The 72,089-nt window shown below is 38.1% G+C and overlaps 4 protein-coding genes across 5 annotated transcripts; all 4 read right to left on the bottom strand.

Annotated features, from left to right (window-relative positions):
- Positions 1-13,100: 13,100 nt before the first annotated feature.
- LOC134856548 (splicing factor ESS-2 homolog) lies at positions 13,101-15,177 on the bottom strand (the record flags this gene model as incomplete). Its single annotated transcript, XM_063872818.1, has 4 exons — positions 14,842-15,177; positions 14,266-14,419; positions 13,963-14,049; positions 13,101-13,721 (listed from the first exon to the last, which is right to left on the bottom strand). Coding segments are annotated over exons 1-4 (1,177 nt in total), but the record flags the coding sequence as incomplete, so codon positions are not given.
- A 4,182-nt stretch (positions 15,178-19,359) lies between these two features.
- LOC134856546 (charged multivesicular body protein 5-like) lies at positions 19,360-25,148 on the bottom strand. Its single transcript, XM_063872816.1, has 5 exons — positions 25,047-25,148; positions 23,928-24,076; positions 23,082-23,207; positions 20,779-20,919; positions 19,360-19,900 (listed from the first exon to the last, which is right to left on the bottom strand). The coding sequence occupies exons 1-5, from the start codon at positions 25,066-25,068 to the stop codon at positions 19,676-19,678; spliced, it is 663 nt and encodes a 220-aa protein (XP_063728886.1). The 5' UTR covers positions 25,069-25,148; the 3' UTR covers positions 19,360-19,675.
- Positions 25,149-29,060: 3,912 nt separating this feature from the next.
- Positions 29,061-49,057, bottom strand: LOC134856545 (protein EFR3 homolog A-like). Of its 2 annotated transcripts, XM_063872814.1 has the most exons (17): positions 48,999-49,057; positions 48,459-48,526; positions 48,256-48,392; positions 48,027-48,177; positions 44,869-44,990; positions 41,273-41,458; positions 38,917-39,184; positions 38,612-38,770; positions 34,940-35,422; positions 34,563-34,649; positions 34,225-34,522; positions 33,384-33,627; positions 32,941-32,988; positions 32,602-32,762; positions 30,634-30,837; positions 30,181-30,293; positions 29,061-29,471 (listed from the first exon to the last, which is right to left on the bottom strand). In XM_063872814.1, exons 1-17 carry the CDS (start codon positions 49,003-49,005, stop codon positions 29,253-29,255), a joined length of 2,955 nt encoding a protein of 984 aa, XP_063728884.1. In that variant the 5' UTR covers positions 49,006-49,057; the 3' UTR covers positions 29,061-29,252. The 2 variants fall into 2 exon arrangements, with proteins under 2 accessions (XP_063728884.1, XP_063728885.1); XM_063872815.1 differs by lacking the exon at positions 32,941-32,988.
- Positions 31,177-32,327, bottom strand: LOC134856547 (geranylgeranyl transferase type-2 subunit beta-like). Its single transcript, XM_063872817.1, has one exon. The coding sequence runs from the start codon at positions 32,223-32,225 to the stop codon at positions 31,224-31,226; it is 1,002 nt and encodes a 333-aa protein (XP_063728887.1). The 5' UTR covers positions 32,226-32,327; the 3' UTR covers positions 31,177-31,223.
- Positions 49,058-72,089: the final 23,032 nt, after the last annotated feature.

The following is a 72,089-nucleotide window of genomic DNA, read 5'->3' as shown; positions in this document are numbered from 1 at the left end:
AGCGGCCTTTTTTCAACACATAAAAATTGACTTCGGACACAGATGAGGTTGAAAAATCGGGCTCAATAAAACAGCTCTGAGGATTCAATTAAAATGTTCGTCACGAAACTTGTATCTGCTAATTATGACAGAGATAAGCAAATAACAAAAAAAACACGCTCATTAAACCAGTTTTCCGAGTTCAATCGTGTCTCCAAATTTGTAAATCCATACATGAGTATGACCGATTGAGATACAAAAAGCAAACTCATTAAATCAATCATGAGGATTCACTCGCATTTTTCATCATAACTGTTTACTCTAAAACAAAATGAAAGATTGATTTAAAATACAAAAAGTAAGGCTCATTAAACCCATTATAAGGATTCAGTCGCCACTTTTATCACAAAATTTGTTAACTTTATATAAATACTAAGGATCCAGTAACAAAAATGAAGCTCAAAAAACAGTTTATCAGAATCTCCAGCAGATGTTTTTTCACAGTTGTTGTACATTTTTTATAAGACTCAAACGACTGAGTAACAGAAAAACAAGCTCATTTAATCAATTATCCGGATTCAACCACATTTCAGGCTCATTAAATCAGTTATCAGGAATCAGTCGCTTTTTTGATCACAACAGTTGTTAACTCCTTATTAGGTAGGAAGTCTTTACTGACAAAAAATCAGTCTCATCAAAGAAGTTATCAGACTTCAGTCATTTTTAAAACAAGAAAATTAAACTACACATGCCCAAGAAATACAAAGATGATTAAAGCACAAAATGACTCATGAAATCAAAGATCACGATTCAGCGGCCTTTTTTCAACACATAAAAATTGACTTCGGACACAGATGAGGTTGAAAAATCGGGCTCAATAAAACAGCTCTGAGGATTCAATTAAAATGTTCGTCACGAAACTTGTATCTGCTAATTATGACAGAGATAAGCAAATAACAAAAAAAACACGCTCATTAAACCAGTTTTCCGAGTTCAATCGTGTCTCCAAATTTGTAAATCCATACATGAGTATGACCGATTGAGATACAAAAAGCAAACTCATTAAATCAATCATGAGGATTCACTCGCATTTTTCATCATAACTGTTTACTCTAAAACAAAATGAAAGATTGATTTAAAATACAAAAAGTAAGGCTCATTAAACCCATTATAAGGATTCAGTCGCCACTTTTATCACAAAATTTGTTAACTTTATATAAATACTAAGGATCCAGTAACAAAAATGAAGCTCAAAAAACAGTTTATCAGAATTTCCAGCAGATGTTTTTTCACAGTTGTTGTACACTTTTTATAAGACACAAACGACTGAGTAACAGAAAAACAAGCTCATTTAATCAATTATCCGGATTCAACCACATTTCAGGCTCATTAAATCAGTTATCAGGAATCAGTCGCTTTTTTGATCACAACAGTTGTTAACTCCTTATTATGTAGGAAGGCTTTACTGACAAAAAATCAGTCTCATCAAAGAAGTTATCAGACTTCAGTCATTTTTTAAACAAGAAAATTAAACTACAAATGCCCAAGAAATACAAAGATGATTAAAGTACAAAATGACTCATGAAATCAAAGATGACGATTCAGCGGCCTTTTTTCAACACATAAAAATTGACTTCGGACACAGATGAGGTTGAAAAATCGGGCTCAATAAAACAGCTCTGAGGATTCAATTAAAATGTTCGTCACGAAACTTGTATCTGCTAATTATGACAAAGATAAGCAAATAACAAAAAAAACACGCTCATTAAACCAGTTTTCCGAGTTCAATCGTGTCTCCAAATTTGTAAATCCATACATGAGTAAGACCGATTGAGATACAAAAAGCAAACTCATTAAATCAATCATGAGGATTCACTCGTTTTTTTCATCAAAACTGTTTACTCTAAAACAAAATGAAAGATTGATTTAAAATACAAAAAGTAAGGCTCATTAAACCCATTATAAGGATTCTGTCGCCACTTTTATCACAAAATTGGTTAACTTTATATATATACTAAGGATCCAGTAACAAAAATGAAGCTCATAAAGCACTTTATCAGGATTTCCAGCAGATGTTTTTTCACAGTTGTTGTACATTTTTTATAAGACTCAAACGACTGAGTAACAGAAAATCAAGCTCATTTAATCGATTATCCGGATTCAACCGCATTTCAGGCTAATTAAATCTTTTATCAGGAGTCAATCGCATTTTCATCACGAAAATGATTACTCACAAACAAGTTAAAACACTTAGGTTATAAAAATCAGGCTCATTAAATCAATTATCAGGATTCAGTCGCCATTTTCATCAAGAAATTTCGTTATTCCTATAAATATATACGAAGGATTGAGTAACAGAAATCAAACTCAATAAACAAGTTATCAGGATTCCAACAAGAGTTTTATCGCAAAAATTGTACATTCCTCAATAAGATTTAAACGACTTATTAACATAAAATCAATCTTATTCAATCAATTATCCGGATTCAACCGCATTTCAGGCTCATTAAATCAGTTATCAGGAATCAGTCGCTTTTTTGATCACAACATTTGTTAACTCCCTATTATGTAGGAAGGATTTACTGACAAAAAATCAGTCTCATCAAAGAAGTTATCAGACTTCAGTCATTTTTAAAACAAGAAAATTAAACTACAAATGCCCAAGAAAGACAAAGATGATTAAAGCACAAAATGACTCATGAAATCAAAGATCACAATTCAGCGGCCTTTTTTCAACACAGAAAAATGGACTTCTGACACCGATGAGGTTGAAAAATTGGGCTCATTAAAACAGCTCTGAGGATTCAATTCAAATGTTCGTCGCGAAACTTGTATCTGCTAATTATGACGAAGATGAGCAAATAACAAAAAAAACACGCTCATTAAACCAGTTTTCCGGATTCAATCGTGTCACAAAAATTCTAAATTCATACATAAGTAAGACCGATTGAGATACGAAAAAATCAGACTCAATAAATCAGTTATCAGGATTCAGCCGCATTTTCCATCACAAAACTGTTTACTCTCAAATAAAATGAAAGATTGATTTAGGTTACAAAAAGAGAGGCTCATTAAAGCCATTATCAGGATTCAGTTACCATTTTCATCAAAAAGTTTGTTAACTTTATATAAATACTAAGGATCGAGTAACAAAAATGGAGCTCATTAAACAATTTATCAGGATTCCAGTGTAGGTTTTTTTTTCACAGTTAATAAACATTTTTTATAAGACTCAAACGACTGAGTAACATAAAATCAGGCTCATTCAATCAATTATTAGAATTCAGTCGCCACTTTCATCACGAAACTTATTAATTCCTATAAATATACGAAGGATTGAGTAACAGAAATCAAACTCACTAAACATGTTATCAGGATTCCAACGTGGGTTTTATCGCAATTGTTTTACATTCCTCAAAAAGACTTGAACGACTTAATACAAAACCGATTTCTTTCCATCAAATACCCTGATTCAACCGCATTTGAGGCCCATTTAATCAATTATCAGGAATTAATCGCATTTTTCATCACAACAGTTTTTAACTACTTAATATATATGAAAATCTTACTAACAAAAAATCAATCTCATCGAAGAGGTTATGAAATTTCAGTAGCTTTTTACCACAACAAAATTGAGCTCCAAATTCCCAACTAAGACAAAGATGATCAAGATACAGAATGACTCATCAAATCACATATCACGATTCAGCGACCTTCTTTCAACTTTAAAAAAATGAATTTCTGACACAGGGATGGGGTTGGAAAAAAACCAGACTCATTAAATCAGCTCTGAGGATTCAAACGAATTATTCATCACGAGACTTGTATTTACCAATTATGACAAAGCAGAGCGAATTACAAAAAACATTAAGCTCATCAAAACAGTTTTCAGGATTCAATCGCATTAGTTGTCACAAAAATTGTCAATCCGTAACTAAAAAAGAGCGATTGAGAGACGAAAAAAACCAATTCATTCAACCAAGTATCAGGATTCAGTCGCATTTTTTATCACAAATTTTTTTTACTCTCAAACAAAATGAAAGATTGATTTAAGTTGCTAAAAATAAGGCTTATTAAACCGATTATCAGGATTCAGTCGCCATTTTTATCACGAAATTTGTTAACTTTATATAAATGCTAAGGATCGAGTAATACAAATGAAGCTCATTAAACGATTCAACAGTATTCCAGCGTAGCTTTTTTCACAGTTAGTGTACAATTTTTTTATAAGACTCAAACGACTGAGTAACATAAAATCAGGCCCATTCAATCAATTATCAGGATTCAGTCGCCACTTTCATCATGAAATTTATTAATTCCTGTGTATATACGAAGGATTGAGCAAGAGTAATCAAACTCACTAAACATGTTATCAGGATTCCAACATGTGTTCTATCGCATTTGCTGTACAATTCTCAAAAAGACTTAAACGACTTATTAACATAAAATCAATCTCATTCAATCAAATAACCGGATTCAACCGCATTTGAGGCTCATTAAAGCAATTATCAGGAATCAGTTGCCATTTTCATCAAAAAGTTTGTTAACTTTATATAAATACTAAGGATCGAGTAACAAAAATGGAGCTCATTAAACAATTTATCAGGATTCCAGTGTAGGTTTTTTTTTCACAGTTAATAAACATTTTTTATAAGACTCAAACGACTGAGTAACATAAAATCAGGCTCATTCAATCAATTATTAGAATTCAGTCGCCACTTTCATCACGAAACTTATTAATTCCTATAAATATACGAAGGATTGAGTAACAGAAATCAAACTCACTAAACATGTTATCAGGATTCCAACGTGGGTTTTATCGCAATTGTTTTACATTCCTCAAAAAGACTTGAACGACTTAATACAAAACCGATTTCTTTCAATCAAATACCCTGATTCAACCGCATTTGAGGCCCATTTAATCAATTATCAGGAATTAATCGCATTTTTCATCACAACAGTTGTTAACTACTTGATATATATATGAAAATCTTACTAACAAAAAATCAATCTCATCGAAGAGGTTATGAAATTTCAGTAGCTTTTTACCACAACAAAATTGAACTCCAAATGCCCAACTAAGACAAAGATGATCAAGATACAGAATGACTCATCAAATCACATATCACGATTCAGCGACCTTCTTTCAACTCTAAAAAAAATGAACTTCTGACACAGGGATGGGGTTGGAAAAAAACCAGGCTCATTAAATCAGCTCTGAGGATTCAAACGAATTATTCATCACGAGACTTGTATCTACCAATTATGACAAAGCAGAGCGAATTACAAAAAAACATTAAGCTCATCAAAACAGTTTTCAGGATTCAATCGCATTAGTTGTCACAAAAATTGTCAATCCGTAACTAAAAAAGAGCGATTGAGAGACGAAAAAAACCAATTCATTCAACCAAGTATCAGGATTCAGTCGCATTTTTTATCACAAATTTTTTTTACTCACAAACAAAATGAAAGATTGATTTAAGTTGCAAAAAATAAGGCTTATTAAACCGATTATCAGGATTCAGTCGCCATTTTTATCACGAAATTTGTTAACTTTATATAAATGCTAAGGATCGAGTAATACAAATGAAGCTCATTAAACAATTTATCAGGATTCCAGTGTAGGTTTTTTTCACAGTTAATAAACATTTTTTATAAGACTCAAACGACTGAGTAACAGAAAATCAAGCTCATTTAATCGATTATCCGGATTCAACCGCATTTCAGGCTAATTAAATCTTTTATCAGGAATCAATCGCATTTTCATCACGAAAATGATTACTCACAAACAAGTTAAAACACTTAGGTTATAAAAATCAGGCTCATTAAATCAATTATCAGGATTCAGTCGCCATTTTCATCAAGAAATTTCGTTATTCCTATAAATATATACGAAGGATTGAGTAACAGAAATCAAACTCAATAAACAAGTTATCAGGATTCCAACAAGAGTTTTATCGCAAAAATTGTACATTCCTCAATAAGATTTAAACGACTTATTAACATAAAATCAATCTTATTCAATCAATTATCCGGATTCAACCGCATTTCAGGCTCATTAAATCAGTTATCAGGAATCAGTCGCTTTTTTGATCACAACATTTGTTAACTCCCTATTATGTAGGAATGATTTACTGACAAAAAATCAGTCTCATCAAAGAAGTTATCAGACTTCAGTCATTTTTAAAACAAGAAAATTAAACTACAAATGCCCAAGAAAGACAAAGATGATTAAAGCACAAAATGACTCATGAAATCAAAGATCACAATTCAGCGGCCTTTTTTCAACACAGAAAAATGGACTTCTGACACCGATGAGGTTGAAAAATTGGGCTCATTAAAACAGCTCTGAGGATTCAATTCAAATGTTCGTCGCGAAACTTGTATCTGCTAATTATGACGAAGATGAGCAAATAACAAAAAAAACACGCTCATTAAACCAGTTTTCCGGATTCAATCGTGTCACAAAAATTCTAAATTCATACATAAGTAAGACCGATTGAGATACGAAAAAATCAGACTCAATAAATCAGTTATCAGGATTCAGCCGCATTTTCCATCACAAAACTGTTTACTCTCAAATAAAATGAAAGATTGATTTAGGTTACAAAAAGAGAGGCTCATTAAAGCCATTATCAGGATTCAGTTACCATTTTCATCAAAAAGTTTGTTAACTTTATATAAATACTAAGGATCGAGTAACAAAAATGGAGCTCATTAAACAATTTATCAGGATTCCAGTGTAGGTTTTTTCACAGTTAATAAACATTTTTTATAAGACTCAAACGACTGAGTAACATAAAATCAGGCTCATTCAATCAATTATTAGAATTCAGTCGCCACTTTCATCACGAAACTTAATAATTCCTATAAATATACGAAGGATTGAGTAACAGAAATCAAACTCACTAAACATGTTATCAGGATTCCAACGTGGGTTTTATCGCAATTGTTTTACATTCCTCAAAAAGACTTGAACGACTTAATACAAAACCGATTTCTTTCCATCAAATACCCTGATTCAACCGCATTTGAGGCCCATTTAATCAATTATCAGGAATTAATCGCATTTTTCATCACAACAGTTTTTAACTACTTAATATATATGAAAATCTTACTAACAAAAAATCAATCTCATCAAAGAGGTTATGAAATTTCAGTAGCTTTTTACCACAACAAAATTGAGCTCCAAATTCCCAACTAAGACAAAGATGATCAAGATACAGAATGACTCATCAAATCACATATCACGATTCAGCGACCTTCTTTCAACTTTAAAAAAATGAATTTCTGACACAGGGATGGGGTTGGAAAAAAACCAGACTCATTAAATCAGCTCTGAGGATTCAAACGAATTATTCATCACGAGACTTGTATTTACCAATTATGACAAAGCAGAGCGAATTACAAAATACATTAAGCTCATCAAAACAGTTTTCAGGATTCAATCGCATTAGTTGTCACAAAAATTGTCAATCCGTAACTAAAAAAGAGCGATTGAGAGACGAAAAAAACCAATTCATTCAACCAAGTATCAGGATTCAGTCGCATTTTTTATCACAAATTTTTTTTACTCTCAAACAAAATGAAAGATTGATTTAAGTTGCAAAAAATAAGGCTTATTAAACCGATTATCAGGATTCAGTCGCCATTTTTATCACGAAATTTGTTAACTTTATATAAATGCTAAGGATCGAGTAATACAAATGAAGCTCATTAAACGATTCAACAGTATTCCAGCGTAGCTTTTTTCACAGTTAGTGTACAATTTTTTTATAAGACTCAAACGACTGAGTAACATAAAATCAGGCCCATTCAATCAATTATCAGGATTCAGTCGCCACTTTCATCATGAAATTTATTAATTCCTGTGTATATACGAAGGATTGAGCAAGAGTAATCAAACTCACTAAACATGTTATCAGGATTCCAACATGTGTTCTATCGCATTTGTTGTACAATTCTCAAAAAGACTTAAACGACTTATTAACATAAAATCAATCTCATTCAATCAAATAACCGGATTCAACCGTATTTGAGGCTCATTAAAGCAATTATCAGGAATCAGTTGCCATTTTCATCAAAAAGTTTGTTAACTTTATATAAATACTAAGGATCGAGTAACAAAAATGGAGCTCATTAAACAATTTATCAGGATTCCAGTGTAGGTTTTTTTTTCACAGTTAATAAACATTTTTTATAAGACTCAAACGACTGAGTAACATAAAATCAGGCTCATTCAATCAATTATTAGAATTCAGTCGCCACTTTCATCACGAAACTTATTAATTCCTATAAATATACGAAGGATTGAGTAACAGAAATCAAACTCACTAAACATGTTATCAGGATTCCAACGTGGGTTTTATCGCAATTGTTTTACATTCCTCAAAAAGACTTGAACGACTTAATACAAAACCGATTTCTTTCCATCAAATACCCTGATTCAACCGCATTTGAGGCCCATTTAATCAATTATCAGGAATTAATCGCATTTTTCATCACAACAGTTTTTAACTACTTAATATATATGAAAATCTTACTAACAAAAAATCAATCTCATCGAAGAGGTTATAAATTTCAGTAGCTTTTTACCACAACAAAATTGAGCTCCAAATTCCCAACTAAGACAAAGATGATCAAGATACAGAATGACTCATCAAATCACATATCACGATTCAGCGACCTTCTTTCAACTTTAAAAAAATGAATTTCTGACACAGGGATGGGGTTGGAAAAAAACCAGACTCATTAAATCAGCTCTGAGGATTCAAACGAATTATTCATCACGAGACTTGTATTTACCAATTATGACAAAGCAGAGCGAATTACAAAAAACATTAAGCTCATCAAAACAGTTTTCAGGATTCAATCGCATTAGTTGTCACAAAAATTGTCAATCCGTAACTAAAAAAGAGCGATTGAGAGACGAAAAAAACCAATTCATTCAACCAAGTATCAGGATTCAGTCGCATTTTTTATCACAAATTTTTTTTACTCTCAAACAAAATGAAAGATTGATTTAAGTTGCAAAAAATAAGGCTTATTAAACCGATTATCAGGATTCAGTCGCCATTTTTATCACAAAATTTGTTAACTTTATATAAATGCTAAGGATCGAGTAATACAAATGAAGCTCATTAAACGATTCAACAGTATTCCAGCGTAGCTTTTTTCACAGTTAATAAACATTTTTTATAAGACTCAAACGACTGAGTAACATAAAATCAGGCTCATTCAATCAATTATTAGAATTCAGTCGCCACTTTCATCACGAAACTTATTAATTCCTATAAATATACGAAGGATTGACTAACAGAAATCAAACTCACTAAACATGTTATCAGGATTCCAACGTGGGTTTTATCGCAATTGTTTTACATTCCTCAAAAAGACTTGAACGACTTAATACAAAACCGATTTCTTTCAATCAAATACCCTGATTCAACCGCATTTGAGGCCCATTTAATCAATTATCAGGAATTAATCGCATTTTTCAACACAACAGTTGTTAACTACTTGATATATATGAAAATCTTACTAACAAAAAATCAATCTCATCGAAGAGGTTATGAAATTTCAGTAGCTTTTTACCACAACAAAATTGAACTCCAAATGCCCAACTAAGACAAAGATGATCAAGATACAGAATGACTCATCAAATCACATATCACGATTCAGCGACCTTCTTTCAACTCTAAAAAAAATGAACTTCTGACACAGGGATGGGGTTGGAAAAAAACCAGGCTCATTAAATCAGCTCTGAGGATTCAAACGAATTATTCATCACGAGACTTGTATCTACCAATTATGACAAAGCAGAGCGAATTACAAAAAAACATTAAGCTCATCAAAACAGTTTTCAGGATTCAATCGCATTAGTTGTCACAAAAATTGTCAATCCGTAACTAAAAAAGAGCGATTGAGAGACAAAAAAAACCAATTCATTCAACCAAGTATCAGGATTCAGTCGCATTTTTTATCACAAATTTTTTTTACTCTCAAACAAAATGAAAGATTGATTTAAGTTGCAAAAAATAAGGCTTATTAAACCGATTATCAGGATTCAGTCGCCATTTTTATCACAAAATTTGTTAACTTTATATAAATACTAAGGATCGAGTAATACAAATGAAGCTCATTAAACGATTTAACAGTATTCCAGCGTAGCTTTTTTCACAGTTAGTGTACAATTTTTTTATAAGACTCAAACGACTGAGTAACATAAAATCAGGCCCATTCAATCAATTATCAGGTATTAGTCGCCACTTTCATCATGAAATTTATTAATTCCTGTGTATATACGAAGGATTGAGCAAGAGTAATCAAACTCACTAAACATGTTATCAAGATTCCAACATGTGTTCTATCGCATTTGTTGTACAATTCTCAAAAAGACTTAAACGACTTATTAACATAAAATCAACCTCATTCAATCAAATAACCGGATTCAACCGCATTTGAGGCTCATTAAAGCAATTATCAGGAATCAGTTGCCATTTTCATCAAAAAGTTTGTTAACTTTATATAAATACTAAGGATCGAGTAACAAAAATGGAGCTCATTAAACAATTTATCAGGATTCCAGTGTAGGTTTTTTTCACAGTTAATAAACATTTTTTATAAGACTCAAACGACTGAGTAACATAAAATCAGGCTCATTCAATCAATTATTAGAATTCAGTCGCCACTTTCATCACGAAACTTATTAATTCCTATAAATATACGAAGGATTGAGTAACAGAAATCAAACTCACTAAACATGTTATCAGGATTCCAACGTGGGTTTTATCGCAATTGTTTTACATTCCTCAAAAAATCTTGAACGACTTAATACAAAACCGATTTCTTTCAATCAAATACCCTGATTCAACCGCATTTGAGGCCCATTTAATCAATTATCAGGAATTAATCGCATTTTTCATCACAACAGTTGTTAACTACTTGATATATATGAAAATCTTACTAACAAAAAATCAATCTCATCGAAGAGGTTATGAAATTTCAGTAGCTTTTTACCACAACAAAATTGAACTCCAAATGCCCAACTAAGACAAAGATGATCAAGATACAGAATGACTCATCAAATCACATATCACGATTCAGCGACCTTCTTTCAACTCTAAAAAAATGAACTTCTGACACAGGGATGGGGTTGGAAAAAACCAGGCTCATTAAATCAGCTCTGAGGATTCAAACGAATTATTCATCACGAGACTTGTATCTACCAATTATGACAAAGCAGAGCGAATTACAAAAAACATTAAGCTCATCAAAACAGTTTTCAGGATTCAATCGCATTAGTTGTCACAAAAATTGTCAATCCGTAACTAAAAAAGAGCGATTGAGAGACAAAAAAAACCAATTCATTCAACCAAGTATCAGGATTCAGTCGCATTTTTTATCACAAATTTTTTTTACTCTCAAACAAAATGAAAGATTGATTTAAATTGCAAAATATAAGGCTTATTAAACCGATTATCAGGATTCAGTCGCCATTTTTATCACAAAATTTGTTAACTTTATATAAATACTAAGGATCGAGTAATACAAATGAAGCTCATTAAAAGATTTAACAGTATTCCGGCGTAGCTTTTTTCACAGTTAGTGTACAATTTTTTTATAAGACTCAAACGACTGAGTAACATAAAATCAGGCCCATTCAATCAATTATCAGGATCTAGTCGCCACTTTCATCATGAAATTTATTAATTCCTGTTTATATACGAAGGATTGAGCAAGAGTAATCAAACTCACTAAACATGTTATCAGGATTCCAACATGTGTTCTATCGCATTTGTTGTACAATTCTCAAAAAGACTTAAACGACTTATTAACATAAAATCACCTCATTCAATCAAATAACCGGATTCAACCGCATTTGAGGCTCATTAAAGCAATTATCAGGAATCAATCGCATATGGCATCACAACAGTTGTTAACTACTTAATATGTATGGAAGGTTTACTAACAAAAATCAGTCTCATCGAAGTTTATCAAACTTCAGTCGCTTTTTACTCATCAAATCAAATATCACTATTCAGCGACCTTCTTTCAACAAAAAAAATGAACTTCCGACACAGGGATGGGGTTGTAAAAAAAACCAGGCTCATTAAAACAGCTCCGAAACAAACATCCACAAAAAGTCCCAAAACGGCATTATTGACCTGTTTTTTCTTCAAAAAAAAAGTGTCAGCGGCGCAGAAATTCGAATTTGTGAAGAAAACAGTTTCATGACACAGATGCGAAGTTGCATTTCGCATACATAAGCAAAAATATGACCGATAACGCTACTGCGAAAAACTGAAAGAGTAAAACTTAGAGTCTACAAAATTTCTTAAGTGACGCACGCCAACTATGACGCATTAGCAGTACCAGTCAATTAAAAAAAAATGTACCAACTAACATGTCTCCATTTATAGAGCAGTCTATGGAGCAGTTATAACCTGAAAAAATTTAATGTAATGAAAATGAAATGATTTTTTAAATTGAGATTTTATGTGAAAATCATCCCCCCACACGCAATATCAAGTAAAAAATGATACATTTCGCTTCTAGTGACAAATCGTTTATGGCAAATAAGCTTCCTTCAACCAATTTGGAACGATTTATATGACGGATTAAATCTCCGCTTACGCGTTAATAGCGCAAAATATATCGCGTGTTAGTTGTCCCAAATTGGCAATTTCTAAACTTCCATAACTTTACGAAAAATGATCACAGGTGAAATATATTTCCAAATTTAAGCCCAGGACAACAATACTTTTTGAATGATATGGAAAGTCAAAATGGTTAAAAATACCGTAGAAAAAAAACCGTCAAAATGGTTACAAATAGTTGAAAGGTCGAAACTTGTCTGAAGAAAAAACCACCCCCAGCACAAATATTCCGTTAATTTCGTTACGAAAGTCTGAACAATAATAGTCTGTGTAAAAATCCTCAGCATTGGCTGTACTTAAAAGCTGGTTATTGATCAAAATGAACACTTTCAAAATGAACACATTTCATCGCAACAATATTTGCGTCGCAACAATATTTGCGAATAAGGTTGGAAAAAAGATAATTCATACTATAACACAAGCATTGCTTGTGTAAATATTGAAATAGTGCATTTCTCTTACCATGTCCAGGCATCGGAGATGGCGTCGCCAAAAAAGAGTACTTAGCATTTGGGTCGTTCTCATTGTCTGGCACAATTTCTTTGCCGTCCGGGCCTATATTGCCCCTTTTCATCGCTTTTGTTTGGGCTATATGATCTGTCAGCTTCGCCTGTTTCTGCTGCTCTTCTAGAAATCCTGGTGCGAATCGTGTATTATTATGAACAATTTGCATTGTACTTTTCTTTGCATCTGCCATCTTGTCCTGGAGTGCAACATCTATACCATCGGGGTTAAACATGAGCATATTTCTAGCTTGATAGGGCCACGTATCCAGTGGCACTGAGTGTTTCGTTTTTCCTGTATCAATTGAACTGTCTTTTAAAGCCAGCTCCAAAGAATTCGAGTTTTCATTGCGACTATCTTGAATTGCAAAACTAGAGTGTGCTTCTGTTTCCGCTTTGAATATCCAGTAATGTTTGATTCTCTGGGCGATGTTTTGAAGTGTGCAGAGTTCGTCGAAGGAGACATTGTCTTCGCTTGTGACCCGAGACATGAAGTCGTTCAAGCCCTTCTTTGAGTCTGCCTTCAAAATTTCCCTCTCTTTCACTGTTCTCATTGATCCTCCAGTGTTTGACAGAATATCTGAACAATTCACACTAAGTTTACCATTTTACATCCAACTTCCAAATTATACCCGATTTTGTTCATTATACAAGAGAATCAATAGCTCAGCTTGAAAAATAGAAACAATTTGGCTGATTGAAAAAGATAACATCTTATTTCAAACAGTTTCTGAATTCAGATTCAACTAATGTAAGCGCAATTTCGTTATCCTATAGCTTTTAACTGATGAACATTATGTGTTCTTTCGCCAATTGCATACCTGATATGAGAGATGCTGATGCGTCCCTGGGGGGACTGGGGTTTCTGGCCAGAGGAGTGTCGAACGTAGAGGGGGACCTATCTCCGACTGAAACCAAAATTATTTGATCAATTAACGTTTAGCAAAATTTTTAAAACTATCCGAAAATGTAAATTGACAGTTTAACAAATCGGAAATACATTTCAATGATGTTAACAAAATTCGCAGTGAAATTTTTATCTCCCTGTCTCTATGTTCAGAAACTCCGTAACTTTGTGACGAAAACTGGAATCATTTGAAGACAAAATGGGAGCGAAAACTAACTGTCAGTTCCATCCAGACAAGCCCTTCCATATTTGGCAATGAGACTCTGCAGTTTCTTCACGTCGTCCTCGTCCACTGCGTCTGCGAAGTCAGCCTGAGCTCTCATTTTCTCCATATAAGGAAAGAAGTCGCGCTCGATGATCGACTCAATTTCCTGCAACATGACAACATGCAACAAATAAGCCCAAAAACATCCAAGGAAAGCATTGTAGTTTTCTAAAGCTCTGCAGTAATTGTACAAAAATCAATTCGAACGCTTGCAAAACAATTGAAGTCGGAAGATATGTTGACATAGCATATGCTGATGTCCATGTTTTTTTTTCAAAATTAGCAAATGATATATAGACAGTTTTTCGACAATGTATCTACATCTCACTCTGAGTTTCGGTAGTTTGAGGCTTATTATGATCCGCGCTCGTTGCCACCCGGTTGAAGCAACAATTATCATCCCAGAAAAACCATGTAATTATTATCTATAGGGACACGACAGCAGTTCTACCTAAAGAGCTGACAAACTCGTATGTTGGTCCTTTCCCTGGTGGGTGAATCGTGTTTCAGAAAAGACAGTCTACTCACTTGAACATAAACATCCTCTTCTAGAATCTTCCTCTTGGGTCTCGATATCTTCCTCAGATAAGCCTCCGTCAGTTTAATCAGAGCACTTCCAGTATCCGCCCCTGTCTTCTCTTGCAACCTCACAAGAGCAGTATCCGCCCCAGCTGGAGTTTCACTTCCATCCACATTTCTCGCTGCAGTTTTCCTGATGCTGTTTCGAATTGGAGTCAGTTTGGCCTCGTTTTGAAGACATTTCTCAATTGCTACACGTGCTCCTTTGCCCACCTCCGATCGAGCGGGCGATTCGGAAACAGCTGTAGTTTGATCTGTCGTCATTTTCAGGACATTTTCTCTGAAATTATTATACCCGTTGAGCTCCAAAAATTAACACCAAGACAATACAGAGAAAATATCGAAGATACAGAGAAAACAGCAACAATCACCATCGGATTTAGGGAGGGGGGGGGCTCCTTAGGGATTCGACCCCCTGCCAACCCAAAGGGGCCCATTTTGAGATATCCATTTTTGGCTGACTGACCCTAAATTACTTCTAAGGGCACCTTTGGCGCCAATCTTTGCCAATTTTGAGAAGTGCTCATTCGTAGTTCAAATCAGTTGCAGCAATTTCTCAACAAACATCTTCTGAGATGCAAAGACCGAGTAAAACATATTTACCCAAAGAATGTCTATGAGCTTCGCGAAACCTTGTTTGAAAAGCTAGAAGGATTCAATCTTCCAGTTTCTGAAGATAAAATTTTTTTAATAATCTAGCAGTTTTCGATTTTGAGTCGATTTGTGTTCCTACAGAGGAACCAAAAGAGACGCAAACTACTACCTGGATTGGAAAACATGTTCAAATTTCAGTCTCTATATCATCGAATCTGATTGATGAACCCATCTTTTTGCACAACAAGGATCCACAGAACTTGATTATTGATTTTGTAAGTAAGCTCGAGCTGTTGGCTGAGAAAAGTAACTTGGAGATGAGAACAAAATTTCAAGATATTGAAGCAGCTGTCAATGAAAGAATGAAAAAGATCTTTGATCAGCTGAACGAATGTGGTAAAAGTTATTCGTGTAATAAATGTGAGTACGAAGACGAATGCATTGAAGATACGGAAGAAGCAGATAAGTCAACACAATTCTTACGAATTCAGAAAAATCAACTCATTGATTTGAAACAACATCTGGAGAGATATGTAAATAGTTTACCTGTTTTTGGATTTAAAAGCGGTCTAGGATTTAAATTTAATCAAGTCCTACCTTATCACCTATTTGATTCGCGATAAAGAACAGGAAACATCCGTCATCAAAAAAGCAAATGACTTTATATCTTTCAAGTTTGGAGGTGTACAATTTCTCGAAATAATGCAGTTTCTGGGAGGAGCAACTACTCTGGACTCCTTTCTCAAAGCCTATAAAGCTAGCGAAACGAAAGGATTCTTTCCCTATGAGTGGTTTGATAACCCAGACAAACTTGACCTTCCTGAATTGCCACCGTATGAAGCCTTTTTCAGTAAACTTATAAACAACAATCCCCTAGACAAAGACTTCATTGATTATGAAAAGCTTAGAAAAAGTGGGTTTGACGAACAACAGGTACTGAAAAAGCTTCAAATCAAGATTGCTCCTCCATCTGGTTTGGATAATTACAATTACTTACAAGAGACTTGGAAGAAAAATGGAATGACAGTGTTCAAAGACTTTTTGAAGTGGTACAACAACAAAGATGTAGTTCCAACCCTGGAGGCAATGCCAAAAATGATTCAGTTTTATCGTAACAAGGGGATAGATATGTTAAAACTTGGATGCACACTTCCAAATCTAGCAAACATATGTCTACACAAATCCACAAATTACAAGTTTTATCCATTTTGCGAAAGTGATAAAGACTTGTGTGAAAAAATTAGAGAGAACATGGCTGGTGGACCTTCCATAATTTTCACTCCAAAAGCTGTAGTTGATGAAACATACATCAGAAGTTCATCAAATGTTTCTAAATCAATCGTTGGAATTGATGCAAGCCAGCTTTATTCTTTCTCAATGTGTCAAGATATGCCAACAGGACTGTACACGAGATGGGAGTTTGACACTGAAATGCAGAAATTGAAGGCTAGACATAATCGAACTCGAACATCGCTGGTCACTTAATTAGCGTTTTGATCTGATCCATTATCGAAAAGAAGTGGCAATTCTCCGGACAGATAGAATCAAAGCATAAGTAATACCAAGCAGAAGTAGTGAGGTTCAACTAACTAAAAACAGTTAAGAAATTGAAATTTCTTCAAATATTACATAGACAGTTATGTTGTTTCGGAACTAATTAGCCCAGACAAATTATCTTAAGAGCAACTGCAAAAGAACCAGGAGATAAAATTTATAAACACAGAGGCGACGAAGCTGCACTTCGCTAACACAAGCAAGAAAACAGCAAAAAGTAGCTCTAAAAGGAAGGAAAAAGTAAACCAATAAAAAACCATGAGATGCACCGGAATTGAGCCCCCGACTTCGAGATTCTGAGCCTCACGTCCTAGCATCAGCGCCATGGGCGCTTGACAATCAATTAGATAAAATATAATACAAATGCAACAAAAAGAGAATCAGAGATAATGAACTTGCTGCAAAAAAATTTTATTTGCAATTTGGGTTGGAAAGAAGCGGCTAACATAATATGAAACTACGATTCACTCGTCTAAAGATAATATTTAAACTAAAACGATAATTTTCAGCGACGAAGCCGACAAAAAAGTGGCGAGCGCCCAATAAGCCGAAAAAGCTGTGCAAAAATCAGATAGCTGATAATAAACAATAATTAAAACATTAGTTGATACATTATAAGAAGCAATGGAGAAGTTATCAAAGCAAGCACTAAAATACGCGCATAGACCATACACGTGTGTACCGGAAAAACCCAGTAACCCATTGTAAAAGCTTGAAATAATGATTATTTTCAATTGCCTGAGTTTCTTTTAATATATACAGAGGCGATATATATTCGCACCACTTGCGATACAACAAAAACGTAAAAAAGCGCAACAAAAAATTAAGGTGAACTTAAATTTTTTTAAGTCTCGATAAAATATAACTAGAGGCCCAGCTAGTGCTGGAGGTACCTACTTGATAGTTTCGGAATTCGTTATATTGATGCAGGATCAGATGGGTAATTTCATAAATTGGACTGTGCCTAAAACCTCAATTTTTTCTCTTCTAAAATAGAAGAAAAATTTTGATAAACTAGAATAATTCCAAAATCATAAACATTTTTCGTACAAAAAAGGGAGTCGCTGCAGCTTCAAAAAAACTTTTGCACCAGTTCTTTCGCTTTATCTCAGATCTTAAGTCAAAAACGTCGAAAAGTTTCTATAAAACAGTCACGAAATCATAAATTTAACGTTCCAATATCAATGATTTTTCTGGAAAAAGCAGGTTGTGGCCGCTCAAGCACAGATTCCAAAAAACGGGTTTTTACAAAATCTGACTTTTCCTAAAATCATAACTTTTTTTTGTAAAAAAAACATTGAGCATAGCCGCTTATGCAGACAAGACTTTTTTTATTTCGTTTGACCGTAAAAACTCGGATTTCGGAGGGTAAGTTTCGAGAAAAATCAAATAGTTTCAAAAAACGCGAAAAAAATGACTTTTCCTAGGGCCATTACTTTTTTGTTAAACAATTGAGCGTAGTAGATTATGTAGAGGAAATTCATACAAACATTGTTCTGTTCATTGAACACAAAATCTCAGATTTAGGAGATTTACTTTCTGCAAATTGAAAAAAACTTCTTTGAGCAGACTTATGTTGACCCAAAAAAATAATTTAAAAAAAAAAAAAACTTTTTGTCATTCCTGACACCTGAATGATCGACACTTGCAACTACCATGATACTTGCTCAAAGCACAAGAAAAACCAGGATGTGACACCGAAAGCAGTCGCGTTACCCCCAGGCCAACGGTGAAAAAACGGAGGCTGACGGAGTCGCTAGGGTTCAACGATAAAGAAAGTTCAATTTATTGTAAGAAACAATGTTTATGGAAAAAACAGTCTAGTTCCCGATTAAAAGAGACTTGCTCTCAAAAGTGTGATATACTTGCTGAAATATTTCATACTAATTTGCTCATTGTCCATAACTTTTTGGTGAAATAAATCGGCGATATAACACAATACGTGGCAAATACAAATCAGATACAACTCAGCTAAAACACTTTTTTCCCAGCGGGATTCTGAAACCCGGTGCCTCTCAGCCATTCGATTTAAGAAGACAATAGAGCAGCGAACAATTTCTGTTCAAACTTATATTTACGTTTATGCGTAATGTTCTTCCCAAATATTAAGAACGCGCCATTCCATAATAAATTCTTATTTCTCGCGCTTTTTGCAGACTGATGGTATACTGGCTTACTCATCTGACTCCAGACCCCGAGGCCCGGTTTCGATTCCAGCAGGGTCGTAAAGACCACAAATTAAATGCCAACAATTGTAATATAATGCTAACAAAACTTCTCAAAAAATAGTGAACCAAAGAAATCGCTTGAATGTAAAACGTCGATTGAAAAAATAGATTTCTATTTCAACGAATTTCAAAAGAAGTGAAACCCGGATTAATGTATTTGTACATACTTCATAAATATAGCGAAGATATCTTAGTAGCCTAAAGGTCTCCGAAACACATTAAAGATGATATTTCTTCTGCATTGAATCATTATTACTCGCCGTCAACTCAAAAACGGGCCAAATTGTTAGCAAAAAAGGTCAACTAATTCTATTTTTGTAAAATTCGACTATGAACATAATTGGGAGCACAGATATGAAATTGTTCCTTCTTTTGGAACGCGCAGTTAAATTAAAAACAAGTTCCAATTAGGTTGCAGGCATCTGTGGCAATCCGAACTCGTCCACAGCTACTTGACCGTCGGCACTAGTCGGTTGTTTGGAAGATGAAGCCGGATCCCCTTCCGGCACATTGGCTGCCTCGTTCAGGAAGTCAGCGTCCTCGTCCATTCCCAGTTCGTCTCCTAATGCCTCCAATTCAGCTTCCAGGTCGTCTTCGTCAAGTTCAGGCACACCGTAGCTCCTACCCATGACCTTGAAAAATAAAAAGATACCATTTGATATCAATTTTCAGATTAACTTGTAGATTATCCAATTTGTTTTCCTGTAGTTTAGACGACCATGCATGTTATAATTACCCATAGTAACTATAAGAACACTATGATAAAAATAAAAAGATGCCATTTGTGACCCTTTTTTGGTTATCATAATTGATATAATGCCATTTGATAACAATTATGTTCTTTATGTAAGCTATAAGTTCGCACTATTCAGATGAGCTTACAGATTGCTTAATTTATTTCCCCTTGGTTTAGACTATCAAGCATGTAATTTTTACCCAAAGTAGCTGTTATGAACACTAATTTTTATACAAATAAAAATATTTAGAAGCAATTTTTTTGACATTTGACAGTGAAAGATAATTTTAGACAGCATAATCCAAGAAATCTGTCAAAAAATTGTCAAAATTCTGTCCATAATTAAAATGATTGGCCTTAAAAGTCTATTTTAGAAAACGCAAGGTCAGCAATAAGCCTTGCGGCGCTAATGACGTCACTTCACTGAAACTTCACTACCGTGCAATCCTGTCAGTTGGCAAAATCTATATCAGCTAAAACCTAGTTAATAAGCTTTAGTGGAACTTTTGGGGACTATTCACTTGACAGATGCGTCTAATGGCAGAAAACTTAAATTAATCAATATTCTTTGAAGTGCCCAAAAACTACGAATGTGAAGTTTCTTGTTTTCTTTGAGAAAATCAGAAAAATGTGATGTTCGTTCCTCCTGTCATGAGGGGTTTTGCCTGAAAGTTGAACTTCACTACAAATTTTTCTCCGAAGTTTGAACTTATTTTCCGGAGTTTGAACTTATTCTCCGGAGTTTGAACTTGATTGAACTTGTTGGTGACGTACCTCCTGTATGTCATTGGCCTGTTCCATCATGTCCTCCAGGTCGTCCTGCATGTCTTCTATCTTGTCGATGTTCACCTTCTTGTACTCCTTCTTCATCTCCTTCAGACCAGACTTCATGGCCGCCACTGTGGCCTGTGTGTCCTACACACACATACAAATACACGCTCACACATTACACACACGAATAAGCATCTAACTTCGCAATCAATATTTAAAACATATCCAAAACGAATATCCAACATATATAAAACAAGATCATCTATTTGGAACTCATACTAAAATATGAAAGATTGTAGAAAAAATGAAAAACTCCAACTGTATTACGGAACAACATTTCAACCACCAGACACAGCTTGGGCCAAAGATCTCAACAACCAGTCAGTTCCAGTACGAGAAGGTGGATACATCAGAACACTGGTGACGATGATGAATACAACCAATTACACAGAGGCGAAGCAGACCTTCGCAACACTTGCGATACAATTAAAACATTGCATTACAAAGTCTTGAAAAGAAAGAAGGAAGTGTTTTTGTTTTTTTTTTGTAAAAAAAATTAAGCTGAAAAATAACTTGAAAAAGTCCAGAAACCTCGATAAAAATTTCATACCTTTGTCTCGAACGATGTTGGTAAACAGCCCGAATAAGTAATGAGAATCACGGACAGAGCGGCAACTAAGTCGAAAAACTTGGGTCAAGCTCGTTAAGCCGAAAACGAAACTGTTGACATAAAAAATTCAAGCTTTAAATTTTCAAGTACAATTTTTTTACGACTCAACCCTCATGAAACAGGCCAGTGCATTTAAAAAAATCGCCATAGAAATTGCGCAACATAAGTTGACTAGCGATACAATTTAAACATTGCATTACAAGATGAATAGATAAAAAGAAGTCTTTCTTGCTTCAAAAAAATAACATGAAAAACAATCCCGAAAAACTCGATCTACAAAAAATTCATAGCTTTGTCGCGGATGATGTTCGTTCGCAATCAGCTTTAACAAGCATTGAGAGTCAATGACAAGCATTAGGAGTCAAACTAAGTCCAAAAAACTTGGGTCGAGTCTCGATAAGCCGAAAACGAAACTGTAGACATTAAAAACATACAAGCTATTAACTTTTACGACCCACCCTCCTGAAACAGACAAAATCATTCAAAACAATTCGCTCTTGAAACTGAGCAACATAAGCTAATTAAGTCAATATAACATACGCCAACCCCGTTTAATCGAAAAAAATATCAGAGTTGGTAAGTTATTAAATATCAGAGTTGGTAAATTTACAAACTACAGAGCAACATTCAATTTTACTAAAAACTGATAGAAAAATTTGAACACCTCAGCTTTGAAAAAGAGCCACTTGAAAACTTTACCAGATAATGTAAGTTGCATTTGAAAATCAGCTGACAGAAATTACGACGAAAACCACAAATCCAAAAAAATCAACATATTTCCATTTAAAAAAATTATTCACTACCCCATATGAAATAAAATAGTTTTATTTGAATTTTCAAGAAATTTGGCATGTCGACATTTGAACAGGTCAGAGATGATCATGTCGGCCGAAAGTTTAAGAAAAGATGTTTACAGGAAAAAAGTCCCCGATTACAAGTCACTTGCTCTCTCGCATGAGGAAAAAGCTATATTTATTGTTGGATAAAACTAAATTTGTGAATATTGCAACCGCTTTCTTAAAAGAAAACATCTCAACAGAGAACCCGTGTTGAATTCTCGGCTGATTTCTGTACCATCTCATTCATTATATTTTTCAAATATATTTACTCTATTTTTTTTTTTACTTTTTTGCAGACTTTTTCAAAGCAATTTTTTGTGTCAAGAAAGCGCTGAAAGAAGCTTCACAAACTAAAATTCGTGAAGTAAAACTAAACTTTTTTGTCTTATTTCTGTAGACCTGCTTGCTCACTTTGTTTGCTCGAAATTAGACAAAGGAGTTTGGTTTTTTCTGCAATGAGGAATTTTTTGAAATATTTTAATAGGGTTTGAACAAATTTCATAACTTTTCCTGAAAAAAAACAAAAAATCGCCAAGACATATCTAAGAGTCTTCACTACGTTCATTACTCTTAAAAACTAAAATGCTCCCGAATACAAGGTTCCTCCCCACTTTCAAAGTTCAGAACAACAGTTTTTTGACCTGTACCTGAATTCATCCACCTGTTTTCCGGATCGGATACTGCTTTAAAATTATAACAGATCACTAACTATGTTCTGTATTTTTGTGTGATTCGTGTGATTATTTGACCATTAATCATTGACTCGCAACAGACGACGAACTGTGTTCTTTACTAGCCTTTAGGTTCTGCGTGGTGTAGTTGGTCTGTTCCATGTTGAATGCCTGATTGCGCAGTCCATCCGACTGGTTCTCGTACTGCTTCTTCTGTTTCAACAGCCGCATCGCCTTCTGTTTCACCGCATTCTGAAACAACACAAACGATTCAAAATTCAGCCAAAAATATGTGTGGTGTTTTCAACTTCCAAGTTAAGTTACTGTCCTGAAAATTGAACAATTTTAACTGTAACGAATTTCTAGAAACGTCAAGCTGCATCCGAGATTATATAACAACCCCTGGAAGTTCGAGGTATCACCGCCCAATCGCTCCTTTCGTTCTATTTCATTTAGGAAACTCATTAAGTCAAATTTTCAAACCACTAAAAATTTATCTGTTTCGTTTCATAACATCATTAAAACGCAGACTGAAAATCATAAGAAGAATTTGAGAAGCCCTCTTAGATTTGCCTTAATCTGCTTTCTTTCGAAACAAAAAGACTCTGATTTAAACAATTAAGCGTAGTTGTTTCTATATTCTTTTCGGTTGCCGGTCAATGAGCAGAATGGTCTAAGAGCAGAAAACAGACAAGTATTTGAACTATACGGGCTAATCGATAAAAACAAGTATTACAATCTTCAAAAGTACCAATGCAATGAATATATAATACATGAATTGAGTAAATTCATCAAGTGTTTTTTGTAGAGTTTTTTGGTTGATAATTCTAAAATTTACTTGACCGGTTAGCTAATAAAAATTATTATTTTTCGGATTTTCTGCTCTTGGACCCTTTCTGCTCGCAGACCATTCTGCTTATTTCTCCGCCTCTATCCTTTTCTCTGAGAACAGAGTAATGGTTTTGGTGTGACCTTGGCGGGCCCCTCTCTCATTTTGCTCATCTGGTCCTTGTACTTCTTCAGTTCGGCGTCTATCTTCGCAATCCTCTTGTCCACTGTGTCCGCTCTGGTGTCCACCTTCTGAATGCAGTCATCCAGCGAGGGAGGCGGCGCCTTGTTTCCTAAAATTAAAACAAAACTATTCCAGAATCTCTATTTAGATTCATTTGATGTCCGGGATCTTGTTAACTAGCACCCCCCACCCACTCCCTTTGTAACCTAGTTTACAGAACCCTGTACAAGTATGGACAGAATAAGTACGATTTTTCTGTTCCCATTAGTATATTATGATTTCTATATCAAAAAAACTTTGAAAATCTGTCAAATCAAGACAATTAGTGTTGGTTTTGAGAAAAACAAAATAGGGAGTAGTTAACGAAGTCCGTTTTTTGGTTGTCTTTAAGACCAGCTAATTAAATCATAAGACCAGATATCAGATTTGTTTTGGCCAAAACTTTAGATCAGACTAATCATTGATAGATCATAAGGTAAGATTCGCTACAGTATTGTAGGGTACTTTTGAAGAGTTTTTTGGCTGCTGGTGTTTGCTTGGTTACTGCATTTGAGACAGGGTAGGTGTTATTACTTGTCGACGCAGTTTCAGTTGTCGTTGAAGTTTGGGCTAAATTCGGTATTATTTCAATTCTTGTAGTTTCAATGAACTCAAACACGAAACGTATACTGGTTTTGATAAACATGTGAACACCAATTACCTGATAACGTAATCAAATTACTTGGATCCACTCAACGATTTCCTACCTATGGTATCTACTGAAGGGCAACAGCTTTTGTATAATAAGAATTATTTTACTGTCTTATTTGGACAACTATAAATACTGTCTACATTTAGGAGAGATTTCTCCTAAATGTAGACAGTATTTATAGTTGTCCAAATAAGACCGTAAAATTATTCGTATTATTATACAAAAGCTGTTGCAAACTTTCAATTAAAAATTTTCGGTTTTCCCGCGTTCTGCTTGGTCAAAAATTCTGCTCATGCAGCTGAATTCTCTACTGAAGATTTTCCTTCCCTTTTTTTTGAAGTGCGAGATTGTTACGTTGGTCCAATATTCTATTGTTTCTTTTTCTTACCTTTTCCAAAAAGTCTGTTCATTGTAAGGCTTCGTGTGGATAGTCAAGTCAAACTCTGAAAATATTCAAAAAATATACTCAAAGACGAATGCTCTTCCTGTTAAACACGCGCATACAAAAAAAACTGATATAAAAGGCACAAAAACAGGCTTGGAAGAAAATATCTCCCATAAGGATTCAAACCTCGAACTATAAGTCACATGCTTTTAAAATTGCTCCATCTATCCTCAGAACCTCATAGTCCAATCTTAGTTAGATTACACGCTTGTGAGATTGGACTATGATAACAACAGATTTGACCTTGGTGGTAACCTTGAATCTGTTGCAATCAACTCATGTTCGAACGATGAAACTGTAGAGCGTAATTTGAGCTACGGTTGCAAAAAAAGTTGAAAAGTTAACTTCATTGCTTAACCAGCCTCGGTGAAAATTGAGTATGATCAAAATCAGACTTCTGAAAGAGAAAGAAAGTACAGGGCAACAGACAGAAGGAAGGCTGTTAAAAAAAAAAGAAAACATCCTTTTTTAAATCGTTTAACCAAGTTTCAAATTTCATGGAACATATTCTAAGACCATAGAGCTCCCAAGGGGCGGATTTAGAGGGGGGTGGGATTTGCCGCTTTTTTATCTCCTTGGGGATTCAACCTCACCAACCAAGGGTCCCCCTTTGGTATATTTTATGCCATTCATTTTTGGCCACAACCCTAAAATTTCGCTAAAGGCGCCAATACATACATAGAAAAGAAGCGGGGTTTCGCACCACTTTCAACATTTTCTAGAAAATGGTAATGTTTCAACAATTTCAATTTCCGAAATTCAAAAGTTTTTTCTGCAAACAGCAAGTCGTGGGCGCTTAAGTAAAGAAAGTTCCAAAAACCGGGTTTCTCGAATCAACACAACCTCAGAATTGGCACGATAGTTTTCGAGTAAAGTCAAAAGTTTCAAAATTTTGGAGCACATACTTTTGCTTAAAAAAGGGGCGTAAAAAAGGTGGACTTTCATCAACTGTTTTTTTTTTCGGCCAACACATCAACAATTTGGCTTTTCCGAGGGCGATAACTTTTTAAAAAATGTCTGTAGCCGCTAATGCAGGGAAGCTTCCCACTACCAATTTTTTCCATGAAACACATGATCTCAGATTTGGTACGTTCATTTTTGAGAAAAGTCAAAGAGATTCAAGAAGCTTTCCAACACCCGTTCGATTGGTTGAACCCAAAATCTCAGATTTGGTAGGGGAGTTTTTGAGGAAACTAATGAAGTCAAAAACATGGGTCAACTATTTTTCTCTATTATGCAGACACACATAGGAGTAGGCAGTCTTTTAATTTTTCTTGAAAATTGGTAATTGGTAGTTTTTTGCAGTTAACTTTTTTAAAAACAAACTTTTCAAAGCCAATTCCATGCATCTTCATAACACCTGTATTTGTCAAATAGGAATTCTAGGCAAACATTCTAAGAAATTTGAATTTTAAATAAGAATAACAACAAAACTGACGATGCGGAAACAAAGCCGAAAATCTTTGAGCAGATACAAGTTAAGCCGAAAAAAAAATATTTTATAAAAAAAAACTTGAAAAATTTCAAGTCCCCTGAAATTACAATGAACATTATACTATGATACCTGATTAAGCACAAGAAACATCCGTGATCTGCCAATTAAGATGACAAAAATTGAGCAGTTAAACGAAAGTCCGACAAATCAACTTTTACCGGAAATATTTTTTTCATGTACAATTACTGAAAAAAAAAAAATTCCGGCCGCGATTAGAACCTGGAATTTAAGATTTAATATTAAAGCAAGTAACCGTGAAAAAACGTCTAGTCCCCGATAACAAGACGCGTGCTTTTGTAAGTTTTCTTAAAGAAGGACGTAACTAATTATGAAGGTAGACTTTCATCAATCTGTTTTTCGACTTAAAGTATGATATCAGTTTTTGCAAGATACTTATCGATAAAAGTCCATAAAACGATCAACACATCAAAAACTTTACTTTTTCGAGGGCAATAACTTTTTAAAAAATGTCTGTAACTCGAACTTCAGGATGAAAACTAGTGTAATTAACTTTGAAGGGGAGCGCGCAATAAACATGCAAGTTTTGTTCACAAACATCCACAAAAAGTCCCAAAACGGCATTATTGACCTGTTTTTTCTTCAAAAAAAGTGTCAGCGGCGCAGAAAATTTGGTCAAAATAGGTTCTTTTTAGTTTTCTGCGAGAGCTCAGAAAATCAATTTAATACCAATATCAAAAAAGTCTTTTTTCGAAACCTTCGAAGAAAATCTGCCCTCCCTTGACAAAATCCTAGATACGCCCCTGGAGCTCTCTATTTTTTTGAAAAAAAGAATTATTATTTTTTTATAAACGGCTCAACGGCATCTTTTATTTGGCTGGGAATATCAATTCGAATTAAGAATACCCTCAAGATATTTTTTGATTTCACTGGTCCATCTAAAATATAGATTCAATTTGAGCTCAATTTGGAAACCGAATTTGAAGGTCAGCTCAAGATATTTTTTGATTTCACTTTTTGCAGTTTTTGCAAGATACTTATCGATAAAAGTCCATAAAACGATCAACACATCAAAACATGGAAACATTAAAATGGGCCTTTGAAATTAGATGTCGATCCCGTTTTTCATAACCTTTACACTCTTACCGTTCGATAGTAATATTTGCCTTCCTTTTAGCAAAGGAAATGAACGTAAAAAGAAATCTAAATTCAAACCGCGAAAAACTGAAAGAAGAAGTCAGTATTCGCCACATTCATAGACTTTTACACAAATTCGAACCCTCTTATTTTGTTGCGGGTCTCCTTCCCTACCTCTACGCTACAGATCCATGATACTTTGTGGCTAAATGCTATCTTTAATATAATAGTCTGTGTTAATATCCTTAGCATTGGCTATACTTAAAAGCTGATTATTGATCAAAATGAACACTTTTAAAATGAACACATTTTGTCGCAACAATATTTGCTATTTAAGTTGGAAAAAAGAGAGTGCATACTATAACACAAGCTTTGCTTGTGTAAAAAATCACTTCAAAACTCGAAGAATTGGCGTATTTTTGCGCAGTTGGAGCTTTTTTTATCGGGGAGCCCAATTTGCTTTCTATCTAGCAATTGAAATTGAAAGTAGTGAAGAACAAAAAACAACCAGACAATTGGAAAATTTCCAATGAACACATACTCTATCTTAAGCAACACAAACTGTTGCGACAGCTTCTTCATAGCAAGTAATTATATAACCAACTTTAAACATTTTGTTTCTCAAAAACTTGATACCTTTTTTTGATATGCCCAGATTAAACTGTTCTTTGGTAAAGGTGTCGAAAAACTGTAAATAGTCTAAGCGCTTTTACTCAACACCATGAAATTTTTGAGGTTTTTATTGGAATTCCGAAACACGGAGCTAGGTAAATACGATGACAGGCCATTAAGACGACAAGACATAAGACGACAACTAAGCGTTATTAGATCTAAAATGAGAAGTTTGATTTTAAGCTGTTTAAATTTCTCAAAAATACAACGTGGAGAATCGCGTGTAGCGTCGTCTTCAAGTTCCATCAAAAACGATTGTCGTCTTAACGGCTGTCGTCTTATTTGCCGGTCACCTGGAACACGACTAAAAGGCTTTGAGGCCTCATTAACTATGACCTTTGAATTGAAAACATGATTTAAACATGTCTTTTAAAATTATGATTCCTAATTTTAAGAGATTGTACAGCAAGAATATTATACATTTTCAACAGCAACGCAACATCAATATCATACATTCAGCAAAAACTAGCACAGTGCTGAATCTTTTATAAACTTCCATTAAACAAACCAGCTATTCTGAATATTTACTAGCTATAAAAATAAATTTCTACATTAGTATTATAGAGGGCAGAGGAAGACAATACATGTAGGTTAAGTGACGACCACAGACATTAAGAACATTTAAAATTAAGAAGTGAAACGCATCTTAAATTTCTTATTTTTCTCTTAAAAAATGTAGAAAAATCTTCCACACAGCTGACAAAAATTTAGCTGCAACAAAACCTAGCCAAAAATTTTCACTTCTTAATATAGATACCAAGTTTTTGAAACTATACTTTGTTAAATAAAAACTAAGCACTCATGAGAAATGATGATTTTATAACATAAGCTCGGATCCAAACTTATGACATGCGACTGTCGCTGCTGTGAACATTCTTGTTCTCCGATTAAATTAGGAATCCCTGTGGGAACTGAATGTCTTCAGCTGTTGAGGATGAGAATCCGTGTGCTTTTCCTGCAGTGGCGTCTGCTTGGTCAGCACTCGGCTGGTTGAACTTGACACTTTTGTCCAGGGCGTCCAGAGGGAAATTGGATGACCGTCTCGGCTGGCTGTAGAAGTCGATTTTGTCCCTGATTTCTTTCCTTTTGTTGATTCGCTCCCGATTCTAAAACATAGCCGACTGACTGCTTCAAAAGAGTTATGAACGCAAGGAAACAGAAAGAAAACTGACTTGTTTCTTCGAAAAACTTCAAAATCTGATATTTAAATTCCACTTTCTAAACTAGAAGTCGATCACGTTTTTCGTGACCTTTACACTTTTGCCACTTTCGCTGTTCGATAGTGAAGTTCGCCTTTCTTTTAACAATGGAAATGTACTGAACTTAAAAACAAATCACAAGTCAAACCGCGAAAAGGCGAAAATCAGCGTGAACAAATTTTAAGACTTTTTCCTGAAAAAAAAAACCAAATAAAAATCACCAAGACCTATTTAGACTACTCATTACTTTTTAAAAAGTGAAATATGATGGGGACGATAGATTAAAATTTGGTATTATTTCATTGTATTCATTTTCGGCAGACCAACCCAAAAAATTTTCTAAAGAACCTTCCGCGCCAATTGTTCTACTTTTGAAGGAGAGCGCGCGCCGCAAAAAACACAATTTTTTTATCAACATTTTCCAAAAAAGTGCCCAAAAACAGCCCTTTTAACTTTTTTCTTCAAAAACTTGACTGCGGACCAAAAAATATGCCCGAAAAATTTGGTCGACCAAAAAAAAGGTCGGCAAACTTTTGAAAATCCGCTATCCCCCCCCCCCCCCCCCCCCCCCCCCTCCTCTTGAGAATATCATGGATCGGCCCCTGCTCTAGATTACCTCTTTGGCCATGTTTTCTGCCAGTTCTCTGATGGGTCGCTCTGCGTAGTCCTGTTTGAACTGCCTTCGCTTGCTGTCTTCCTCCGCCTTCTCTTCCCAACTCAGACCCTCATCTAAATAAACATTCACCATCTGACAAACCAGTTTTAAAATTGAGACCATTTGATCTACTTTCAAGACCAGCAGAACTATCAAAATGGGAGTTAGCAGATTGTTTACAATTTAAAAAAAATTTGAATTGATCATTTGCTTCTTAAACAAAATAATGGTTTAATATGGTTTTCGCGATATACAACCATTATATAATGCTTCATGATGTTTGTTTCTTAAAAATAATCATTTTAAACTGAAATTTGAGGTTTATACTGATATTATCTACTAATTTACACCGTAATATTCATCTTTACGAAAATAAACATTATATTTTTTGATTGCGACAAAATTTCAACGTACTCAGGATGATTTTGATCTTCTGGATGTCGAGTATGTCGCTCACTTCCGAGCCAAAGTTGCCCCCCGCTACCCCCCTGGGAAGAGATGTAATGGATCCTGCGTCAGAGTCCAACTCCAAGTTCACCTCTCCCACTATGCTTCCTCTGTGTGTGTTGCCCATACTGATATTGGCAGCGTCCATACTGTTGCGTCTCAACAAGTCCACTAAACACAACAATTGTGACATCGGCAATTCACATAAGAGCCATCAGCAGACCTTAACTGGCTTTACTAAAGATCGTCCGTTAGTTCTCTTTCCCTACACTACCCATTTATTTTTTGTTGCGAATTAAGGCCGTTTTTTGCGTCAAGATTTTGAAGTGGTACCACTATTGCAGCAATAGCAATCATCATTTTGCAGATTTCAAAATGAAAGATATATTCCTTCGAAACAATTTCATTTTCTTCTTTAATTTAGATTATATTTCTTCTTTTATTGAAATATTAGCAGCCTCTCACAATGAAAATAGAGGTTGGCTCAAAAATCTAGGAAGAAATTATAAATTACATTAAATTTATAGACAAGCGCAATACACTATAGATAAATTATATCAAAATGGAAGATATTTAATTTCCAATCCCTGTTTCCTCAAGACATCTTCAGTCATGCATAAACATGGATTCACACTTTTTAATCTACTATCAGCTCCCACTAATGACATTCCTGCGAGGCCAAACAGAGTGTGAAACGGATCCGCGACATCTCCAGGTCTATCTGCAATGCCTCCCGTTTCCGAATCCTGCGACGCTAGAATGAACCCTGACAACCTTTTGGCATCGATCCAGTTAACCCGTTTCAGCATAGCCAAACTGGCTATAACCCACCAAGAGTAGCAGACATCTGGGAGTTTTTCTGGACGACCGTTAAGGCCTCCGGATTGTGGTAATTGACGTTCAGCTAGCCACCACGATAGGTTATCAACTTCGACATGATGCAAATTGCCAGTTAAAGTCAAGTAGCCAACACAGCAGTATATCTGACCGGAATGACTTTCAGATCCGGGCCTTGTTCCAAAACCTCCGTCGAAATTCATGCATTTCAGAACAAACTCAGTAGCTTTGGTCCAGTCAATAGCGTCCAGTTGTTTCAGTAAAAATAAGATCGCAACTGCTCCAAACGAGAAGCGAGTATCAACTTCGCCCCATTTATCACCGAGGAAACTTCCGTCAGACTGATAGAGACTCTTCACATAATCCACAACCTTCTGAGAATCTAACACATCAAGCTTGTTAAACGTTGTCAGAACCTGCACCGCACTTAGTGTATAAAGCAAACTTGGGTCATGGCCATAACATGGCCGAAAGCCTCCAGTTGACTCGTCAAAACAGTCCATGACAAATTTGATGATCACATCTTCATTCATGGCATCCAGTTGGCCCATGATGTCCATAGCAGTTACACACCAATAAACCCCGCTAATTCTGAGAAAATCGGTTACTGCGAACTCAAAATCATCTTCAGTTTCCCCATATTTGAGGATGTATTTGGCGTGTAGGTCTAACAGCAATTCTTCAGAATATCCTGGTTTAATTATAACATCTCTTCCTGCCATAATGATATGTCAATAAAATAAGCGCATAAAAACTGAAAAATGTCAAAAAAACGTAAGTCAGGAAAAATGTTCATTTCGAAACACAAAACAAAAACACCATTTCTAGCGGTTTTGTTATTATGGTGGACCGAATGTAAAAGTGAAAAAAGCAACGTTCTTGAAAGGCTAACAATCAATTTCAAATGGGATCAAATTGCATTTAGCATCCTTTCTCTTTTGTTTTCAACGTCTGTGATTGTATTTGTTAAAAAGACTGACACAAATTCTTGAAATTGCAAATGTTCCTTGAATATAAGTTCAGGAGAATTGAATTAAAAACGAATTTCTCCAAAATATGACCAGGAATGTCTTAGAACTTGGAAACCGTCTATCTAACCTTTGTTCTTTGGTACAAATTTGGTGAAGTTAGCACTGAAGCCATCTTTGCTGAGAGAACTTTCCAGCTCGTTTTCTTGGAAGTTGTACTCGGTCAAATTGCTCTTGGACCGTGCTCTCTCTTGATCCATGTATGACAATTCTGGTTGTTTGGCTATGATCCTAAAACGCAACATTTACCATCAATCGTTCTTTACTTCCGAACTAACTCAAAATAATGAAAACAGTACGACGGTGACACCAAAGACTGTGTTCAATTTTAAAGCACAGCTGGTATTGTTTCGGTTACTGAAAGTCATTTCTTTGTGATCGTTAGCCTGTTGATAATGATAGTGGTCACCTGTAAGCCAGAGCATTATCACACGCCAACGAATAATTGAGTTGGTAGCTAAATAAAAAATGATTAACCTGTCTTACCAGATGAAACAGAAGCAAACTTGCACTTCGCATATGCAAATGAAAATACAATTTTGGGCAACAAAAACAACCGACACTGTCTAGACACGATACCTCGGACTAAAGATTCAACCTTGCTTGTTAGTTCTAACAGAAATTTAATTATTTCAATGGAGCCGATAAAATCTAAGCAACCCGCAATAAAAAAGCGCGCAATTAAATAATAGACTTGACTGGCATTGGAAAAAATTTGACTGTGTAGCATATACAAAGCTCCGCTTGAGTAACCATGAAAACAAATCCAATTCGAAAATTAAGAACTTCCTGACTTTTATACTAACTTTCGTTTAAGAAAATCCGTATTCAATAAAATAGCATTCAACTCACTTGAGCTTTGCAGCAGTTTGAGCTTCCATTAGTGGCTTGTTGTGCACCGACATGTAATACAGCACCCCCGAGATATATTCGTCCAGATTTTTGTACGTATGTCCGAACAGTTTGGCAATCAAGTTGAAGATACAAGCTACAAACGCATTCAAAAACATGCCTTGCTCGTCTGTCAAAGTCCCTTTCGGGTGGTCCGTTTGGAACGTCAGCTGTTGGCTCTTCTCTTCCAAAGTAGTCAAAGAACCTTTGATCAACCATGTCCAGTTAGAAAAGTTCTACAGTGTTCCAACAACTAACACAGAGGCGACGCTGCGCTTCGCAAACACTTGCGGGAACACGAAAAAAAGCAGCTCTATAGAGTGCAATAAAAAAGATAGAAATAAGTCTCGATTTAGTAAAAATTCGTCTACGTCTCGGATTCGATCTCCAACCTAGAGATAATGAGTCTCACACACTTACAACTCAACCACGGACTCCTAATAAAAAATCACAAACATTCGCCACAAAAAAAAAACAGAATAGATATGAAATTTCCAATGCTACAGATCGTGATTATAGCAAAAGTACGACCAAATAAATGCATACTTTTAATGAACAATTTTATTTGCGAGTTTAGAAAAAAAAGGTTTGTACAAATACACTAACGCTCGCAAGCTACTAGTTTAATCAATAAAAACATTAAGACCAAATTTGTTTGAAGAATTAAGCTTTTACGCAAAAAAAAACCAACAAAAACACGAAAAACAACAAAAAAAACTCTGGTACCAACATTTAAGCTAACCATTTTTGAACCAATTTATTGAACTAATTGCTAATAAAAATTCATAATGGACATGACTGCCTTTGATAGCACCACTGGTTCTGTCTCTGATTTCCTCTTGGATCGCCAGGAGCAGTTTGAAGATCTCAAGCAGAGTATTCTCATCGTACCCCACTTCGACGATGAGGAGCGCCAGAGTACAATAGATGGCATCGTAGTTCTCTCGTGAGTTTGACTCACTGAAGCAGTTGCAGTAAATGGCATGGAAAAACGAATGGCCAGTTCCACTCATGAAGTTCTGGTCCGATCTGTTCTTGGGAGATCGGAACCCCTTGCTCCGGATGTTCTCCAAGTCCGGAAGGAGGTCCATCTTCATGACCTTTTCTCGGTTGTCATGGAAGGAGGTCCATCTTCATGACCTTTTCTCGGTTGTCATGGCGGTCAAGAAGTCTTTGAATGATTCCCAGAACCAGAATACGTACGTCATGATCGGGACTCACACTCAACTAAATAAATACAATTTGACTACGTTCAAAAATCGCAGTTTTGCATTATCTTTTCACGTAATATGGAGTATTCAAGGTAATCATTAACTGATAGAATAATTAGTTTTACTTTCCTTAAGTTATATACTAGTTCCGTCTGCAAGCAGTTTTGGAACTGCAAACAATCATATAGCAATACAGATACTCTCTTTCTCGTATATTTCTTGAAACATATTTCAATACAAACCAAAAAATTTTACCGATTTAATGAATTTCATGTAAGCTTTGCTAAAACAGATTTCCAAACCCACCTGTATAAGTGGAGTGATGATTCCAGCTTTGAACGTATCCGAATAGTTGATAGTAGTGTAGAGCAACGCTACGCTCTCGATGCACTTGAGCAAGTAGTTCTGCATCCTTCGCTCAGTCTCCGACAGAACTGAAGTGGTCTCCTCGGAAGCATGTGAGTTGTTCGAGGACTTCGCTTGTCTATAAGGAGTCCCAGGAACTGTATTGACACCTGCTACCACTCCTGGTCTTCCTGGACACTTTTCAAAGAGGAACTTGATGATCTCCAGTTTCTGGTAATCTGCCACATTCACTGTTATATTTCCCATAACATCAATCAACGCTTCCTGGTACAATTGTTCAGTCTTGATGTTGGATCCACTCACTTCGGCTTTGGCATCAGCTGCAATCTCGATTTTCTGGCTGATATGCTTGGATGACTCCCGCTTTAGCTTCGTCTCGCTTTCGATTGATAGCTTCAGATACTGAACCAGTTTATCTATCACCTAAGACAACAACATACTTGTTCTTTGCTATGAGAAATCCGAACCATGAGAAAGGCGAACTTGCTATTTCTCATTACATCCCCCCATATACAACAAAACTCAGTGTTCTGAAAAAAATATACATCTGTTAAAGCTCTTTCAATTACAAGGTTTTAGGATGGACACTTTTTTCATAAAACTAGCCCAGTTAAGGCAAACTTGGTCAATTCGTAACTTTATATTTGGCGGGTAGTTGGAGTCTGAAATTTGAAATCCTCGTTTGAAACTGAAAATCATTCACGTTTCTTTAAGTGTTTTTAGTAGGAGAGCGTAATTTCCCTTTCTCTCAGCTGAGTTAGAATTAAGCTACAAAAAAAACTAGCGTAAAGCGCACCTCCGGTGCTTCAAAAATATGAGTGAACAAGAAAGCTGTTTATACATTAAAAATGGAAAAAAAATCAACGAAATGAATGTAACCGAAAAGACAGGGAATCCAACAAAACTTTTGTTTTCATGAACCATAAAAAATGACTTGAACGTTCAACCTCCATAACTACTGAGTTTCATATCTTCGGAAACGAAACCCTAAAACAGCCAGCATACAACTGCACTTTCAATACTTAAGAAAACGAAACAATCAACTGCAAAACCATCAAATTCATAAATGGGATTTATAATCATCGTAATTGATTAAAAATATCAGATTTTTTTCTTTCATGAATATTGAAAATAATGAAAAAATTTGAGCAATTATACCAGGATGAGAGACAACATATGCATTCGCTGGCAGTCATCAAAGGGTCCGCTGATATCACCCCCACCAAAGCGTCAAAATTCAAAATTGTAAAAGCGTTTATTTGAAAACAAACATTATTGAAAATTTTCAGACGAAGATAGAAACGTCACAACTAAGAAAACAAAAGGCGTTGAGCAGTCATACTTGGAATCTAGAAAAACATCCTACGAAAACCTTGAGAGCGCCAAAAGCATAAAAAACTGCATATCTCAGAAAATAAGATTATTTGTGCAATCAAACTTTGAAGCTAGATCTGCAACCTCTGAGAGTACCCAGAGAATAACTCACTGTAGGGTTTGAAATTTCAAATTTTGAAAAGTTTTCATTCAATTCGAAATTCAGTTGACATGAATTGGTTACAAGTTCAAGAAATAAAGATTTTACTGCAATCTTTCAGCAAGCATCAGAGAGTATTAAATTTAGTTTAGCACATTGTCCTGGTTGGGAGCCATGCAACAACCTTGACACCTTAAGTGCAATTCAGTCAAATAACTCAATGTCCAAATAGACTAGCAAAGTCTAACACAAAGGCATGGCAGCCGTCACAGACAGTACCTCACACTACAGAGTTGAGAATTTCAAATTTAAAATTTTATATCTAAGTTATTTGAATTTTTGAAAATCATAAAAACGTCATATCTTGGAAACTAAAATGAGTTGAGCAGTCAATTTTTGAGACAAGATTTGCAACCCATGAGAGTACCCTGACAGCACAAAACTGCAGGGTTGAGAATTTCAATTTATGTGGAATTTTTTCTATCTTGAATTTCACAAAACTTTCGAAAGGTCACAAGAATCTTCAAATCTAAAAGTTTAAAAAAAGATTTTGGTATTCATATTTGGACTAATTTGCAACCCCTGGAGTAAAAGGGTAACCCTGACAGCATTCCACTTTTGAGTTAATTTCAGACTTGACAGGAAACACTAAATTCAAATTGGAAAATCGAAAAAATTCCTAAGCAATGCAATATAAGATCCACCATAAACCGTGAAAAAATTCGTTAAACATACAAAAATAACACGCAGACAGAGGCGAAGCTGCGCTTTGCAAACACTTGCGAGAACACGGTCAAAAACAGCTCTACAAGTGAAATAAAAAAGTAGAAATAAGCCTCGAATTATTAAAAACTCGGCTTCGAGTCGGACTCAAATCCGCGACCTACTGCAATCGAGGATTTTGAGTCTCACGCACTATCCACTCAGCCACGCAAGCTTAACAACCGACAAACACTAGTCAGGAATAAAGCAGCTACATATGCTAGTAAATTGCGAATGCCATTGAGCAAAAGTGGCACCAAATATAAAGACTCAATTTCGCAAGTAAAAATTTGGAATATAAAAAACTGAGGGCATCCACACTAACTTTGCATGCAACAAATAGCCGCAAAGCCCAAAACCACATTATGTATAAGTTATTCATTTCAAAAAATTGCGAGATATCTTGAATTAGAAAATTTCTGAAATCGAGTTATCATTACTGTTATGTTGTTTTTGAAACAAATCATTTTTTCGGTTCATTTGATGAATTAAAAATGCATCAACTGAGTTAATTTATTACTATTCGAATGTCAAATCACATGTTATGAAAAAGCTGTAAAGGTGCCCCAAAAGTGGCACCAATATTTGCGACTTAGGTTGGAAAAAAAGAAAGTTCGTACTAATACACTCGCTTCGCCAGCGTAAAAAAGCTTTAACACCGCAAAAAAAAATAAAATCAAGCGTAAACAGTGAACTACAAAGTTGTGCGTGAATAATACTTAACGCAATCGCGATAAAACTACCAAATAAAAAAGTAATATTATTTTCTCTCCCAAGCCAATTTCGGCTTTAATAAACATACTATGTAAACATTCTAGCTTCTAGCTTCAGCCGAGCTTTGCAACACTTGCGATATAACAAAACGTATTTTTGTATGTAGCAGACAGTTAATGACACCGAAGCCACTCAATTGAAATTTAAAAAAAATCGAAAAGAACTTATTCTACAATAACGTCAATTTGTCTTGAATGATGTTCAATTTGAGGAAAACATGTCAAAGAAACATAATCACCGCCGTGAAATAAGCATTCAAAATTGTTAAACAAGTAAACGGGCGCGAATATTGTACGCAATCGCTAAAATAGCAAAAAAGTTTTTTTCTCCGCTAAGCCAATTTCGACTCCAATAAATAAACTAAACGTGCGCATGTTGAATTGAAAATGTAAAAAAAAGGTATTTTTTTGTTTTTCGCTTGTTATTCACAAGCTTTAAATCCAAGGTTGAAACCAGAACTATTTCATGCTTTGTTGCGTTGGAGAGAATAACCTTAACTGCAACAACCATAAAATAAAACTGAGCGTTTTCCGAAAAATTAAGAACTTCGTTTATTAAAACTTAAAGAAGATGTAACTGTTTATTATTGAAGAAGTGCTTACTTCGTAGATTGAGGTTCCAAAGGTTTGTGAAGCTGCAATATTGACAGAGTCTTTCAGTTGCTGCACAATTTCTATCTTGGGGAACTCAATTGCGCGCTCATGTTTCTTTTCAGAGATGTGGTTTAACCATAGAGTGATGGCGTCAAACGCGTACTGTGGCTAAAACAAAGCACTCGTCATCTTTTAGTTCAAAAAATGTTCTTTGCTTTCAAACAAAACCTCGTCTTTTCATTATTTAAAATTGCTAAACTCTTTAATTGATCTCGTTTGTGATGTAATTGCGTGTAAATTGTATCTCGACTCACACTGATTGAAGACATTACCAATGATATACACTTGGCCACAAATCTACTGTTCTCCCATCCGTTCTCGTCCAAGTAATTCAACATGGGGTAGAAGACTTGGGTGAGTTGGGTGCTGCCGAACTTCACTCGCTGGAACAGTTCTCGGAAACACCTCTCGGCTAGCACTTGAGGCGTCGTCTCACTCCCGCTGTCCGACTCGTCAAACAGTCGACTCTTTTCATCTCCGCCGATACTTGATTCTCTTTGATGCACGTTAGATGAACGCGCACTAAACATACCCTTCAGATAAAACCAAAATCAAACTTAAAAAAATGATTGCACCAAAGTAATTATATTATCTAGCAAATTTTGTAAACGAGTAAGTTTTAATTAAACCGTTTGTGTTAAAATTAATATAGAGCTGAAGAACATATACAGCCGAAGGCTTTATGGGAAAATAACAAAGTAATTTTGTACTAACTTTTAATAAGGAAATTCTATTTTTAGTTTCATCTGAGAAAGAAACAAAAGGTCACCTGAAAGAAGTAATCAGTTTCCTTTCTCATAATAAATGGCCTTGTTTAGGTATCAGCTCGATTAACCTATACTTAGCTGGTCATTTAGACCAATCAGATGTTCAAAGCAAAAATATACTTCAACAAAAGCAGTTTTCTATAAAAAATTCTGTGATTAAATTTAATATATAAGTTAACTACATAAAGGCGAAGCGGATCTTCACATCACTTGCGATACGACGCAAGCGCATCATAGCAAACTAGAAAATAGAAAAGGAGATGGAAATCTCATCGAATATATATATATATATATTTTGAAAAAAGAATAAGAAAAAAGTCCGGAAAATACAAAAAAAGCCAACTGACAGTTGCAACGCGAGGAAACTTAAAAAAAAACTACTTGTTTTTTCAAAAACCTTCACATTTTGAATTTCGAAGAAAAAATAAATGGACTTAAAGCTCTTTGAATTTGTAGAACAATTTTTGATGGACACTTTTTTGTTAAAACTAACCCAATTTGAGAAAACTGGATCAATAGGTAAAACATTTATTTCGCTAGGAAAACTGCTAATTAAACTCCATTTTCGAAATTTTTGTGACCTTTACAATTTTGCTGTTCGATAAGGGAGTTTGCATTCCTTTTAACAATAGAAATGCACTGGACTTAAAAAGAAATCACAAGTCACACCGCGAAAAATCAAAATTGAGCGTGAACAAATTTTTTTCCTGAAAAAAAACAAAAAAATCAGCAAGACCTATATAACAGTATTTTCATTACGTTTATTACTCTTCAACAGCATTAAAAATCCTAATTTTAACAATGGGCCACTTAGCCGACAATGCGTCCATTGAGTCAAAAACAGCCGCTCTAAGCCGCTCATTGAGTCGAGAATAAAAAATGCCAAAAGCAATTATTGATATCAAAAACTTTGAGCAATTAAGTTTGAAACTTTGAACTTTTGCAAGACAAACTGATTTTTGGAATAAATTATATTTGATTTTGAAGCGACACAAACCAAGGTAACTAAGACGATAAAACACAAGACGAAAACATTTGTAACATACGAAAATTTTAAGCCAAACAAAAACCACAAAAAATATTTCAGGGCTATGGAAATTGATTGTATCAAACGAAAAATCCGTGAGGTGTCAAAATTTTTGATTTTTGGTCTAATTTCGAGCAGATAAGGTAAGCTAGCAGGCTTAAAATATCTTATTTACGCTTAATTTAAGCGTAAAAACTTAGTTTTGCACGAGCAAAATTAATGTTTGGCAGGAACATTCTGTGCTGCTAGCACAGTAACCGGCTATCATTTTTAAAATTATGTATTTCCATCATCAAAAAATATGTTTTTACGGGCAATTAATATTTAAACTGTATCGAACAACGACATCTATTTACCACATGAACACTCAAACTTTGAATGTACTTACTTATACTTAACACGAATTATATGATTATTGCTTGGCAGCCCATGATTATTGATTATTGCAAACTATGATTATTGCAAACTTAATCATAGTTTGCATGAATTATATGATTATTGCAAACTTTTACTCCACGTTTCATTAAATTGAGCGGTAAAATTCAGTCTTGCAGTTCAATTATTGCAAGCTAGTTTTTTCATGAAAAAAAATTGCATTTTTTGCGGCCACCGAAAATTTAATGCAAGAAAATGTATCCAAACTTATACATTTATATCCAAAATGTATGTAATCTTTAAACTTTTAAAGGAAAAGAATCCGCTAATGCATTGTGGATTTAAATGCATAAAACTTTGATTGATCGTTAAAAAAAGAAGATTATTTAAATGGCCATCACTTGATCCAACTTAACTAACTAGCTTAACAAATAAACTAACTTTCCAGGCGTGTCTCTTGATGTGTCTCTGTTGGCACTCTCCCACTCGCCCTTCTCGATATTCATCAAGAGGGCAGGCAAGATTTTGCTGAGATTTGACCTCTCGTACAGCTGGAAGCGGGCAAAGTCCTCCTCCGCCGTCTTCCGCACTATACCCTGCAGGCCCTGAAGTCCCGCTACTCGACTCCTAAATCGTCACATCTCATGAGTTAGTTAACATTGATACCCCACTTAACACATTTAATGGTACACTTTTCACAGCTTGGAGCTTCGGGATCTTCCCTGTTATAGCCCACCACCCCTGCGCCTACCAAGGAAATTAATGCCCCCCCCCCCACCCATAATAGTACAACGAGTTTAGGGGGCTGTAACTTTTTGTAACTAAGCTGAGGGGGGCTATTATGGGAAAGACCCGTGCATTGATGTCAACATTCCTGGCCACATATTCCAGCCAACTCTTTTATACTCATGTGCCTTAAGCTCCCGGTGCATTTCATAAACTAAACTTTTTATGCATTCAACTAACTTCAATTCATCGCTATTGTATCAGACAACAATTTACTGGACCCAGTTCGGAACGGTCCTTACTTTTGAACAAGGAATCTTGTCTAAGTTCCTTTCATAACGAAACGAGCAAAATTTGAGTTGAAATTGAATGCAATTTTTAAAATTTAAAACGTTTTTGAAATATTAGCTAGCTACTGAGTCTTGAACAAAAGTCGAGTTTGTTGAAATAAACGCCAAGAAAGTTGAAATTAAACGCAAAAAGTATACTTTTACACAAAGGCAACTTGACAAGTAATAGCGAGAACACTTGATAGCTAACAAAGATTCCATCCAATAGTTGATTGCAGTTTCAAACTCAGGCTCTTCTACTTGCAAGTTTTCATGCTTCAACTTTTTTTAACGTTGTCAAATTTTTATGAAAATTGGCAAGTAAGCTGACTGACCAATTGTAAGCACATATGATCGGCTTTTACAACTTTAAACCCAAAAATTACAACACAATATTGATCTGATATCAGGTTGGGGAACTCAGTAGAGCCCAAAATAAAATAAAGCAACTGTAAGGACGTTATGCACATGTGCTTCATTTTGCGCTTGCAGTCAACTCAAATTCAAAGTGGGTTTAAAATATGCATGCATTACCAAAAGACATGACCTTGAAGTATGAAAAACTCTACGTCAAAATCAAGTGCTCAGAGGCGGATTACGAAACGGAAGGCGGATTGATGGCCAATTAGTCATAACATTTTTCTAAGGGGGTCAAAATATAGTAATAATGAGGAGCAGCGCGCCGAAAAAAGCGCATTTGTACTCAAAAATCTTCGAAAATGCCATTTTAGCTCATTTGCTTGTCGGACAAAATTTTTTTTAGCCAAGGCAATGACTTTAGTGTTTTAAAAGTGCCAGATAAGTCTTTTTCTTCGGCCAAAAAAAACAAAGCGAACAAACAGTTGAAAAATGTTAAAACAATCAAGAAACGCAGAAAAAAAAAACAATTGACTTTTTTGAAACATAAGAAAAAACAAGAAAAAAATATGTCATGTCGAAGCTCTAATTTGCAAAAAAAAATAATTATGAAAACTTTTTTCCTAAAACTAGCCCAATTAGAGAAAACTGGATCAATAGGTATTTTATGGATTAAGTCTCAAATGGCTTAGTTTTTACATGGCGTGAAAACAAAATTCCCCAAATGGTATAATTTGCATGCAACAGTTGTATTAAAGAAGTTTCGAGAGAAACTTTTTTTTACAAAAAAAGGTTGGAAAAAAAGTTGATTATAATTTTCATCAATATTGGCACTCAAAATTTCTTCGAATGCCATTCGGAAAATTTTCATTGGAAATATGCCACTTAGAAAGTTAGAACTTCTTTATTCCACTGAAATCTAAAGCATAGCCACAGACATTTCGAAAAGACATAATATTCAAATTTCGAAGCAAAAAATCATTAAGCTCTTAAAATCCTTTAAACTTTCCCTTTTGGAAACTTTAACCCAATTTAAGAAAACGGGATCAGAAGATATATTTTCTAACCCGCTGGGAAATCTAAAAATTAAATTCTACTTTCTAAACTAGAAGTCGATCACGTTTTAGTGAGCTTTACGCTTGAATTGTTTGATAGTGCAGTTTGCCTTCCTTTTAACAAAAGAAATAAAGGAGTGAACTTGAAAAAGAAATCAAAAGTCAAACCGCGAATAATCAAAATTGAACGTGAAACAAATTTTAGACTTTTCCTGAAAAAAAGAAACAACACAAATCACCAAGACCTATATAAGAATACTCACTTTGTTCATTACTCATAATCATCACGATCTATCTATATAAGCCTCTTTACTACGTTTGATGACATTTTCAACAACGAAAACCGAAAAAAAAAACCACATGAAAATCATAGTCATGAAAATCATAGATCTGATCCGCTCTTGATCACGCTAACTCCATCTTTGCCTTTTTATCATTCACAAACAAACACGAATCTTCTGAGGTGCGCCATAACCAAACATAACTAGGAAATAAACTACGACTGTTTCTAAAATCCATTCACCAAATCAAAAGCACTATAAAAGGCTAATAATGTCTAAAATCTGTCTGAAATGTACTTACTTTTTACGGCTGAAATTTCACAATTCAATCAAACACTTGTATTCTAAGCGCAGAGTTACTCATGCCATCGGGTTCAGCATCAAAGTGAGTTGGTTCCTACTCAAACCCAGGAGAATTCTGCCGCTTTCAATAAGCGAAATCCTGCTTTTTTGTTTAACAAACTTGATGCAAACTGGCTCTTTTTGAAGGAATTTTACGAAAAAATTTCAAATTTCTGATTCCCTTCTTGCGCAATTTTAAGTCTAAATTTACATTAATTAATTTGATCTGACCTAAACTTATCAAATTTGAAACCAGTTTCTGCTACCGACAAGAAGTTTACAGTTAATTTTCAGCAAAAATATTATTTTTAAGACCATAAATTCGAATTTTTTTTGTATAAAAAATAACATTTCCTATAAAAAATTTTTATTTCAAATTCTGCCCTCTTTTCTGCTCTAAAATTTTTTTGCTCTCTAAGCTAAATTCTCCTGTCAGCAGAATTCTACTGGGCCTGATTCTGATTAACAAAAATTCGTGCTTCATTCAACATTTAGTTTTTTTCAGCTGATTTCACTGAGTATCAAGCATACATAATACAGTTAAGGGCGCAGCCACTATGTACACATTAAGCTTCAAAACTTAACATTTTAAGCTTCCATTGATAACGCATTAATTACAATTCAATAACAGGCCAAACTTAAGAGTTACTTCTGGCTATTTATTGGGTTGTTTGAATTGGGTTGACGTCGATACTTACAAGTAAATCTCACTGCAACATTGGAAAACGATCATTTTAGTTACCAAACAAATTGTAATAGTCATTATTATACGGAGCTTTTAAACGTGCTGCAAACTCTTCGACGTCCATTCAATTTCGGCTCTTCGTGAAATATAAACCATGATTCAATTTGATATGATACCGTATTTGAAAAAAACTTTCATACCCATTTTTTTTTTCAATTTTACTGTCCAGAAGTTGTTTGACCAAATAAAAATGAGTACTTACTCGACTGATTTGTGATCGATGCCCTTTGGATCCGTGTGACTGAGCGTCGAAAAAATCTCGATGAAGAAACCATATCTCTGCTGTGAAGGACTATCTTCTTGTATATTGCAAAACTGAATGAACTGAAATTTAAAAACTCAAAATTACAAGATTTCCGCTGTTAATTTTTCATAATCAAAATTACCGAAAATCCAACAGCTGATTTAGGAGAGGTGCGGGCGGACGCTTCCTTCCCCTCCTTCCTCAGGGATTCGGTCCCCCCTTTGTACTATTTTGAGATATCCATTTTTGGCTGACGGACCCATAATTTTTTCTAAAAGCGCATTTGGCGCCAATATATACTAATTTTGAAGGGGGAGCGCGCGCCGAAAAAATGCAATTTTTACGTCAACTTTTCAAAAGGTCCCTAAAAACGCCTTTTTGGATTGTTTTTTCAACATTTTTTTTGAAAATCCGCCCCCTCTCGAGAAAATCTAAGATCCGCCCCTGCAAAAATCTACAGTTCATTTTTAAAAATTTCTCAGCACATGGGCTAGTGAGACACCTTGTTTTAAAATTTTTAAAAAAGGTTTTTTAGAATTCATTTCTTTGTGTGAGCGCTGACATGTTTTTGTATCGCAAGTGATGGTGTTGGAAGATATGAAAATAGTCGAAAATTATCTCAAAATTTGGCACAATCCAGTCATTTTCTAACATACCAATGATTCACAAAAACCATTGGATCTACTTAACAATGAGATCCACCCCCCCCCCCTTAAGAAAACGGAGTAATTAAATTAATCAGAATGCAGCAAAAATGCGAATTTTGAATGAAACAATCTAGCGCTAATTTACAGCTTTTATTATTGGTGCAATTCTTTAGTAGATACCGTAGGGGGTCTATAAGTAAGTAGGTCCAACCCGTTTGACAAACTCAAATCAACCGAAGGAATCCTATATGAAAAACGGGAAAAATTGAATATTTTTTGTCAAGTTTCGCCATCAGATGAAATCCGGATTTCAACTGAAAAAAGAAACATAGCCAACAGACAGTTGGAAAAAAATTTAAAGAACAAGGAAACGGAGTAAAAATGATTTAAAATTTTAGATTATTTTTCAACTATCAAAACATATATATATCACGTTTAAGCTTTTTGAATTTCAATTACTGTTCATGACGGGCGCTTTTTCGTAAGCTTATCAAATTTAGAGAAAAACAGAATTTCGCTGTTCGATAGTTTGCCTGCACAGTAAATGAAGTGAAATAGATTGATTTAAAATTATAAATCAACCAAACCTCGAAAATCAAATTTGAGCGTTTATGAACAAAATTTATGACTTCCTCCAGGAAAAAAAAACAAGACCTATATAAGAGTATTCGCTACGTTCATGACTCTTAAAAATTAAGCTATCGAATGATTCAGTGACTTTGTTAGAAAAAATGTTGGCCTGGACAAAAGTTAGTCTACGATTTGACAACGCATGCTAATCGTAATCAATGAAGTTTTTATTCTCAATTTCGAATGCACATACCCCAACGTGCAAAAAATAGTCTCCACGCCTTCAAAAGAGTTCGAAACTTTATTGTGACCGCCTTCAAAAAAACAAACATAGCAAACTAAACAGTTGGAAAAGAGTATTGAATGCAAGAAAAATAAAAAAAATTACTTGTTTTTTCAAGAGCCTTCAACTTTTGACTTTCAAAGAAAAAAATAGATGGCCTTTAAGCTCTTTGAATTTGTAGAACAATTTCTTGTGGACCCTTTAGTGTTAAAATTAACCCAATTTGAGAAAACTTACTCCAGGAAAAAAAAACAAGACCTATATAAGAGTATTCGCTACGTTCATGACTCTTAAAAATTAAGCTATCGAATGATTCAGTGACTTTGTTAGAAAAAATGTTGGCCTGGACAAAAGTTAGTCTACGATTTGACAACGCATGCTAATCGTAATCAATGAAGTTTTTATTCTCAATTTCGAATGCACATACCCCAACGTGCAAAAAATAGTCTCCACGCCTTCAAAAGAGTTCGAAACTTTATTGTGACCGCCTTCAAAAAAACAAACATAGCAAACTAAACAGTTGGAAAAGAGTATTGAATGCAAGAAAAATAAAAAAAATTACTTGTTTTTTCAAGAGCCTTCAACTTTTGACTTTCAAAGAAAAAAATAGATGGCCTTTAAGCTCTTTGAATTTGTAGAACAATTTCTGATGGACCCTTTAGTGTTAAAATTAACCCAATTTGAGAAAACTGGATCAATACGTCAGACTTTGATTTCGCTGGGAAATCTCATAACTAATTTATTTTCGAAATCAGAAGTCAATCACGTTTTTCGTGATCTTCACAACTTTGCTGTTCGATAGTGGAGTTTGCCTTCCTTTTAACAATGGAAAGGCAGCGAACTTGAAAAAAAATTACGGGTCAACCGCGAAAAATCAAAACTTGCATGAACAAACTTTAAGACTTTTTACTGAAAAAGAAGCAAAAAAAGTAGCACAGAATGTTCCGACTAGTCTTAAAAAAAAGTTTTTTCAAATTGGTGTCGTTTTTTTTTCTGCAAGTTGTGATAAAAAGATCTGAACAAAAAAAAAACAGAATTTGAGAGTCATACTAAATTAGGTCAATTGGAAAACAGTTTTTGATGAAAAATGACCAGAAAAACGGCAAAAAACTTATATAAAATTTCAAGCGTTTTTTTGCAGAAATTTTTAAAAAATTTTAAGTTTTTGATTCTCATAATTGCGCTAAAAAACGACATTTACTTGAGTTAAACTAAGTTTTCACGGCTTAAGTTAAGCTGAAATAGGCTATTGTAAGCCTACACAGTCACCTTATTAGCTCGAAATTGGACCAAAAATCAAAAATTTTAGTACGGTTCTTCTCGACACAAAAAAATTTGGGCATTTTTTGAGGTTGTTCGAATCACGACTGAAAGGGCTTTAATATGATATATCACTCACCCCAGACCGATGATTATTTGTGGTACCTGATTTTGCGTGGAAAACAAAAAACTAAAACACCCGAATACAAAGTTCCTCCCCATTTTCAATAGACGGAACAACAATCAGCAACCATTCGAAAACGGAAATTACATGATAAATTCAAGTTTACAAGTGCATGACGCCCATAATAATAAGCCGCGCCCCACAACAATGGGAAATTTGTACTCCGACTTACGGATTTTGTAGCCCTTGACTTGAGCGGTACAGAGCCCTCCTCCAGTAGAATTTCAATGATGCTCATGAAGGAAGAAACGAAAAGATTGAGAGCACGCGAATGGCACGCATTTAACAGCTGGTCTAATGCATCCATGGAGAGGAAGATATACCTAATTCAGCTCTGTGTTGGATCAAATATTATTATGTATACATATAATACAATCGAAACCAAGTTAAGCGTTTCTCACATTTCACGCCTTTCGCCTCTCTGAAGATCGCGTTCCACTTTTTGAAGAATGTAGCGCCCTATTTTATCTAACTGACTGGGAGAACTTTGCAGAGCATAATACTGCAATTTACCCATGTTCGCGTTAACGAGTCCATCCTTAAGTAAATACAGTTTAGATATAAGTTTTTTAATTCCTTTTAGATCGCGTTTGACTTTACTCACCGCTGGATCCTTTGGGTAGATATTGTCCACAAACCGTTTATAACGGGGTTTAGCACACTGACAGCAACCTACAATCGTAAAAAAAATTTCATCTTCAGAAATCACAAAAATATCTTTGCTAAATTTAACTCAACCAACAGACTGTTAAGAAAGTAAAAAATAAACTCTTGAACAGACCTAATGTGTTAGGTCATGAAGTCGACGAAACTCCAGGTCGACATCACTTAGATCTCGCGTCAGACTTTAAGATGTTTAAGTGGATGACAAAATGTGACTTCTTTTTACTATTTAGGGCCGTTCAACAAATTTAAATCAGCTAAAAAGCAGTTGGTCATTAAACCTTAATCGAATCTGAATACCATCGAACTAGAACAACAAATATCCATTACTCCGATACCTTTTTCGTTACGTGATTCTGTGGAGAAAAAAAATCACCAAAAGTAATCAAGCGCTTTCCCGCCCGATAATAGGAAACGGAAAACATAGGTCGCTAGAAGGCTTAACCTTTTGCATAATGATTTAAAAAATTTGAGTTCTCACCTGCCATTAAAATGATGTTAAATCAAACTATTTCGCAACCTTGACCCATATCATTGTCTGAAAAATTAACAATGAATCAACATATTGCATAAAAATTTTCGTGGAAACTAAAGCTAGAGTATCGTAAATGGCATCTTAAACTACAAAATTGTTTCCATAGACTTAAGTTTCTGAGACAAGGCTTACAAAACGATATCGTAACGAACGTTTTGCTATTCCGGATGCCGGAAAACGGGATTTTTTTGGGACCATGTAACATTCGCCCGGAAGTGTAACATTCGCCCGGAAGATACATATCGACGGATAACAAAACTAAGTCTTAAGACGACTGGCTAGCGTCTAAACAGAGCTTTGCATGTTTTTCACCGTCTCTACCAAGCCAGTACTTTTCGGTGGTCTTTCTTACATCAGGCTGACAAAAACGTTACTGTTCTCCGGCTTCGACCAGAACGCTCAAATTAACTGAATTACATGCGAAATTAGTGAGCTCATGGCTGGGTCTCTGTATCCCCAGACCACGAGGTCACTCCTAAAAACAGGGCTACTACTTATCATATTACTATTGTTTTTGTTCAGTAGATAAAAATCATCATCTCCATCGAAGATGGATCAACCCTTTCCCCCAACTCCTAGCACCTCATCCTTGTCAAAACTAATCAAAATATCAGTTAAATTCAAGTCAGGACATGACAGGATGCTAAAAGTTTATGTGAGTTAATAAAAGTTTCCGTCCCGAGACCCTTCCGAATTCTTGAATCCGCTGAATCAAGCTCCTTACTCTTGATTTCTCGCTAATCCGGAAGGCTGGTTCTCACCCTTCACCGTTGTTGGCAACGGCCTTGCAACTATTGTAGCAGCACAATAGTTGCAACTCGGAACGTTCTCTGCTATTCTGTAGTTCGTTGTCGTTTTCCAATCTCGATTTTCGTACTGTTCGCAATCGCAGATAAAAGTTGTTGTTTTTCACTCGCTTTTTGTAAAAATGGCCGTTTCAGCATTTCTCAGAAATGTGACGTCATCATTCGAATTTTTGAAAATTTAAAATACTAGAACATTCTAGCCCTCACCGTTTGGCTAAACGTTCCAATAACGTCGCTAATCCTTCGAAATCATCAACTCGGAAGGCTTACTGCTCAAAATTCGAATCCTGCATAAATTGCATTTTGGCCATTCCGGTCGAATGTCACATACTCCCCGGACAGTCCGGTCAATGTCCTCATTGAATCGCGCAATGTTCTAAATGGTTACAGTGTCATCGAACAGAATTTACAAAATGCACGAAATTACTTTTATTGTGACATTCGACCAGAATGGCCAAAATGCAGTCTCTGCAGAATTCGGTATTTTAGCAGCAAGCCTTCCGAATTGGCGATTTAGAACGGATAAGGACGTTATTTGAACGATTAGCCAAACGGTGAAGGCTAGAAGATTCTGGAATTCTAATTTTTAAAAATTCGAATTATGACGTCATATTTCTGAGAAACGTCAGAAACGGCCATTTTTAGCTAAAAGAGCAAGAAAAAACAGAACAACTTTTATCTGCGATTACGAACAGTACGAAATCGAGACTAAAAAACTACAACGAACTACCGAACAGCAGAGGACGTTCCGAGTTGCAACTATTGTGCTGTTACAATAGTTGCAAGGCCGTTGCGAGCAACGGTGAAGGGTAAAACCCAGCCTTCCGAGTTATTGTGAACTGGATATTAAGAAGCTTGATTCACCGGATTCAAGAATCCGGAAGGGTCTCGGGACGTGGACTTTTATGAACTTATATTGAATTTTAGTATCCGTCATGTCCTGACTTGAATTTAATTAAGATCTTAATTCGTTTTGACAAGAATGAGGAGCTAGAAGTAGGGGGGAAAGGGTTGATCCATCTTCGATGGAGATGATGATTTTTATCTACTGAACAAAAACAATAGTAATATAATAAGTAGTAGCCCTGTTTTTAGGAGTGACCTCGTGGTCTGGGGATACTGACACCCAGCCATGAGCTCACTATTTTTGCATGTAATCTAGTTAATTTGAGCGTTCTGGTCGAAGCCGGAGAACAGTAACGTTTTTGTCAGCCTGATGTAAGAAAGACCACCGAAAAGTACTGGCTTGGTAGAGACGGTGAAAAACATGCAAAGCTCTGTTTAGACGCTAGCCAGTCGTCTTAAGACTTAGTTTTGTTATCCGTCGATATGTATCTTCCGGGCGAATGTTACATGTATGTTTTTATGGCGCTCCTGGGTGTTATTCTTTTTTAACATCATGACCGGCACAACCGTTAACGAGCACTCCGCGCCGAGCGGATGCTCACATTAACGCCCTTAATAAGCCTAAACCGCCGGGGCGGAAGGGTAGTTCGGAACGCGGAGGCCTTCCGAATTGCCGTGAATAGTTTTTTAACCTAGTTAAGACCGAAAATTCACGAACCAGGAAGGGTGGGGGGATCGGCCGTCTCCTCATCCCCTGAGTGGTTTGTGACCAAAAACACTTAAAGATATAAGCAAAACCAAACAAAAAGTAGTATAGTACCCAAGAAAAACAAAAAACATAAAAAATAACCGAAAAAACCAAAAACAGTAAAAAAGTAAAAAATCAGTAGAAATCATCCCCCCAGACAAGATGTGATTCAACCCCCCCGTTTGTTGTTGATAGATATATTGTTGTTACAGGCATTTATATCAGTCAGGATCGTTACGATCAATTTTGTAGCCCGTTTGTGGGGCTTGTACTGTAGGGTTATTTGAGCATTTAAGCACGTTAATGATAAATTGCGCCCAATCCGGAAGGGTCAGCTGATTTGCGCTCAATTCGGAAGGGTCCGGGGTGAAGACCGATCCGGCAAGCAGTACAGGGAACAACAGGAAGAGGCTCAACGACAACTACAATCGACTGTTGGGTATCGTTAACAAGTTTTGTATCCCTTTTGGTACAAAAAGTAAGATAGTAATCTGTGGGGGGCTCGACAGTGCTGCACTGTAGTGACCCTTCACCGAACTGCGAATATCCGAGTTAAGCACCTTAATTCGGAGATTAAACAAACCCGGAGGGGTATAGTATTCCTAATATTATTACTTATATAGCCTATATTAATAGTCTTATATCGATTTTCAGACAAAAACAACGAGAACTGACCGGTTTTTAGGGTCAAAATTGCGATATTTTGATCCCCCCACAAGTCGCGATTTTTGAGATATCGATATTTTTTGAAGCGGAAAAAAACACTAAGTTAGTGTGTTACATCGTAACTGCACTACTGTAAGAAGCAGAACCGGTTAACTTTAGTTCGGAAGTGGTTAAAACTAGTTTGGTACAAAAAACCAAATTTTCCCAAATTTTGATAGTAAGAAACACTAAAAATTTAGAAAATTTTTTGAAATTTTTGAGGTAGGACAGTAAAAATAGTTGTTCGGACAACGTCCACTAGTGAATCTACAAGTCTTAAAATCCGCTACCCGAAAGCCTTCCGGGTTGCAGAGAAATCGAACATAACGTGTTTGATTTGGTGGATTCATCAATCCGGAGGGGTCCAGGTAGCATAGTTTTTCGCAAAATTTTTCTACAATAGCGTTTTAGATCGGGTCTTTTGCATTGAACTAGAAGAGTATAGGCCTTCTGAGCTCGGATCAATAATTTTTAGGTCGAAAGGACCAGATTTGCGGAAAAAGTTAGGCGGAACCTATAAGAGAGAAAATTTTTTGAGTTCGAAAAAAAGACGTTTTGGTTAATAACTTTGGAACTACTGATCATATCGAGTTGATCTTGGTACCAACAGATCAGAAATTAGCTGAGCTTACTAACAGGATCAGAAATTTTTCGGAAAAGCGAGAGAGAAAATTTTTTGAGATTGTTTTTGGCAAATTACACAAATCCGGAGGGGTACACCCTTCACGTTTTACAATTTTTCTGAAAAGCCCTTATACCCTTACCAAAAGGTAATAGCGGTTGAGTAAAGTAACTTTAGGCCATTCTAGACGTAGAGGGAGGGCTAAAGTCACCGCAGAAGCTTGACCGAGCCAAAGTTAGGCCAGCGACAAGACCCTTCACCGTTAGTGTGAATTGTCAAACAAGAGGCTTAACTTCAATCCGGAGGGGTCTAGGAAAGGACCCTATACCCTTCCCAGTTAATTAAAACAGCATAAGTGCATCGGAGAACGTATTCGGAGGGGTATAGGTTGAAAAAAGGAAATCTCCTAAAAGCTACTTTTACAAAATCGGAGGGCTCCCAATCCGGAGGGGTCGAAGTTTTTTCAAGAGGGATCCGAATCCGGAGGGGTCTTATTTGAGCTAATTCGGAGGGGTCCAAATCCGGAGGGGTCTAGTATTAACCAACTCGGAGGGGTCCAAATCCGGAGGGGTCTAGATTCTGACAAATCCGGAAGGGTCCTATTTGTGCCAATCCGGAGGGGTATTTTTTTTATTAAGGACTTAGGTGAACGAAAGAAAGACTAAAAAGTGAGAAGTATTAAGTTATTAATACACAGGCTAGGTATCAGTGACTGCGCTGGTAACTTGCCTTTCGATAAGAACAAGACTAATACAAAACAGGTCCAAACTCGGATATTCGCGACACTAAGTCTAAATTAAAGAGAACGTGGTTCATTGGTGTGGATTGGACATAATACGTTTTTGGGAAAAGTGACTGCCCTGAGGACTTTAGTAGGTCTAGCTCGGGCAGTCCGAAGGCAGATAGGTAACACAGTACTCGGTGGGTGCAATAGACGCCCACTTGAGAAAATTGCTGCCTTCAAAGTTTTGTCTGTTTGGTGCAGCACCAAGCAGGGAAAGCTTTTTCTTTAAAAGACAGGTTCGACTGTTGTACTGCGACTGACTAAGAGTACAAGACACATACGTTTTTTTTATATATACATTCATATTGTGTCAATATATATTTTTTTTGTTTTTTGATTTTAAATCAACCTAAACTGAGCTTGATTGGGTAGTGAGTACACTATCTTTTAAATTGACTGATAACATCATATTGTGCTAGTTTCCAGATCTTTGGACCGATAATCGGCTAGTGTGAATAAATTTTATACAAACTGTAATCTGACAACATACAGGGATTCGTGGTCACTATTTAATAGAATCTGGTGAAATTTATTGTGTTGTGTCATTATTATTGTTAATAAAACTATAAGGTCTCTAACAATTGAGTCAAGAGTAGGCATAGGAAAGTGACAAATAAAGAATGAGTTTAGACAAGTCAAGGATACCAAAACGAGGTAATAGCTCTAGGAAATTCATACCTGAAAAGCAAAGAAAAACGATGATCGATCCTTTTGTGGATTGGATCAAGCGAACCCGGTCCGATAAAAAGGGGACGGTTTCAGGCAGAATGGTTGAAACGAGAAGTCAAAAGACCTCAGAAGAGCGAAGAGAACTGTTAGAAGTGGAGGTCAATACGGACCATACCATGAACGACAACCAGGGAGTAAATGGACTGGAAGGGAGAGGCAGAAGGCTGGCGAGTGAATCTACTCCGGTAGAACAAGGCCATGATTTTGCCACTTCCACCGGGACGTTGGATCGAGAGGAGATGTCGGAACTGTCCGACATCTCAACTGAAGTAACGGCAACTAGAAGATCTCCGACAGACAACACTATGATGGCAAGCGGAACTGGAAAACAAACAACCTCATCATCGTTCTCAGAAAGAATGAAGAACACCTTCGGAAACATCTTTCCATTCAGCATGGGAGGAGGAGCAGGAAACGATGGGGAGTCCCAGGAGGAAGAGGATGAAGAGGAGCAAGGTGACTTTGGATCTCAAGTCAGTCTCAATAGTTCGATCCAGGAGAGTGAGGCACACGTCGGAAGAGAGACTGGAACTATGGATAAATTTGGTGTAGTGACAACGATAAGCAAAGAGGCAAACACACCAGGCCAGTCAAAAGACTTCGCGATTAGGACAAGTTCAGAGCCACAAACTGGAGAGAGTAGAACCGGAGGGCTAGGCAACGCGTTAGCGGATCCTGAAATAGATAATGATAAAACGTCAAGACAGAGAGTCAAGTTCCGGATCTCTACCAGCACGAAGCTACCTGGGACCGACAGAGTTACACCACCACATGTGACGCCACTCATGGATAACGGGGCGGCACTAGAGGAAGCCTTAAACAACATAGTGGGCAGTTTAGGAGAACAAAATGAACAGATGTCGATAAGGATGAGTGAACTGGAAAGAGCAGTTCACATTGAAAGAGAAAGTCTGCGGGAAGAAATAAACCGCAACAGACAAGAAGTTGACAGAAGCGAAAAACGCTTGAAAGAAAGAACAGACGAACATATGACGAGGAACTTGTCGCGAATGACAAGAGAGGCGGAACAGAGGGAGTTACGCTTAAGAGCCGACATGGAGAAGTTAAGAATTCAGCAAGAGCAGTCTCTTGGGTCTCTTGACACAAAGATAGACGCGATGATGGAGAGGCGAACGCAGGCTATCATGGATAGGTTGGACGGGCTACTAAGCAGCAAGAGTGGACCAAAAGAAGGAGAGCCGAACTCGGGAGGTCCCGGCAGGGAACCGAGGGTGAACTTCAATGAACATCAAAGGAGGAAGACAAATGGATCCACTAGAGGCAGGGGCAGTTCATCAGGCTATGCCACAAGGGGTAATACAGCATGGGGCCCGAACAGTAGAGCAAGTTCAACGGGGAACAGACAAACCTCGAACGAACGACCAACGCGAAGCACACATGCGACCGGGAGAAGCGATTCTGGCAACATGGGGCATACAAGCCCGAGGAGGAGTCACATGGGCCAAGCGGGAAACGCTCATGGTGATTCGGATTGTAGGGATGTACCGCACACAGAGCCTTCGACAAGGTGTGAGGACACTCAGGCGGGACACTCAAGGGATGCTACGGCAATGGCCACAGCATTTGAACCCCTGAACAGGTCTTTGGAGACGTTCCTGACGAGGTTATCTAGAACCAATGAACGCAGTGAAAAGTCCAGAAGAGTCTTTAAGAAACCAAGATGCTACAAAGACGAATCTGATGGCTGTATTGATACCTGGATAGAGGTAACGAAGCTGCATTTCGAGGAAGAAGACTTGTCTGAGAGACAGGAATGCAGCGCGCTCACCAGCAACTTAGAAGGGACAGCCCTGAACTGTGTCATGGCCAAGAAACAGTATCAACGTGACACTGCTGAAAAAATCTTCGAAATCTTATTGAACCGTTTCGGATCAGGGGTGCAGGGGCACCAGGCGATGATGCGCTTCGAGAAACGGAGGCAGCGGGAAGATGAAACTATAGACAAGTTTCTCGATGATTTGGAAATGCTGAGAAGACGCAGCCAACCGGATGAGTCAAATCGAAGGATGAACCTGGCCGTAGCCTCAAAATTCATCGATGGTGTGAAAAACGATGAACTTCGTACGATGCTAGCAACGCATTACACACCACTATCAACTAATGCGCCAACACCGGAGGAGTTGAGACTCAAATCGAAAGAGTATCTATTGCTGAAACCTCCTTCGAGATCTGGATATTACAAGAACAATTATGGCAATTTTAACAACGGACCAGCGAACCAAGGGAACAATTGGTACAAACCGAGGGACGATATGGACAAGAGACGCTCTTGTGCTAATTGTAGTTCAACAGACCATCATGTGTCAGCATGCCCAGCTTATAAACAAGGCATGAAAGCAATAGGCTTTAGCCTCGAGGACGAAGATGCGTCAGAGTTGGAACATGAGGATTTCATGAGAGGAGTAATTGCGAAATTCGGCCCGAGATGTTTCTTTTGCAACTTGGAAGGTCATTTTAAATCAGACTGTCCACAATTCTGGGATGCAGTGGCAGACATCAAGCATCCAAGGCATGAAGAAGCTTTATCAGGAGTGAAAGCGAGCAAGGCTCGACTTTTAAACGAAGCAGAGGCACGCAGAAAGGACAAACCTCAAGAGCTGGCGGCAAAGAAAATGCAAGCGGTAACAGGAGAAGCATGTGAACCGGAACCAGCAACTGCGGCCGATGACTTCAAGATCGATTATAAGGCAGCCGCAAAGGATGCTCTAAATAGAGTACAACAGGAACTGGTGACGAAAGAGATCGAACAAAGAGTGAAACTTGAACTGGAAAATGAAAAGCTTCAGGAGCAACTGAATACCTTCGAAGCAACGGAGTTCGAGGAGACGAAAACACCAAGCAGTTTAGATATGAAACTTAAAGTGATCTCCGGGAAGAGGTTCGGCATGGCGCCGCAAGGAAAGAAGATACAGTCGATAATCTCAGTGGCTGGACACCAGGTAATAAGAAATTTGAGTGAACCATCAGAGTTCACTTTAATGCATTTGGACTCATATGCAGATTATCTGAGGCAGGTGGAGCCACGCACTGAGTCGAGAGCTGTGCGAGCACTACTAACGACGGGTGGCCCTCGCATGAAGAAACTTCATGGACGCTACTTGGAGGTCTATGGGCCGTATCAAATAATGCTGAACGTGGATGGAATCAGCATCTACACCAGGACTTACATAACAACAGATGATGACCAAATGGGGCAGATCTATTTGGGTGAAGAGGAACTCAAAGTCCGCAGGATAGGCCATGACGCCATGATGGAACAAGACGCGGTACATATTGGATATGAAGCAGATGTGACAGCACACCTGCTTGACACCAACGGAACAAAAATCGGAGTCACAGGGCTTCTGGACACAGGCGCGGTGGTGAGCGTGATGCCGATAAAAACCTGGGAGAGAATGGGCTTCACGCGGGAAGATCTGATTCCTACGAATCTCCGACTAGCCGCTGCAAATCGAGGAGCTATCTACATAGCCGGAAGAACACCGGTGACGGTCCTTCACATGGGAGGACGGAACCTTTGGATGAGCTTCCTGGTGGTAGAGAATCTGGACGATGCCGACCAATTCATCTTGGGCAGAGATTTTGTCAGGAATTTTGACGTGATGATTGACTTGAACAACGGTCTAATACGGATTAGAAACCCGGACCGAAAGTATGTTAAGAGACCAGTTAATAGGATAATAACAGATGAAAATAAGGTAGCAGTTTTTTTGGATAGAAAAGTAAAGTTACAACCAGGACAAGCTGTAGTAGCGATTTTTAGAATGAGAAATTTAAATTCGTTAAGTGATAGTAAACAGGTTTGCTTAGTACCGAATCCAAATAGTCAGAGTTCGGTGATTTTAGGCCGGAGCTTCTCGGTAACGCGAAACGGACTGTGTGTCAGTGTGTTGTTGAACACACTGGACACCACGGTTTCAATCCAGCGTGGAAAGAAGCTTGGTTACGCATTGCCGATGAGGACCGACTATGAGGAGACACAAAACTTGAAGAAATATAGTGTGAAAGACTGTCCTTATCATGCAAATAAAGATAAAACTTTAAAGAGGATTGATGAATTAAAATCTATTCGTAAATTGTTTTCAATGAAATCCGAAACGGACGACGGCTTATCAAGCTGCTCGAATTTTCCGGAACGTCCCTCGTCATATGAACTAGATTCTGACAAACCGGTTTTGCCAGAAATAGAACATTTAAAAGGAAAAATAGGTGAGGGAGATTTTGAAAAATTGCGGGACCTCCTAGATCGGAACGCCGAAGTATTTTCAAAACATAAGGCGGACATCGGTTGCTGTAATTTCGTCGAACACGAAATCGAACTAGAAGAGGGCGCCGTTCCCCATAGGGAAGGCGCAAGGCGAATGACGCCACATAAATCGGAAGCGTGCCGAGCGGAAATAGAAATGTTGCTTGAATACGACATGATAGAACCCTCGAAATCACCATGGGCTTGCGGAGTAGTAATGGCGAAAAAGAAAGGGGGGCAGCTTAGATTTTGTTGCGACTTTCGTTACTTGAACGCGGTAACGATTAAAGATGCGTACCCGATACCGCGAATAGACGAGAGCCTATCCAAACTTGGTGATGCAAAGTTCTTCACCACATTGGACTTGGGTTCTGCCTTCTGGCAGGTTCCTCTGCGAAAGAAGGACAGGGAGAAAACCGGATTCGCGTGCGAATTGGGGTTGTACCAGTGGAAGAGGATGCCCTTCGGCTTGTGCAATGCGACAGCAACTTTTCAAAGGCTGATGGCTCAGGCTTTGACAGGAGTGACCAAAAAGTACGGGAACCTCTTGATGTGCTACGTGGATGATGTAGTCATAGCGACACCGAGCCTAGAGGATCACATTGATCGGCTCGATGAGGTCTTCGGATGTATGAAAAGAGCAGGCTTGAAATGCAAACCATCGAAATGTGAAATCCTTAGGGATTCGATCAAGTACCTGGGAAGAATGGTGGACAGGCATGGTGTGAGGCCAGATCCGGACGCAGTGGAAGGAGTGTTGACATGGAAAGCTCCTAGAACGGACACACAGCTCATGAGCTTCCTAGGGTTTGCCAATTACTACCGAGAATTCATAAAAGGATACGCGGACAAGGTGTACCCGATGCAGAAGCTGATGCGCAACAAAGGGAAAAAGTTCGAATGGAACGATGAGGCACAAGTTGCTTTCGAGAACATAAAGCGGGAACTGTGCGAAGCGCCAGTGCTGGGCATGCCTACAGAAAAGGGCATGTATGTTCTTGACACAGACGCATCGGTGGTGGCCATCTCAGGAATATTGCATCAAGAGCAAGAATGGAACGGAAGAACAGTCCTCCGTCCCATTGCATACGGCAGCAAGGTCTTGAGTGACACAGAGATGAAATATGGCGCACCGAAAGCAGAAATGTTTGCAGTAGTCACCTTCGTGGAAAAGTACCGTGCATACTTGGGGAGCGCTCCCTTCAAGTTACGCGTGGACAACAGAGCGTTATCCTGGTTGAAGACCTACTCGATGGATCAGAGTTATATTGGTAGATGGATAGTCAGATTGGACGGCTACCATATGATAATCGAACATAGGATGCGTGATAAACATCAGAATGCTGACAGTCTCAGCAAGAAAACTGAGTTCTATGAAAGATTGGAGCAGAAGCAGGCCAATCAGGCGGAAGTAAAGGAGGGATTCTCGTTTCTGGACAAAGAAACTTATGAAGCGCTTCCCTTAACGAGATGGTTGGATAAGTCTGGACATCCAATTCCAGGGCATCCTGAGTTACCTGTAGAGAAAGCAGCTGAGATAAAGATCCTGTCCAAGGAGGATCCAGTCCCCTTAGATTTGTTGCTGCGCTCGAACCTGGTCCAGCAAGAACTCTCTCGCATGAATATAAACAGCCTCTCATTATTGGATAAAACGGTGCAAGTCACACCACAAGTAATGCGGATGCTGGGTGGATTGTTAGAAAGAGAAGTGACCAGAGATGACCCCGAGTGGACAGCAGCAGTGGCATCGCTAACAGTCAGTAAGAAAGTGAAGATCATGCCGTCCAGACAACAGCACGAGGAGAACAAGAGGGATTGTAGGACAATAGTTCAGCAACTAGTATCCTCAATACCCCAAGAGATTTTAACCAGTACTTCTTACGGACGGAAAGAACAGGGGAGCAGCAAGCGAAAGAAAACCGTCACCTTTGTAGACCGGGAAAAAGAGGGTGAAGAGGTAGAACAAAATCTGCTGCAAGACTATTTGTCCGGGGAGAAGGATGAGGAGAAAAACCAGCAATCACAAGATCAACACCCGGGACAAGTGAATTTGTCCGGGGAGTCCGAGATAGACGAGAAAATTCCTGATGAGAAACAGGACCTAGAGAACAAAGTTTTGTACGGGGAGTTCAGATGGATGCGAAGGAAATACGGACATGATCTGGAGGAGCGTGCAGTCTCCAGCACAACACCTTCGACGGATGATAAGTCAGAAAGCTCGAGAATGAACACCTATTCAGACAGGGACTCGACCTCGGGATCAGAACTGTCAGAACTGGCGATACACACGCTACTAGTGGGAACTCGGGCGAGAAACCTGGACAGAGAGGTGTACCAGGATCCTGACAGTGATCGCTACCTAATACCAAGCGAAAGAGTCTTTGACAACGCAGCGGATGACTTAGAAACGATAGCGGTATCGAAACGTTCGATAAGCCTGTTGCCGCAGAAAGAGGTAGTCAGGACTGATCTTCAGCCGTTTCAACAAGAAACACAACCGTTGGCGAAGATTTGGTGCGTTAAGATGGAAGAAGACACACATCAGCCCAACGAGCTGAACAGTCAGATGAGAGTCATGAAGACGTACTTGAAGGCGAGATACAGACTCTCGGACCTTCTAAGGGCGCAGAGAAATGATCGCATGACAAGCAACCTAAAAAGGTGGATAGAAAACGGTGCACCTGACAAAGGTGATCTGGAAGAAGACAGCTATAGGATCCTGAGACAATACTTCATGCAGAAGGAGGGGAGATTATATCTGAACAAGGACGGGATTGTGGCTTGCAGGAGAAGAAAAGAAGACAAGGTCTTATACAAATATAACGCGATAGTGTTGCCGCAACTCTATCAGACAGAACTATTATTCAGGTCGCATGATCAGATGGGCCATCAAGGGATCGACAAAGTGTATCAGAGGATCCTGAAGCGCTTTGAGTGGCCTGGGATGAAAAAGGCATGCGAGAAATGGGTGACAGCATGTCTGTCATGCCAACAGGTCAAGGATCCTAGGAAGTTGCGATTTCCTTTACAATCAATTGAGTCGTCTGAATTCAACGAGGTGGTGCAGATAGATCACCAGAAGATATGCATGACAGACAGCGGTTACAACCAAGTCTTGGTCATGATAGATCACTTCACGAAGTATGCAGAGGCCGTGCCCTGCATAACTGCCTCGGCGGAAGAGACATGCGACCACCTGATCAATACGTGGATAGCAAGACACGGATGTCCAATGACGTTTCAATCGGACAATGGAACGGCTTTCGTAGGCGAGCTTACGAAAGAGCTTATGAGACGGTCACAGGTCGCTCAGGCTCACTCCACGACATACCACCCTCAGACGAATGGCTTAGTGGAAAGACAGAATAGGACGTTAGTATCGATGCTGAGAGTATACTGTTCCAGGTATATGACCGATTGGGACAGATACCTTCCACAGGTGATGGGAGCTTATAATAGCACGCAACACTCCACCACTGGAGTCAGTCCACACATGATGCTGACGGGACACGAGAAATCTTTACCCTTGACATTCTTCTACCCAGAGTATGAGGGAAAGAAAACATCCCCACAGGTCTACGTGAGGGATGTGATCAGACGCCAACAGGAGTTGAACGACTTGTGTAGACGAAACACTCAGCAGGCACAGGCAAGGCAGAGGAAAAGATTCGACAAGAAAGCAGCTGGTGCAAAGGCTTACTCGGTGGGAGACTACGTATGGGTATTTCAGAACGTTATACCACCGAAAGGGACAAAAAAGCTTCTGAAGAAGTGGAGGGGACCCTTCATGATTACAGAGGTGCACCAAGAGGGACGCTTTTATAGACTGAGTACTGGCCGAGCCGCCCACTACGAGAACATCAAGCCACACAATCCATCGACAGAAGACTGGTGTATACCTGCAGACATGGAAGAAGGGGATTATCTAATGATGGATCCTGCTTGTGAGGTCAATGAAAAAGGCACCAGGGAGAAGAACGATGGAAACGAAGTCGTAGAGGAAGGTACGGATACACCATTGGACCTGGATCCAAACGAACAGATCGAAGCGGACGATGAAACCTTGCCCTACGCAGAGGAAGATTGGCAGGATTCCGAACAGACAGAGGTTCCCAAGAACATGGAACCAGATCTTCCGTTCACGATGCAGACTCGTCAGAAAGACGGGACGAGACTAAGAAAGAAATACAATCCTTACGGTGACGACTTTGTAGTGGATAGGATAGATCTAAAGAAAATAGTGGAGGAAGTAGTGGGTTTAGAGGAAATAACAGTGTCACAGGACATTGACATAGTCGATGATCACAACGATGAGTGGGTTGACGACTGGTCGAAACCCGAGGTGGAGTTCGACGATGAGCAACAGCAGTCAAATGAACAAGACCTGACAAACCTGCGTGTCTTAGAGTGGCTGAACGAAATGACATCAGACCCTGAAAAGACCAGCGTTACGATTCAAGACGTAGATCGCGAAAGCGCGAAATACATTAAGACCGAACGAGATGATCCTTCCTGGGCTGCCCAGGAAGGACAACTTCTCATTCCAGCTTCTAATCTTGACTTAATACCCGGTATGCGATCGACGGGGACGCCGATGGATATTTTTGTCCGGGGAGTGGGGGTAGGACTTACCCACACTGAAAACTTGATAATAAAAAAATTGAGAATAGCAAGAGAGACAGGAAACTTAGAAGCAGAAACAGGCGAAGAACCTAAGAAACCTGACATAGGCAGGGTAGTTGAGTCATATTTTAATTTACCAAATGAATATTCTAGTAACATAATACTAACAGACAGTGATTTCATACTCACAAACAGAACATGTGCGGTAGCTATCACCGCAGACATGAGTTTTAGGACGGCGCTAGCGGCAGATTTTAAGAGGGAATATAAAAACGTGGAATTCCTTTGGAAGCAAAGACCAGGGATAGGGGGCGTAGCAGCCTTACCCCCGGCGGTGTCGCAAATACCGGGAAAGTACTTATGCTTCCTGGTAACGAGGGCGACAGAGAAGCAACATGTGGACCCAGAAAATCTAGTCTTGTCTTTGACGAGGCTGAGGGACTTCCTTGTGGAAATGGACGTGAAGGAGCTTTCGCTTCCAGTGTACGATCCAAATAGAGGAAGACTGCATCCTCGGGAATTGTACGCGCTTGTACACGTGATATTCTCTGACACGAACATACAAGTATATCTACATAAGAAATATTACTTAAATATAGGCTGAGTGATGAGCGAGAGGGTGTTAGGCCAAAGACCAAGTTGCATGTAATATGTGATATGTGTGTTATGTTATGTTATGTTATGTTATGTGTTAGGTTATTAAGATCATGGGTAAGTAAGCGTTAGTGACCATGAACAACTAAATGACGATCTTGGGAATAGATCCAAAGTTTGGACTGTCCAATCTTAGGTCGAATTCCAAAATTTTAGAAACCAATTGATTTTAATAAATTTTAGGATAAGATAAATATCTTTTTATCTGAACTGTCTTTAAGAAAATTTTAACGATATATATTAAGGTGAAACTGACAGGTGTGACAGTCGTGATTCCTTTTCTAGATCCTGATTGATCATTTAATTGCTCACTTGAGTCAAAACTTGAAATCGAAATCAAATCAAACTTGGAAAGAACAGTATGGACAATTTCAACCTGGATGAATTGATGGACCTGGCAGAGGCATATGTAGGACCGATGGTAGATGCGATCTATCGTCGGCTGATCGAACGAGACTTCGCTCTGGAGGACCCAGAGGTGGTCATGTTGCTGACCGCCCTGATTAACATCTTGGGGCACGACAACCGTGGGGACCGCCCCACGGAAGTCCTGTTGATGGCAGCATATGGAGAAAGAGGAGTACTAGACCGCCCGAACATGAGAGTGATGAGGTGGAGAAACGGGGCTCTCTCAGGGAGTGACTTGGCGAATGAGCCTGGGTTGGGAAGTTCTAGGACTTACCAACCAGGTGAGATGCCAATGCCCTCCAAGCCCAAACCTGCTACGAATGAGACAGATCCGAGGGCCTGCTTCAATCGAGCTACCTGGAGCCCGGCTGTGAACCTGCAGCAACCACCACTCGGGACATCTCACCTGATATTGGGAGACAGCTTAGTCAGAGTGCTGTCGAATTTGAGGACCTCATGGGTCACCACGGTGATGGCCTTTGGAGGCGCGACGATTGCCCAATTATATCGCATGGTGGAGCTGATGAATCCAGGGAAGATACCCAATGTGATGATTTTAGTTGGGACGAATGATATCTCCAGAGGATCAGATGAGCAGGAAGCACTGTGGGAATCAATGATGGTGTGTTTGTTCACTACTCTCTGGCAGAAGTTCAGTTGCGCGGTACTGACCGTTTGCACGGTGCCAATGAACGCAAGAAGCCTGACAGCATCAGGAAGGAGGCACCAACGAGAGAACAATTGCGGAAATTAGATTGTCTGAAAGATTTAGATCTTTTTGAGACAATGTGCAAAGTTCTAAACATTCCGATGGAAGTGAAGAAGATATGGGCAAGAAAACGATTGATGCCATGGTTCAGAGCTAACATGACTGCATGGTTGTACGAGTATGCGAAAAAGCATATGTCGAAACATGGCAGAGTGTACAGTGAATATCAGCTGGACATTGGGGCAGGAGCTTTCAAGCGAGCTTTCGTGACCCATCGGAATGCAGTGACCACCGCTGTGAAAAGAATTTCCAGGACGAGCGAGCGTAGTGGAAGTGAGAGGGCAGAGATGCTGAAAGAAGATTTGGAAAGAAACGTGGCGTTGTGTCTCCACAACAGCTTCTGTAGAAACAGAGAATCAAACGTGGATCCCCTACCTTGCTGTAAACAGAGGGTGGAAGAGCAGAAGTGTTGGAGGACGGCTTCCAACAGCGTCAGGATAGTCAATGACGTGCTACAAGACACGGAGACCGAGAGTGCAGAGTCAGCGTCACAGGAGGAGGAAATGGAGCATTGATGAATGGTCGAGAAAACAAGAGGCAACAAGAAAGAAAATTAGAAGAATTTAGAAGTTTTAGAACTTCTAAACGACGAAAAAAGAAGAGAACAAAGGGATGATGAAGAAAAGTTAAAACTCAGAATTGTTTTATGTGTGCGAAAAACTCAAGTGAGAAACCAAGCAACCAAGTTGTAATTGAAAACTGAAACATTTAAGTTGAGTTTGGAAATTGTTGCATTTATAAATTTGCATTTTGGTTTTAGTTGAAGTGGCTTTAGAGACACTCACTTATTATTTATTTAGAGAGGCTTGAGGGAAGAGTATATTTAAATATTCCAGCCTGCATGATTGTTTTTAATCACTTAGGAAGACTGATAACTTTGTGGTGACATGAAAAACTTGAGTAACTTCTTGAGGAGGGAGGTTGTTGCATTGTTCTTTCTAACCACAAAGTTTCTTAGTTTTAATATTCAGGACAATAAACAAGCAAGATTTCCGAAGGGAAGGAGCATAGTAGGATAATTTTAGCTTGTTGGTTGGCAGGACTGTCCTGCAAGCCAACACCTTTTAAATCTAGGAGAAAAAGTTTCAATCGGGATATTGACACTGGAAGTCAGAAAATATGTTTTATCTTAAGTCATATCCTCAATGTGCAGATTAATGAAAGAATTTGAAGGCTATAGTGATGTAGTATGATGCCATTTATATTCTGCAGTGAGTCGATGTGACGTAGGTAAAAGTAATTTCGTGCATTTTGTAAATTCTGTTCGATGACACTGTAACCACTTAGAACATTGCGCGATTCAATGAGGACATTGACCGGACTGTCCGGGGAGTATGTGACATTCGACCAGAATGGCCAAAATGCAGTCTCTGCAGAATTCGGTATTTTAGCAGCAAGCCTTCCGAATTGGCGATTTAGAACGGATAAGGACGTTATTTGAACGATTAGCCAAACGGTGAAGGCTAGAAGATTCTGGAATTCTAATTTTTAAAAATTCGAATTATGACGTCATATTTCTGAGAAACGTCAGAAACGGCCATTTTTAGCTAAAAGAGCAAGAAAAAACAGAACAACTTTTATCTGCGATTACGAACAGTACGAAATCGAGACTAAAAAACTACAACGAACTACCGAACAGCAGAGGACGTTCCGAGTTGCAACTATTGTGCTGTTACAATAGTTGCAAGGCCGTTGCGAGCAACGGTGAAGGGTAAAACCCAGCCTTCCGAGTTATTGTGAACTGGATATTAAGAAGCTTGATTCACCGGATTCAAGAATCCGGAAGGGTCTCGGGACGTGGACTTTTATGAACTTATATTGAATTTTAGTATCCGTCATGTCCTGACTTGAATTTAATTAAGATCTTAATTCGTTTTGACAAGAATGAGGAGCTAGAAGTAGGGGGGAAAGGGATACTTGGGGAGCGCTCCCTTCAAGTTACGCGTGGACAACAGAGCGTTATCCTGGTTGAAGACCTACTCGATGGATCAGAGTTATATTGGTAGATGGATAGTCAGATTGGACGGCTACCATATGATAATCGAACATAGGATGCGTGATAAACATCAGAATGCTGACAGTCTCAGCAAGAAAACTGAGTTCTATGAAAGATTGGAGCAGAAGCAGGCCAATCAGGCGGAAGTAAAGGAGGGATTCTCGTTTCTGGACAAAGAAACTTATGAAGCGCTTCCCTTAACGAGATGGTTGGATAAGTCTGGACATCCAATTCCAGGGCATCCTGAGTTACCTGTAGAGAAAGCAGCTGAGATAAAGATCCTGTCCAAGGAGGATCCAGTCCCCTTAGATTTGTTGCTGCGCTCGAACCTGGTCCAGCAAGAACTCTCTCGCATGAATATAAACAGCCTCTCATTATTGGATAAAACGGTGCAAGTCACACCACAAGTAATGCGGATGCTGGGTGGATTGTTAGAAAGAGAAGTGACCAGAGATGACCCCGAGTGGACAGCAGCAGTGGCATCGCTAACAGTCAGTAAGAAAGTGAAGATCATGCCGTCCAGACAACAGCACGAGGAGAACAAGAGGGATTGTAGGACAATAGTTCAGCAACTAGTATCCTCAATACCCCAAGAGATTTTAACCAGTACTTCTTACGGACGGAAAGAACAGGGGAGCAGCAAGCGAAAGAAAACCGTCACCTTTGTAGACCGGGAAAAAGAGGGTGAAGAGGTAGAACAAAATCTGCTGCAAGACTATTTGTCCGGGGAGAAGGATGAGGAGAAAAACCAGCAATCACAAGATCAACACCCGGGACAAGTGAATTTGTCCGGGGAGTCCGAGATAGACGAGAAAATTCCTGATGAGAAACAGGACCTAGAGAACAAAGTTTTGTACGGGGAGTTCAGATGGATGCGAAGGAAATACGGACATGATCTGGAGGAGCGTGCAGTCTCCAGCACAACACCTTCGACGGATGATAAGTCAGAAAGCTCGAGAATGAACACCTATTCAGACAGGGACTCGACCTCGGGATCAGAACTGTCAGAACTGGCGATACACACGCTACTAGTGGGAACTCGGGCGAGAAACCTGGACAGAGAGGTGTACCAGGATCCTGACAGTGATCGCTACCTAATACCAAGCGAAAGAGTCTTTGACAACGCAGCGGATGACTTAGAAACGATAGCGGTATCGAAACGTTCGATAAGCCTGTTGCCGCAGAAAGAGGTAGTCAGGACTGATCTTCAGCCGTTTCAACAAGAAACACAACCGTTGGCGAAGATTTGGTGCGTTAAGATGGAAGAAGACACACATCAGCCCAACGAGCTGAACAGTCAGATGAGAGTCATGAAGACGTACTTGAAGGCGAGATACAGACTCTCGGACCTTCTAAGGGCGCAGAGAAATGATCGCATGACAAGCAACCTAAAAAGGTGGATAGAAAACGGTGCACCTGACAAAGGTGATCTGGAAGAAGACAGCTATAGGATCCTGAGACAATACTTCATGCAGAAGGAGGGGAGATTATATCTGAACAAGGACGGGATTGTGGCTTGCAGGAGAAGAAAAGAAGACAAGGTCTTATACAAATATAACGCGATAGTGTTGCCGCAACTCTATCAGACAGAACTATTATTCAGGTCGCATGATCAGATGGGCCATCAAGGGATCGACAAAGTGTATCAGAGGATCCTGAAGCGCTTTGAGTGGCCTGGGATGAAAAAGGCATGCGAGAAATGGGTGACAGCATGTCTGTCATGCCAACAGGTCAAGGATCCTAGGAAGTTGCGATTTCCTTTACAATCAATTGAGTCGTCTGAATTCAACGAGGTGGTGCAGATAGATCACCAGAAGATATGCATGACAGACAGCGGTTACAACCAAGTCTTGGTCATGATAGATCACTTCACGAAGTATGCAGAGGCCGTGCCCTGCATAACTGCCTCGGCGGAAGAGACATGCGACCACCTGATCAATACGTGGATAGCAAGACACGGATGTCCAATGACGTTTCAATCGGACAATGGAACGGCTTTCGTAGGCGAGCTTACGAAAGAGCTTATGAGACGGTCACAGGTCGCTCAGGCTCACTCCACGACATACCACCCTCAGACGAATGGCTTAGTGGAAAGACAGAATAGGACGTTAGTATCGATGCTGAGAGTATACTGTTCCAGGTATATGACCGATTGGGACAGATACCTTCCACAGGTGATGGGAGCTTATAATAGCACGCAACACTCCACCACTGGAGTCAGTCCACACATGATGCTGACGGGACACGAGAAATCTTTACCCTTGACATTCTTCTACCCAGAGTATGAGGGAAAGAAAACATCCCCACAGGTCTACGTGAGGGATGTGATCAGACGCCAACAGGAGTTGAACGACTTGTGTAGACGAAACACTCAGCAGGCACAGGCAAGGCAGAGGAAAAGATTCGACAAGAAAGCAGCTGGTGCAAAGGCTTACTCGGTGGGAGACTACGTATGGGTATTTCAGAACGTTATACCACCGAAAGGGACAAAAAAGCTTCTGAAGAAGTGGAGGGGACCCTTCATGATTACAGAGGTGCACCAAGAGGGACGCTTTTATAGACTGAGTACTGGCCGAGCCGCCCACTACGAGAACATCAAGCCACACAATCCATCGACAGAAGACTGGTGTATACCTGCAGACATGGAAGAAGGGGATTATCTAATGATGGATCCTGCTTGTGAGGTCAATGAAAAAGGCACCAGGGAGAAGAACGATGGAAACGAAGTCGTAGAGGAAGGTACGGATACACCATTGGACCTGGATCCAAACGAACAGATCGAAGCGGACGATGAAACCTTGCCCTACGCAGAGGAAGATTGGCAGGATTCCGAACAGACAGAGGTTCCCAAGAACATGGAACCAGATCTTCCGTTCACGATGCAGACTCGTCAGAAAGACGGGACGAGACTAAGAAAGAAATACAATCCTTACGGTGACGACTTTGTAGTGGATAGGATAGATCTAAAGAAAATAGTGGAGGAAGTAGTGGGTTTAGAGGAAATAACAGTGTCACAGGACATTGACATAGTCGATGATCACAACGATGAGTGGGTTGACGACTGGTCGAAACCCGAGGTGGAGTTCGACGATGAGCAACAGCAGTCAAATGAACAAGACCTGACAAACCTGCGTGTCTTAGAGTGGCTGAACGAAATGACATCAGACCCTGAAAAGACCAGCGTTACGATTCAAGACGTAGATCGCGAAAGCGCGAAATACATTAAGACCGAACGAGATGATCCTTCCTGGGCTGCCCAGGAAGGACAACTTCTCATTCCAGCTTCTAATCTTGACTTAATACCCGGTATGCGATCGACGGGGACGCCGATGGATATTTTTGTCCGGGGAGTGGGGGTAGGACTTACCCACACTGAAAACTTGATAATAAAAAAATTGAGAATAGCAAGAGAGACAGGAAACTTAGAAGCAGAAACAGGCGAAGAACCTAAGAAACCTGACATAGGCAGGGTAGTTGAGTCATATTTTAATTTACCAAATGAATATTCTAGTAACATAATACTAACAGACAGTGATTTCATACTCACAAACAGAACATGTGCGGTAGCTATCACCGCAGACATGAGTTTTAGGACGGCGCTAGCGGCAGATTTTAAGAGGGAATATAAAAACGTGGAATTCCTTTGGAAGCAAAGACCAGGGATAGGGGGCGTAGCAGCCTTACCCCCGGCGGTGTCGCAAATACCGGGAAAGTACTTATGCTTCCTGGTAACGAGGGCGACAGAGAAGCAACATGTGGACCCAGAAAATCTAGTCTTGTCTTTGACGAGGCTGAGGGACTTCCTTGTGGAAATGGACGTGAAGGAGCTTTCGCTTCCAGTGTACGATCCAAATAGAGGAAGACTGCATCCTCGGGAATTGTACGCGCTTGTACACGTGATATTCTCTGACACGAACATACAAGTATATCTACATAAGAAATATTACTTAAATATAGGCTGAGTGATGAGCGAGAGGGTGTTAGGCCAAAGACCAAGTTGCATGTAATATGTGATATGTGTGTTATGTTATGTTATGTTATGTTATGTGTTAGGTTATTAAGATCATGGGTAAGTAAGCGTTAGTGACCATGAACAACTAAATGACGATCTTGGGAATAGATCCAAAGTTTGGACTGTCCAATCTTAGGTCGAATTCCAAAATTTTAGAAACCAATTGATTTTAATAAATTTTAGGATAAGATAAATATCTTTTTATCTGAACTGTCTTTAAGAAAATTTTAACGATATATATTAAGGTGAAACTGACAGGTGTGACAGTCGTGATTCCTTTTCTAGATCCTGATTGATCATTTAATTGCTCACTTGAGTCAAAACTTGAAATCGAAATCAAATCAAACTTGGAAAGAACAGTATGGACAATTTCAACCTGGATGAATTGATGGACCTGGCAGAGGCATATGTAGGACCGATGGTAGATGCGATCTATCGTCGGCTGATCGAACGAGACTTCGCTCTGGAGGACCCAGAGGTGGTCATGTTGCTGACCGCCCTGATTAACATCTTGGGGCACGACAACCGTGGGGACCGCCCCACGGAAGTCCTGTTGATGGCAGCATATGGAGAAAGAGGAGTACTAGACCGCCCGAACATGAGAGTGATGAGGTGGAGAAACGGGGCTCTCTCAGGGAGTGACTTGGCGAATGAGCCTGGGTTGGGAAGTTCTAGGACTTACCAACCAGGTGAGATGCCAATGCCCTCCAAGCCCAAACCTGCTACGAATGAGACAGATCCGAGGGCCTGCTTCAATCGAGCTACCTGGAGCCCGGCTGTGAACCTGCAGCAACCACCACTCGGGACATCTCACCTGATATTGGGAGACAGCTTAGTCAGAGTGCTGTCGAATTTGAGGACCTCATGGGTCACCACGGTGATGGCCTTTGGAGGCGCGACGATTGCCCAATTATATCGCATGGTGGAGCTGATGAATCCAGGGAAGATACCCAATGTGATGATTTTAGTTGGGACGAATGATATCTCCAGAGGATCAGATGAGCAGGAAGCACTGTGGGAATCAATGATGGTGTGTTTGTTCACTACTCTCTGGCAGAAGTTCAGTTG

This window comes from Symsagittifera roscoffensis, unplaced genomic scaffold (assembly GCF_963678635.1).
Source record: "Symsagittifera roscoffensis unplaced genomic scaffold, txSymRosc1.1 SCAFFOLD_275, whole genome shotgun sequence".
In the NCBI taxonomy this organism is placed as follows: Eukaryota; Metazoa; Xenacoelomorpha; order Acoela; family Convolutidae; genus Symsagittifera; species Symsagittifera roscoffensis.
Note: the sequence above shows the minus strand (reverse complement) of the source record. Positions and strands in the feature narration are given on the sequence as shown.

Coding starts and splice junctions, on each gene's coding strand:
- LOC134856546 (XM_063872816.1), bottom strand. CDS start 25,068: ATGAACAGACTTTTTGGAAAAG. Junction 24,077..25,046: donor GAACAGACTTTTTGGAAAAG/GTAAGAAAAAGA, acceptor TTTTAATTTTAG/GAAACAAGGCGCCGCCTCCC. Junction 19,901..20,778: donor AGGCCAATGACATACAGGAG/GTACGTCACCAA, acceptor TTATTTTTCAAG/GTCATGGGTAGGAGCTACGG.
- LOC134856547 (XM_063872817.1), bottom strand. CDS start 32,225: ATGGCAGGAAGAGATGTTATAATTAAACCAGGATATTCTGAAGAATTG.
- LOC134856545 (XM_063872814.1), bottom strand. Junction 30,838..32,601: donor ATTTGTACCAAAGAACAAAG/GTTAGATAGACG, acceptor TGTTGTGTTTAG/TGGACTTGTTGAGACGCAAC. Junction 30,294..30,633: donor GAAGATCAAAATCATCCTGA/GTACGTTGAAAT, acceptor ATGTTTATTTAG/ATGAGGGTCTGAGTTGGGAA.